Genomic DNA, 70,621 nt, shown 5'->3' with positions numbered 1-70,621 from the left:
ACCCCAGGTGAAAGAGGTACAGGCAGGCAGGAAGGAGAAGGCTGCATTCACCACTTCTAGCGTTTTTCTCCTAAATAAAGAGGAAAAAAAGTTTTTCCTTTTTCTGCCTCAGAAACTAGGAGATGCCCATTCATCAGTGCCTTCCAAAATGCCTGTGTGTAGAGTTAAACAATGAGAACAACAGACCATCAGCAGTTTACAGCATAATTCAGTGATGTTGTAAAATCTGGCATAAATAGATCTGGCTGAGCCTCACAACTTTTCTGTGGGGGCTGACAATGTCAGCAACTCCAAGTCGGATCCCCTTCTGGCTCTGGAACGCAAGATCACAGATCACCGTAGCGAGAGGAGGAGAAAACGCCCCCCCGCCACCACTTGCATTTCCCCAGCAAATGGGCAGTTTGTCTCTCTGAGGAGCAGGCCAAGCATCAGCCAAGCCAACCAGAATTGGATTCGTAGGAGAGAACCTCTCTGCCAGCTCTTTATCAGTGACCAGTCTCATGGGGGACAAGTGCGAACGTTTTGTGAACGTGTTGTGTTTTTTAGCAGCAGGGTGCCTCGGGGCTCCCATCAGCACCAAGGAATAGGGCTCCGAATGACAGGTAACAGTGCTCAACATTCACTTCCTCCTCTCATTGTGCCCTCACAACCTGCTCAGGCTCAAGACAGGTAGAGAAACTGAGTTTAGAAATAGGTGTTTTGTTTTCATTTTTTAATGCTTGGTTACTTTGGGTACAGCTTCCATTCTGCAATCTTCTGGTCACAGTACCCCAATTTTTCTTAGGGATCCCAACTTAGCCCATGTGGTTTAGGTAGCACCCATCTCCCACCCGAGCTCCTGGGGTAGAAGACCCATGGTCTGTCCAGGTTTCACTTGTCCCTGAATTCTGCCACCACCGTGACCACCCCCCACCCACATTCCACCCGTTCGTGGTCATAGGCTTCAGGTGGATACATAATCTAAACTAGTCCAGTCACATAACCCTGACTTTGGCTAGGCCACTGGGGAAAGGCACATTCCCTTTTTTTCTGGACTGGGATCTATGTGGCTATCATCTGGGAGCTTCTAGAGGCCAATGAAGCCTGTCTGAGAATGGGACCAGTGCAGAAGGAAGCAGAACAGAGAGAGAAAAAGCCTGAATCTTGCAACATCATTTGAGCACCTGGATATAGCCATACCTGAAGCATAACCTCATTAGGGGTGGGTTTCTGACTGTCACATGGAGGCCACGCAATGGCAAGGATGAGAACCAGGCACTGTGAGCTCCAGTTCGGTGCCCTTCCAGATGACTTTACCCAGCCACACAACAAACTCAACTAATCTGTATGTGGCTTTATGGTCTGCTAAAAGATGGGTATTTCAAAAATAAAAACATCTGATCATTACAATGTTTTGTCTAACAGAATCATAGAGCCGCGGAAGGGCCCCTGGAGGTCCTATCACTGAGTGGTTTTCAAAGATTTTTAGCAACTTCTTGTTTCAAATGAAGTTTGAAGCAGAACACCTATGTGTGAGAAATAAAAGCAGCAGCTTGTTAGTGCAAATGTGTTTTATCTTTTAGGTTAGAAGTTCTTAACATTTGGCTGGCAGTGGCTCATGCCTGTAATCCCAGCACTTCAGGAGGCCAAGGCACGGGTATTGCTTTAGGTCAGGAGTTCGAGACCAGCCTGGCCAACATGGCAAACTCCTGTCTCTACTAAAAATACAAAAATTAGCTTGGTATGGTGGCACATGCCTGTAACCCCAGCTACTCAGGAGGCTGAGGCAGGAGAATCACTTGAACCTAGGAGACGGAGATTGCTGTGAGCTGAGATCGTGCTACTGTACTCCAGCCTGGGACACGTAGTGAGACTCCATCTCAAAAAAAAAAAGTTCTTAACATTTACTTTTTATAATCAATGAAGACCCAAATTTCAATGTGTTATTTATTTCCAATGCATAGAATTTTATTGTATAATATATTTTCATGTATGGGAGATTTTTAATCATTTTTTAAAAAATGTTTATAATTGATACATAATTATACATATTTATGAGACATAGAGTGACATTGATACATATATACAATATGTACTGATCTAATCAGAGTAATTAGTATATCCATCACCTCACACATTATTCCTTTGTGTTGGAAACATTCAAAATCCTTTCTAGCTATTTGAAATGTATAATAAATTATTATTATATAGTCACCCTACAGTGCTAAAGAACACTAAAATGTATTCCTCCTATCTAACTAAATATCCACCAACAGATGAATGTATAAAGCAAGTCCACAGTGGAATACTACTCAGCCTTAAAAAAGAAGGAAACTCTGTTGTTTGCAACAACATGGATGACATGGAGGACACAATGTTAAGTGAAATAGGCCAGGCACAGAAAGAGAAATACTGCTGGACTAAAGGCTAAATCCTTTGCCCTCACTCATATGTGGAAACCAAATGGATTGATCTCATGGAAGCAGAGGGTAGGCTAAGCAGGAAATAGAGGAGTAACTAGAGGCTGGGAAGAACAGGGAGGGCAGATAGAAAGAGTTTGGTTAACACACATCTATGCCAAGAGGAAGAGAGAGGAGCTGAGCAACATCCTGGCCGCCATGAGGGAATCGGCTGCCAGGAAGGACTGCGCTCCCTGCCCTCTGCCCAAAATAAAAGCTTCACAGAAAGAAAAAAAAAAACATAGTCAATGAATACGAAATTACGGCTAGCTAGAAGGAATAAGTTCTAGCATTCTATCACTGCAATTTTTTAATAGTTAAAAATATTTTTTAAATAATTGGGATGAACGCTAGGTGCAGTGGTGCATACCTGTAGTCCCATTACTTGGGAGGTTGAGGCAGGAGGATCGCTTGAGCCCAGGACTTCAAGGCTGTCCTGCTCTATGATCGCCCCTGCGAATAGCCACCGTACTCCAGCATAGGTAACATAGCAAGGCCCCATCTCTAAATTAAATGAATAAATAAAGTAAACAAAAAAAGTCCCTCAGATCTTTTTCATCTTTCTGTGCGATTGTGAGTTTAAAAAAAAAAAAAAGAAAGAAAAAGGACCTTTTAATTTGTCTGGCTTTGTCAAAGGTCTTCTTTTGATGTCTAGTTGTTCTAACTTCAGAAATGTTCCCTTTTTCTTGTTCGAGAAAATTAAGTCAAAGCGTAAGCTAATGTTCCAGAATAGTACTTCTCAGATTTTAATACATATATATGAATCACCCAGGGCTCTTGTTTAAATTGTGAATTCCAATTCTACAATCCTGAGGAGGGACCTGAGACTCTGCATCCCTACCAAGCTTCCAGGCCCTGCCAATGCAGCCGTCCCCAGACCACGCTTTGAGTAGCCAGGCTCAACAAAGGGGTATCATGAATATATCCCCTGAGGCAGGGAGAAGAGAATCACCACCAAACTCTAATTAAAAAAAAAAACACTGAGGCCAGGCGCAGTGGCTCACGCCTGTAATCCCAGCACTTTGGGAGGTCGAGGCGGGTGGATCACGAGATCAAGAGATCGAGACCATCCTGGTCAACATGGTGAAACCCCGTCTCTACTAAAAATACAAAAAATTAGCTGGGCATGGTGGTGTGTGCCTGTAATCCCAGCTACTCAGGAGGCTGGGGCAGGAGAATTGCCTGAACCCAGGAGGCGGAGGTTGCGGTGAGCCGAGATCGCGCCATTGCACTCCAGCCTGGGTAACAAGAGTGAAACTCCGTCTCAAAAAAAAAAAAAAAAAAAAAAAAAAAAAAAAAAAAAAAACAAACACTGGGAAATATCTGGAATGACATATACCAAAATGTTACAGAAAGTGCTGAGATGATGAACAATTTGAAATATCTTCCTTACCCGATCTGTAGGTTCAAATTTGTCTATAATAAACATGAATTACTTAGGCAATAAATAGATTTAAAACTAAATACCTGAATTGTAAAAACCTAAAGTATACACATATTTTTTAAAACAAAGTCTTTATCAGACACTGAAAGAGAATCAGAAGCACTTCCCTAGAACCAACAGCTTGAAAGGAGCCAGTTGAGTCCTCTTTCTCTTTGTTTTCTTACCTTTTTGTTTGTTTGTTTTTGAGGCAGGGTCTCACTGTGTTGCCCAGGCTGGAGTGCGATGGTACAATCATAGCTCACTACAGCCTTGACCTCTTGGGCTCAAGTGATCCTCTTGCGTCAGCTTCCCGAGTAGCTGGGATGACAGGCATGCGCCACTACACCAGGCTAATTTTTAATTTTTTGTAGAAATGAGGTCCTGCTATGTTGCCCAGGCCGATCTCCAGCAATCCTCCCACCTTAGCCTCCCAAAGTGCTGGGATCACAGGCGTGAGTCAGTGCATCTGACTGAGTCTTCTTTCTGCAGCCCGGTTTAGATGGAGATAGGTGACAGCCATGTCCAGGTTTCACAGCCAGTTTTTGGCAGAGCCAGGACTATGAAATTAGAGATCTGGGTGACACAGCACAAGCCCACAGCCACAGTCTGATAAGAGTTTATCAAACACACAGCGACTCTCTATGAAGGGAATTTGATCCTGGGCCCTGTGGGCAGGGCAGTGCTCCAATGAATCACGATGGACAGGGAGCCTGGGCCTGCAGGATCATTTCTGAGCTGCTGATGGCCTGTCCCCAGCCTGGGGCTCCTGGAAAATCCCCAGCTTTCTCCAAGGAGACCATTTTACCTGGTTTATCCCATTTTACAGGGGGAAGTCCATGCCCCACAGCCTGGCATTCAAGGCCTCAGTGTTTCCCTCTGCATCGCTGTCTCATCGCACCTCACCTCTCAAGCATCGCCTTGGTGGTCTTGCATGCACAAGCCTACTTGCCTGATCCGCCCTTCCCCGGCCCTTTCAGGGCTTAGAGGTCCCCTGCAGCCTGGCCCCGCTCTCCTTCCTCTGCACACCCTCAGCCTGCTGCTGCCCTCACCTGGCTCTCCTGGGTATCCCGCTCTTCTCCTCGTCCTCCTGCCTCCCACCACTCCTCAGACTCCTCTGCTGCTTCCTCGTCCTTTATTCATCTGTTAGATATTTATTGAAGATCTTCAAGGCTCCATCTTCTCTGATCACTCTACTATCTCCTCCTGGGTGCTTTCATTCACTCCTGAGGTTCCAAAGACATCTCTCTGCCCAAAATCTATTTTCAGATCTTACCTCCCTGCCAAGCTCCAGACACATGCATTCATCTTCCTACTTGGCTTCTCCTCTTGGGTTTTTCACAGGCATCCCTAACTCCTCCTAAGTTCTTCCTCCTAAATAACTCAAATTATCCCATTGCACCATCCTCACGTCCCCCATGCTAGGCCAAGCCACCCCATCTCCCCCTTGAAGACCACATCGCTTCTAAGCTGGTCTCTCTGCCTGGTCTCCTAAACCCACTCCAATTCTTCCTCCATTCAGAAGACAAAGTGCTCTTCTTAAATTGCCAATGTGGCCATGCGCCCACTTCCACTGCCTTCACGGGCATCCCAAATAAAATCAAGGATCTCTGCCATGCCTTGAAAGGCTCTGCCCAGCCCAGCCTTTCTTCCAGACACAGTCCCCATTATCTCTCTTGCTCCAAACCTGGTCTTCTCCCTGACTGCACCCAACTTTCCCTTGCCTTTGTGCATTCTGACCTGTCTGCAGTTTAGTGGGTGCAGCTGATGCCCCCTTGGCTCACCTCTCCTGAAGGAGTATCCCACTGGAGGGGCATCACCAGCAGCTGGGAGTATTGTCCGTTCAGGGAAGGCAGCCACACACCTCCCTCAGAGAATTGCCTTGGGACAAACTAGAGTCACCTCTGCAACAGGTGACAATCAGGCAGATCTCACTGCCCAAGATGGGCTACAAAAGGCTGGCCACCTCCCCGCGAGGTGGGACTGTTCCGTGGACAGTTGATCTTCCCCATCCCCCCTTGCCCTGCCACCACTGTGGGACGGGCGCAGGCCGAGACGTCCTCCTTCTCTGCTTCTCCCCGCTGCCCCATCCTGCTTCTCTCCGTGCCTTGCAGGTCCTTCCCGATTGCCACCCCAACAGATCCCCGCCTCACGTTCCACTTGCAGGGCACCCAACCAAGATGTATCCTCCAGGTCATGCCTGGCTGAGCCCCCAGAGCACTGTCCGGTCAGCACTCTGCTGTTTTCCTTCCTAGCAGTGAGCATGGGCATGATTAACACTTGTCTATGTTACCTGTCTAACATGCATCCCACTGTACACTCCATAAGAGCAGAGCCATGTCTATTTTACTCCCATCGTGTTCCTAGCACCCCCTAGCACATAGTAGGTACACAAAAGTACAAACTGAAAGAAGGAAGGAAGGTCCTGGTGTGGCCTCTTTCTTATTTGATAGAGGGCTCTGAGTCTAAACGGCTTTGAGGGTTGGCAGCCCTGAGTGCCATGGCTTGGGCTCGCTGCCCTCCAGCAAGCAGCTCTGAGACCGTGTGGGCAGAGGCTGTGTGGCATGCCCGCATGGATGGCAGCCGTCCACCACCTCTCGCTTCTCCTCACTCAGAGGCAGCAGCTGGAGCTGCTCCGCCAGTGACCGTGAGCAACCCTGGAAGCTGCACTGTCAACAGCCTGTCACAGCGAATCCACCCAGGCCACTGCCTCCCCGCAGAGCTGCCTGCCGAACCAGCCTCATCCTCTCGGGGCCTCTCCCAGCAGCACTCACAGGCTGGCACCAGGAAGGCCCAGGCCTGCTTTTGCTGCCAAATGGGGCACCTGTTGCAGCTGCTGGGGGCCTGAGCTCAGGGAATACCACCTCCCACCCCACCGGGACAGAGGGCAGGAATCCCCATGGAGTATCCAGTAGAACCGACCCTTTCCCTCCCGCCATCTGCCCCTGTACAGTTGAGAAGGCCTGCGCTGTGCCAGGAGTGTCTCACTCCCTGCTTTTGCTAACCCTCATGCCAACCACACAGGCTGCCCAGAGCTGGCTCTGCCCATTCCTCAGAGGAGAAAACTGAGGTTCAGACAAAGGAAGGCAGGAGAAGAAGTGAGTAGCCTAAGGACTCTCTGTCTCGGGAGTTCCCCATCCTGCCTCAGTGCAGTATAAGGGGGCTTTGAGGAGCACGACCAAGCAAAGGCAAGGGGCTCAGAGGCCCCTGATGCTCAAAGCTTTGCGTCTGTCCAGATCATCGGGCAGCACCCAGCAGCACTTTTTCATTTGTTGGCTCTGGGGGATCACTGTAAAGGGTCCCTAGTGGGTGTCCCAAAACCAAGGCCACTGAGTTTCCACCCAGCCCTCATCCCACCCGACCAACAGAGGTCACAGTCTACCTCGGGGTCTGGTGGCCAGGACATCAGCTGTGTCCCAGAGCGCCCTCTCCGCCAGAGCACCAAAGCCTGCAGGCACCCTGGGCAACAACTCCTCGGCAGAGAGGCCGGGCTGGAGAGGTGCCACCTCCAAGCTGAGCTGGGCAGAGATTTCCTGGGCATGCCGCACCCCCCAGTGGCCGGCCTTTCTCGGTGCCTTCTCCTCCACAGACTCTCCCGGAAGCCTCCAGTCACCTTGTGTCTCCACCAGCAAGGGGAGGAAGGAGGAGGAGAATTACGATCACAACACAGTAATCATGATGCATTCATATGTCCAACAAATACTTCTCCAGGGCCTGTGCTGAGCCCAGCTCTGTGCTAAGTGCAGCGGACAGAGCCATGAGTGAGGCAGACCTAGTCCCTAACCTTGGGGACCTGGGAGGCCAGTGGACAGATGGCAGACACACACGGATAGGGAACAGATATTCAACATGATGCTGGATACTGTACGTGCAATGGAGAGAAACCAGGCATTGCACAGGCGGAGGGAAGAGGGGAAAGGCTGTTGGTCCAGAAGCTTCTCTGAGGCAGTCGCAGGGGAGACCAAGGCAATATAAGGGCAGGAGCCACTCCAGGAGCTCAGAGGAGAGTGTCCTGGGCATAGGGAAGAACAGCAGGGGCAGGGGGCAGGCAGGAGGGAGGAGGCGGCAGGGGGATGTGGCTGGAGAGAGAATGACGACCCAATCAGGCCCTGAAAGCCAAGATGCAGATCTGGCTTTGACTCAGAGTGAGACGGGGAGCCACGAGACAGTTTTGAGCGGGAGAGTGACATTAACTGAACTATGTCTTTAAAGCTCACAAATATTTAAGTTAGTATTAGCAGCTGATATTTATTGAGCACTTACTATCTACCAGGGCATTATTCTCGGTGCTCTGACTGCATTATCTTCTTTCATCCTTACAACCACCCTGTTTCAGCAGCACACCCAATGACCTCACCCTGGTTCCACAGTTCAGAGGGGGACAGCCCTTTCAGGACATGCCAAGGTCGCAGAGCTGGTAAGCATGACCCCAGGACTCAAGTCAGCTCTGTCTCACTCACTCCAGAGTTGTTGGGCTTCCCAATTGCTCTCTGATCTTGACACCCTGGCAATGGAGACCCCAAGAGGGCCCCGGAACATGAAGACAGGTAGTCAGTCCCAGCTGTGTGGCTTTGGGTGATCCCTGCCCTTAGAGAACCCCAGATATATTCTCCATAAAATGGGCAAATATATCCTTTTTCCAGAGTGGCAGGGAGGACACTGAGCTCAGGATCCAGGCAGGTGGCAGATGCGGAACAGGTGCCAACAGGGTTCTATCAGTTATTCTACCCTGGAGTTTTGGGGGCTGGCTTCTAAGGGTCTAGGGATATACACACGAGGCTTGGGCCACCCTGGGAAAAGAAGGCAACCATTCTGCCTCCTCGATGGAGGAAACCAGGCTGCAAGGGCCCTGACAGAGGCTGGCAGAGCAGATGTAGGATGCCAGGTAGGACTAACCAAAGTACAGAGCCCATCTGGTCCTCTCCCCAAGATCATCCCCTTCCTCTTCTGCCGCAAATACACATGAGCAGAGTGGCTCCATCTCCAGCAGCGCAGCTTGTTGCTGTCAAGAAACCTCCCCTTCACTGCCCAGTTCAGGATCATCCCCCTAACCAGGTATCCCAAAACCTGAAGTTTCACCATTAGAGGGTTATTCCATTGCGCTAAGCAGCTGCGCTTTATTGAGCAAGTTCTCCTGTGTATTTAGTTCCACAGGACTCACAAAAATCCATAGACAGAATAACAATTATTTCCATTCTTTACTTTTTTTTCTTTTTTACTTCTTTTTTTAATTGAATAGAGCAGGATTTCTCCATGTTGCCCAGGCTGGTCTCAAAGCAATCTGAGCCATCTTCTCGCCTGGACATCCCACAGTGCTGGGATTACAGGTGTGAGCCACCGCGCCTGGCCTATTTCCATTCCTTAAATTATCTTCTGATGTTTTTCAATGCACAAATATGCATCTAGGGATACATACATCTGCTCTGGAATTTGTTTTAATTTAACATGATTCCAAACATGCAGGAAGCATCGTTGGAGAGGACCTAGCCCTCTTTTCTAAGAAAATGTGGCATAGTGGTTAGAAGGTACGGTTTGGAAGTAGGCGGACATGGATCGAAATTCCAGGTGGGCAAGGTGCGTGACCTTGCAGAAGCCACCTGACTTCTCCAGGCCTCAGTTTCCTCGCCTGTGGAATAAGGATAACAGCACTCCTCCCACCAAGCCAGAATACAGATACAAAGGGATGATGCATGCAACACCTTAACCAAATGCCCTGCACAGGCAACTGCCCAATTAACAGTAGCTATTGTTATGGTCAGTTCTTCTTATTGAGATATGCACACACTTAGAAAGTTTCCCTGCTTGAAATGATATTTGTATAAGCCATGTATTGCTATGAAACAAATTACCCCAGCACACAGTGGCTTAAGTAAACACATCTAAATTACCTCCCAGTTTCTGTGGGGGAGAAGTCCAGGCACAGCTTAACTAGGTCCTCTGCTTCTGGGTCTCTCACAGGGCTGTGATCAGGATATCAGCTAGGGCTGAGGTCTCATCTGAATGCTCCACTGAGGAAGGATCCACTTGGAAGCTCAGATGGTTGGCGGCAGGATTCAATCCTTCAAGGCCTGTTGGACTGAAAGCCTCAGTTGTAGCCAGATGTTGACTAGGGGCCAGCCTCAGCTCTTTGCCACATGGGCTTCTCCAGCATGAGAGCTTGCTTCATCAAAACAAACAAGCCAAGAAGGATGAGAGACAGTCAGCAAGCAAGACTGAAGTCTTACGTATCCTCATCGCAGGAGTGACGTCCATCACCTTTGCCATATTCTATTCCTCTGAAGCCAGTCTCCAGGCCACTCCACACTCACTGGGAGGATCTGAATGCCAGCAGGCAGAAATCTCTGGGGGAGTCTGCCCGACCAGGACTGTGCAGCTCAATTAGCATTTTCTGGTGCCTTCAATGTGCCAAGCATGGCATTAGTGCTGGGAATTTTAAAGTAGATGAGTTTGGGCTTCCACCTTCCAGGAACGTTTTCTGCTTCGTACTCTTACTCACATTCCATTGCCGTGACCACTTTGTGACCTATGTAGAATCACGCTTGAGAGAAAAAGGAAATTACTAACTTGATAGTGTGAATGAGTCCAGCAAACCTTTCTCCTCTGAGGGGATTTGGAGAGAGCAGTCATTGTGCCAGCTGCTGTTTGTACCAAGGAGGTACCCAGGATGATGAGCTCAACCCACAGCTTGAGCCTGGAGCAAGGCAATACCACAACAGAGGCCAGACCCACAGTGGGAATTGGCATATTGGTTCTTCTCAAAGCAAAATAAGTTATAGACAATGGCCAAAAAGCTGAAACCAAGCTTTGCCCTATGCTTAGGGGGCCTTGGTGGCTTGATTTCAGAGCAGCAGAGGGTCTCTTCCCCAACATAACCCTTCTTCCCACACCCTGATCTCTACCTCATGGACACCAGAGAGGCTTGCTACAGGGAAATAATAGACACACACTTTTAGCTTTCACGAAAAGGCAACTCTCTTCATTAGAAGAACCTCATCTTCCCTGGCTAACCATAGAAGTCTGGCAGGGGCTGCCAATCACAGATTCCACTTCTCTTGGCCACAGGGGTGGGAGGGTAGATTTGGTATCCAGGCTCAATCAATCTTCCATCCCCTGTCCCATAAAACATGTGACACAAGCCAAGCCAATCAGAGTCCTTCCCTGGGATTGTTTTTCGGGTGAAGCTCACAGGAAGAGATCTTTTTCCCAGTTGGTCAGGACACTATAAAGCAGAGGCCTTGGAAGCAGATGGTGGTCATATTTATAGCCATATAGGAAAGAAGGGGGAAGGTGGAGACCAATATACAGAGAGGCAAGAGAGAGGGCCAGCGGCATGCCAGCCAACAGCATTACATCCTTGATTCCTGTCTTCCTTCAGGCAAGCTTTATTCTTGCCCCTTCTAGACATGTGGACCAACAAATTCCTTTTTATTTACTTGAAATAATTCAAATTGGGTTTCTATCACCTGCCAACAATAGGGTCCTAAACTATAAGCCTAACGTTTCACCACTGAAGTTCAAGATAAAGCTACAAATCTTCCTGGCAGAGGTGATTCATGGGTCCAAATTCTTATTAAAATATAAATGACTGAGACACACTCTTTCTTGAGAGGAGGCTGTAATTATGAGCTTATCTGAAAACAAACAAAGCACCATCCAGCTAGAAGTAAGGACAGTGAAGACATCTGGAAACCTTCACCTATTATCTCATAAAATTTTTTTAAGGCTAGAATCTTCAGTCACCAATGTGCTGGGTTTGGCACCCAGTATGGGGTTCAGTCAATATTGTAAAAGAGAGTAAACAGAAGCAAGGGAAAGTGGAAAGAAAGGAAGAGTAGGGGAAGGAGGAAGATTAAAAAAAAAAAAGAAAAGAAAAAAGAGGGAAGGAGATAGGGAGAGGAGAAGGGAGGGAGATGAGGGAGGAAGAAAAGAGAGAAGGAAGGCTTGACGGCAGTAAGGAGGGAAGGAAGGAAGGAGAGAGGAAGGAAGGGAAAGGGAAAGAAAGAGAGGGAGGGAGGAGAAAGAAGGAAGGGAGGGAAGGGGAAGGGAGGAAGAGACACACAGAGACAAGACAGACTGAAGAGAGAGGGAGGAAGGAAGAAACACAAGATTCTGAGCGCCGGCCCCGCCCAGGCTCCGCCCCCAGCCCCGACCCCGCCCCCGCCCCCGGCCCTCGGGCTGCAGTGCCACCTCCGGTCGCCAGCGGCCGCCACCCGCAGCCTCCGGCACCCGGCGCGCAAGGCGGGCCCTCTTTCCCGCCTCTGCGCCAGCCGCTCGTGGCTCCGCCGCCGCTCTCGGGCTCCGGCAGGGTCTCGCGCGCCGTCTTCTCGAGAGGGGCCTCGCGCCGCTCGGCGCGCGCCGCCTCCCTGCCTCGCGGCGCGGGGTCTCGCGGGCCCCGCTCCCGCCCTCCGCTCGCCTGGCCCGGACCGGAAGCGGCGCCGCACGGCCTGGGCCTGGCGCGGGGGGCGGGCACCGGGGCCCGGTCGGACATGGGCAAGAAGCACAAGAAGCACAAGTCGGACAAACACCTCTACGAGGGTGAGGAGTGGGCCAGGGTGCGGGCGGCGGCTCTGCGGGGCTCTGCGGGGCTTCCACTCTTTCCCAGTGGCTCGGGGCGGCCCTTTACCCCCACGTCAGGCCCAGGCCCGCGAAGGGGGCGCGTCCCGCCCGAGGCCGCGCTGTCCCCCGTGCGCCGGCGGCATTCGAACCCAGGTCCCCCTGGTCCGGTGAGTCTCTAGTGGGGGAGCTGTGAGGCGGCCCGGGAAGCCTGGCAGCGTTCGGGGCGGGCGGCGCGTCCCGCCCCGGCCGGGGACGGTCATTCAACAGGTGCTTCTCGGGGCTCCCAAAGCCGTCTCGGCCTTGCAGTGCCTTCGCGCTCGGCATTTTGGCACTCCCTGGAGAGCCGCTGCTTTAATCCACGCGCCTTCCTCCCTTTTCTTTTCTTTTTTTAAGAGTATGTAGAGAAGCCTTTGAAGTTGGTCCTCAAAGTAGGAGGAAACGAAGTTACCGAACTCTCCACGGGAAGCTCGGGGCACGACTCCAGCCTCTTCGAAGACAAAAACGATCATGACAAACACAAGGACAGAAAGCGGAAAAAGAGAAAGAAAGGAGAGAAGCAGGTTCCAGGGGAAGAAAAGGGGAGAAAACGAAGAAGAGTTAAGGTACACAGGTGGTTGCATTACTTCAGCTGTGCGGGACGGCACCGCCTCCTCCAGCTGCCAACCTCACTCTGTTTTTTTGTATCTGGGGAAACTGAAACGCTGGTAAGATCTGGTTCGCTTGAGGAGGAGCAAACAGAAGAGAAACATGAATCATCTATGAGTTTCAGCATATCGTTTTTGAAATACTCTTAATGCAATTGTACTCGCACATCAGATGAGGAAGCAGCTAAGTCCAGATTTTCAGGAGCTGCTTCAGATAATGTTTTTTCCATCTAGGCAGGGTAAAAAGTCATGCTCAAGAAAGCTTCAGTGTTTGAGGTTTGTCAAAAATAGTCATTTCAGAAGTGAATGGGATCTACTGGGGTTTAGGTTGTGTTCTGAAAAAAATATTATAATGCAAAATCTATAATGAACAACTAAATCTTTTAAAACAGTTTTGTGGTCTATTGAAGAGAAAATTTGATCAGAAACCTGTAATGGAAATTGATGTCCTTGATCATATGCATTTAACAGAAAAGAGTAGCTTCAGTCTTGGTTTGAAAGCTAAGCAAAATAATTAATGGCTGGGCACGGTAGCTCACCCTTGTAATCCCAACACTTTGGGATGCCCAGGTGGGAGGATTGCTTGAGGCTAGAAGTTTGAGACCAGCCTTAGCAACATAACAAGGACCTGTCTCTACAAAATAAACTACAAAAATTTCCAGCGCCAGATGATGTGCACCTGTGTCCCAGGTACTTGGGAGGCTGAGGTGGGAGGATCACTTGAGCCCAAGAGTTTGAGGTGACAGTGAGGTATGATCACACTACTGCGCTCCAGCCTGGGCAATAAACCTAGACTCTGTTTCTAATAATAATAACATTGTTATTACTGTTGCTTACTTTGCAAATTTAACCTGCCACTGAACGTAATCAGTTACTGTATTGTGAAGGTAGATTTTTCTATAGATAAGTTATATAATTTTTTTTATGATTATATATACAACAGGAGTTTTCTATTCCATGTGATTAAACACGTTGGTAAGTCACCAAGTCTTTGAGATCTTATTTTGGGGATTTCTTAAGTATATTCCTGCCCTTTTGTCCCAGTTTTTATTAGCTTTGGCTAGGCTATAACAACATAGAGGACTAATGTTTTCTTTTTTAAATTATAAAAGCCATATATGCATTTGATTTTTTAAAAGTAGTTCATGTGGTACAGAAGTACACAAAATGAGAAAAGTTTTCCTCACCCCAGTCCTATTGTAGATTCCCTCTTCAGAGGTAACCAGTTGTTTTTTTAAATTAATTTTTCTTAATAGTAAAGTAATTCGTGAAGATGGTTTTTAAAAGTCAAGAGTACTACACAGTTTTTTGACACAAAAACAAGCAGCTGCTCCACTCTGGAGTTGTACTTCCTACACTTTTTAGGTATTTTTCATTTCCTACTTATCTCCCTTTCTAAATATCGGTTTATATTGCTACTTACTGATTTAGCAGTTTATGTCTTCTATTGACATCATGTTATGGAAGATGAGAATTCAGTTTCACTTGCTCATGGAATAGGTACATCACAATTATTGGTTAAATCAATATTAAAGTGATTGTAGACAAATACAGTATGCAAATATAGATCTGATCTTGACCAGTTAGTTCATTGCTTTCATTTGTTTGGTTATTGCTTAATGATTTTTCCCAAACTCTAGGATTTATGAAACTCATTTGAGTTCTTTACTTCCTTTTTTTTCCCTGGAGGCATTTATCTTACAGTTCTCTTGTCTCCTGGAGGCTGGATTAGTTGCTCTGGAGGCCTCATGGGACTCCCTTCACCTGCTTCCTGGATCCCATGCCTTCCTCTTTCTTGATTCATTCCCTTGTTCTGGCGGATTCTTAGCTCTAGAAACTTCCTAAGAAATCATATACAGGAGGTAGATTTTATAAGTTCAAACATTTGAAAATCTGTATTCTAACCTCATACAGGTTGATGGTTTGACTTGATGTGGAATTTTGATTGAAAATTATTTTCTTTCAGACTTTTGAAGGCATTGCTTTGTTGTTTTCTGGCTTCCAAATTTGCTGTTGAGAACTCTGTTGCCATTCTGATTCTTAGTCCTTTGCATATGAGTAGTATTTGCTAACTTGAGTGTTTTAGGACCTTCCCCCTTATCTTCAGTGTTCTAATATTTCACAGTGTATACTTGTGCCTTCAGTTCAGAGCTGTTTGCTTGAAGTATTACTGCATTCATTTCCTTCCTCCATTTTTTCTTTTCTTGTTTTCTGGAACTCCTGCCCTTTAGATATTAGACTCCTGAACAGATCCTTCTAATTTTATGTTTTTCCTCCTTTTTTTTTTTTTTTTTTTTTTTTTTTTTTTTTTTGGTGGGGTGGGGGGTTATGTGGTTATGTGTATGTTCTTTCTTCAAGGACCATCCCTCATATTTATGACTTTTCTGGATTTATTTCCCATCTTGTACCTTGAATTTCCAAGAATTTTTTTTCTTGTTCTCTAATTGTCCTTTTTAAAATAGCACACTGTTGTTGCTGTTAAATGCAGTATATTCTTTTCTATCTCTGAGGATATTAATTGAAATTTTTTCATTTTTTTCTTCTAAGTTTTCTTTTGCTTCCTGCCCTGTCTCTTTCTCTAAGTTCTTCAATTTATCTGTCTGTCTGTTTTCTGTTGAAAGCATCCTTTAGTTGTCTGTTGAGCTTTTGAAGTCTGTACAAAGCTAATTAAATGCTTTATACCTAGACAGAGTTTGTCAGTTGATGGGATTTATTGTAGAATGACTAACAGGGACTTGGTCATTTTTGGTGGCATGACTCTTAAAACATTAGTTTCTTTCCTAAATACTCAGTCTTACATTTTCCCATGTTATGTAAAAAATAAAATAACAGCTCATAAAAATGCTCTTGCCATCTGATCTAGTCATACACAAGAGGATAGTTAAGTAAAACTAAGATGCAATAGTTAGAATTATGTGTAGGCTGTTAAATTGGTTAAATGATTTATAATAATTACTGAAGTATTTCTAAAATCACATTAGAGGAAATAATTATATATATACCTGTCATGATTGTAACACTGAAAAATCTGCACATACATTTTACAGATAACTGCAACTTATCAGGCACATAGCTCATGCTAGGTTCTGAACCGAGCACTTGATGTATGTCATCCTGCTTTACTCCCTACTGTAATCCTGTGAGACTGGTGTTATCATCTCTCTATTTTGTTGGATTTTGGTACAGTACACATAGCTTTTTATTGAAATAGCTCAGGCGAGTGGTCTCAATTTCTTTATTGAAACTCACTTTCTGTTCTGAAGAACATAGTCCTAACCCAAATTATGTCTTAACAGCTTTGTAGGTTAACTTCAGGTTTAGTTGCTGAAAGAAGATAGGCCAGTCACATTGCTTAGGGATGTTGTCAGAATAAAATGAGAAAGGTAGTCATTAAAAAAATTTTTTTACTCAAAAGCATTAACACATATAGGATGTTATTATTTATACAGCTAAAGTTAAGTAAGACTATAATGAAAATTGCAGTAAATTCCAGTAAATGCCTATTTTATTAAAGCACTATCTATACTAAGTCCAACAGGGGAGGCACACTCATAAAAACTAACATTCGCATGTTTAATGTCTGCCAGGCACTATTCTAAATTATTTGTGTATATTTACTGTTTTAATCCTTATAAATAATTCTGTGAGGTAGGTGCTGTTAGTATCTCGTATTGCTGACTTGACTGAGCCAGAGTATGAGGTAGCTTTTACCTAGAGAGGAGCAGTGACTGTAATTGTATTAAGCAAATTGAGAATTCTGGCAAAACGCAGTTCATTGACTCGTGCCATCTGTCACACATGGGATCTCCGGGCTGCTGTGGTTTACCTGGCTTGGCAGAAAACCCTCCTCCTTTCTCAGTGTTGGTCCGTGTGTGTCCCTCCTGAGGTAGTGGTCTCAACCCCAGAAGCCCTTTCCAAGGAAGGAGGAACTCTGAAACGGGGCCTGTGAGTAGCATTGCTTCTTTGATAGAAGGGCTATTCATTTGTTTATTTATTCAACAAATATTTACCTGACATCTGTTATCTGGCCAGACTCTGCTAGGCGCCAGTGATTAAGACAGACAGACAGACAGATAGATATAATAAAATAAAATCCTGCAGGAGCCGAAAGTTGAACTCAGGAATGATACAAAAGTATAAATAAACCTCACAGCCTGGTAAATCCTAAGAGAGGTTTGAATAAAGTGTTCCAGGAGTCCAGGGAAAGGTGTGCCTCATTCTGCCATGGGAAGCGAGGGGAGAGCATCATAGAGGTAAAGGCTAACCTGTGTAGCAAATGCAGCTGCAAGGTAATGAAACATTTTTTATTGGATTCTAAAATCAGCTGTTAAAAGGGAACTCTAAATTGTTTTGCATATTGGAAGCATTATTTGAATATATGTATTTGTATATATCCTTCAAAAGTAGCCAAACTGAAGTATGGTACTTATTACTAAGGACTTCAGCTATTAATTTGCATGCTTTTGTGCTCCTGTTTCATGCTATCTCCTATGACTAATTACTTCTGCAAATACTTAGAAAGTATTATGTGTTAGGCATTGTTGAGCTTGTAGGTACAGAGCTGAATAAGACAAGGACCCCTGTCCACAGGGAGCTCCAGTAGAATAAGCAAATGTCATTTGTTGAGTAAATAATGTAGTTCAGTGAGTGTTAAATCCTAATAATCTGAGCAAAGATTTGCCTTAAAAGCATTAACTCACAAATTAATAAAATAACTTGCAGCAAGTCATGGGCAAATTAGAATCAAGTCAGAAATAAGTAAAATGTGTGTATAGTTACGGAAATAGACCGTGTTCCTTTCTCCTGCCTCAGATCTTCATGCACACAGGATATTTCCTCTGCCTGGAATGCTGTTTCTACACACCCACGTCCACCCCCAAACTGGCTGGATTCTTTCTCCTTCAGATCTCAGCTCAGATGTTACTTCCTCATGGAAACCTTCCCATACTTTACGAGTCTAAATTACTTTCACCCAAAAGTTACTCTGTCCTTGAAATCTGTTTTGTTTGTTTGTTGTTGTTTTTAAGACTAGTCAAGTGAAGCAGTTGGAGTGAAGAAGGAACAAAGAAATCTGTAGCTTGTGATCAATTAGTGGTAAACATGGTTTTTTTTTAAATGAGTTGTTTAATGCATGTCTCTGCTGTTCCATTGTGAGCTCCATCCAAGCAGGGCTGTATATATTTTCTCTTTCACTATATATCCACATGGTAAAGCCTCATTTATTTATTGAATGAGTGTCCATCATGTGCTAAGTAATGTGTAAAACTTCATATCAACTATCACATTTAATCCTTAAAATAGTCCTATGAGGTATGTATTGTTGTGTCTGTTTTAAATATTAGAAAATTAGACTCCAAAAAATTGTATAGTTTATCCATGATGCCATAGCTAATTATATAGTTTATCCATGATATCATAGCTTTGCCACCTACTAGTGACGAGGTCAGAATTTGAACCCACTTTATAAACTGTAATGTAAACTCTTCTTCCTTAACTACCTAAAGTTAAATGGCACGAATATTTTTGTATAGTTTTCTATATGTGATTAACAGAATTTACTATTAACCAAAACCATGTTATCTTATGGTTTTATATAACTGTGTTTCTTTAGTAAGTGACATTCACAACAGGATTTTAAACATACTCTGAATTATGAAAAAGAAAATGTGAAGGTTGGAATCAGAATTTTAGGTGGAGAGAGACCCGTAGAGATCAAAGCCTTACATTGTACAGATGGGAAACTGAGACTAAAAGCAGTGCAGTAACTTGTTCAAAGTCATATGCTGGTGAACTAGAAGCTAGATCTCCTGATTCTCCATCTGGAGGTAACATGCCACAGTATCGCTATTCAGTTTAGGGTAGTTTCCAAGTATATGTTTTTATATTCTTTTTTTCTTTTGGACTTCCTAGCCCCGAAGGCTTTTTGCTTTACTGAATAATAAAGTGGTTACTGTAGACCAGGATAACTAGGTAAAGATACTAGGTAAGAGTAGTACAGAAACATATCCTCCTTTGGTACTTTTTCCACTTTGCTGGTTCATGATTAACCATCTCATTGACTGTGTAAGCTAAATAATAACAGTTAAATCTCCATCTTGCATGTGGGAAAGAGGTCTCATGAGAGTAAATGAATTGCCTAAGGTCACAGAGTGGTTTTTTACTTTATTTATTTATTTTTTTGAGACAGGGTCAGTCTCTGTTGCCGAGGCTAGAGTGTAGTGGTGCAATCTCGACTTACTGCAAACTCCACCTCCTGGGCTCAAGCCATCTTCCCACCTCAGCCTCTCATGTAGCTGGGACTACAGGTGCACACCAACACTCCTGGCTAATTTTTGTAATTTTTTAGAGACGGTTTCACCATGTTGCCTAGGCTGGCCTTGAACTTCTAAGCTCAAGTGATCCACCAGCCTTGGCCTCCCAAAGTTATGGGATGACAGGAGAGAGCCACCGCGTCCAGTCAACAGAGTGTTTTAAGGATGAAACTGAACTCCTAGAGCATACATTAGCAAGCTGGCCAACAGTTTTTGTAAATAAAGTTTTATTGAAACACAACCAAATTTATTTACATATTACCTGTTGTTGTTTTCATACTACAACATACTATAATTCAAAAGCAGAGTTTAGTAGTTGTGACAGACCTTATGGACCACCTAAATATTTACAGTTTGGCCATTTTTGGGTTTTGTTTTGAGTTGTTTTTGACACAGAGTCTCATTTTGTCACCCAGGCTGGAGTGCAGTGGCACAATCTCAGCCCACTGCAACCTCCACCTCGCAGATTCAAGCAATTCTCCTGCCTCAGCCTCCCACATAGCTGGAATTATAGGCCCACACCACCAGCCACAGCTGATTTTGTATTTTAGTAGAAAGGGAGCTTTGCCATGTTGTCCAGGCTGGTCTCAAACTCTGGCCTCAAGTGATACACCTGCCTCAACCTCCCAGAGTGCTGGGATTACAGGCATGAGCCACTGCGCTTGGCCCAATTTGGTCGTTGAGCAAAAAGTTTGCTGGCCCCAGCTCTAGACTCTTGGCACTGGGACTAGACTAATTTTTTTCTTCCTGGGAGAATGCATACTGCCTTTCAAGCTGTCCTTTCTTCACAGGTCACATTTCATAGGAAGCAATCTTTGTCCCTGGGGGCTCATATTCCATAGAACAGATATTCTAAACTTGCCAGTCTACCAAAGATCCATACCAGGTTTTCTGGACAAAGGATTTAAAATTTTCCAAAGTTAAGAATTACTGCAACAGAATATGTTGTAAGGTGGGAAAAAATACATTAATCAACTAACAGTGGTAACTGGGATCAAGTGCGTGAGTAGAGTTTATAACACTGTTCTCTGGAGCTTTTAAAACAATAATATATTCTGTATTAGGTGCTTTGGATTCCGAAAATACAGTGCAAAGCTCTAGATCAGTGATTCTCAAAGTGTGGTCCCTGTACCAATAACACCCACATGGCCTGGAAACTTGTTAGAAAGTACAGATTCTCAGGCTCTACCCCATACTTGCAGGATCAGTAATTTTGGGGATACAACCCAACCATCTGTGTTTTTAATGAGACCTTCAGGTGATTCTAATGCACACAAAAACTTGAGAACCACAAGAGGACCTCAGAATTTTTGTTTCTTGCAAAATCCTAAGTAATGCCGAGGCTGCCAGTCTGGGGACCATGCTTTGAGAACCACTGCTCTAGATACTAGAATAAGAAAATAGGGCATAGGCCAAGAAAATAGCTTTCTGAGTTTGTAAGATCCTCTTGAGAATCTTGATTTTGATGAGCTTGAAATGGGCATTGTTGGACAATTTTACTTCAAAAATCTAAATTTTAGAAATGCAGAATACACAGAATAATAAAACTACCATCTGATACCAACCATCCAGCTTTAGCAGATCTCAACATTTAGTTTTGTGTGTGTATGTGTTTTCCCTAAGGAGAGAGCAGACAGAGATGAAATTCCCCTTGTACTTTTTCAGAGTCCCATTTCTCTGTTTCCTTTTAATACAGAGAATCATTACCCTGCATTTGGTGCATGTCACATACATGTTTTTATAATTACAAGTTCTGCATAAAGCTTACACATTTTCATACTTACCTTGTAAGAGGTAATTCTTCTGCAATGTTTTTTCCAACATTGTTTCTGAATGTTATCCATGTTGATACAATTTTAGCTCATATGACATAATTTATTAACCCATTTGCCTTTTAATAGGCATTGGATTATTCCTATTTTTTACTATTTGAAACAATGCTGCAATATATAAGTCTCCATGTATACTGTAGGACAGGAAATTTCTCTGGTATATGCACAGAGAGTAGTAGCTGAGAACTGGATAAAGTCTTTGCTAGCTTTGCTGCATATTGCTAATTTCTCTGCTAAGGATTGTTCCTATTAATTCACCCAGTTGCAAGGTGTGAGAATCCCATTTCTCTACATTTTTATCAAAACTTGACATTTTCAGACATTTTCAATTTTGCCAAAGAGAGGTGAAATACCTTCTTATTTTACAATCTAATTGCCCAAGTTCTAGGGAGCTTGAGCTAGTTCTCATGTTCTCAACATTTCACGTTTCTTATTCTGTGAGCTACCCGTAATGTCGCTCACCTGTTTCCCCTTTTGGATTTTTTTGCCTTTTTGCATAGATTTATTGATGTTCTTCATGGAATCTTTCTTAATGTTTTATAAGTTGTGTTTCAAATACTTTATCTCAGTCTATTACTAGATTTTTAACTTGGTTCATGTATTTTGTTGAGGTACCAAAATTTGTCAACTTAATACCAAATTTATCAAGTTTTTTCTTTAAGATTTATTCTTTTTGTATCTTATTTAAGAAAGTTGTTTACTCCTGGGTCTTAAAGATGCTTTACTTTGAAGTTCTGAAGCTTTGTTTTGTACATTTAAGTCTTTATCTGGAATTGACTTTTGTGTATGGCATGAAGTAAAGCTCTAATTCTGTTTTCTCTTTTCAGGTAACCAGTTGTCTCAGTGCCACCCTTTTGTCATTTACTTATAATGTCACCTCTGTGATATACTAAGATTAATCTGTGTACATGGGTCTGTTTCTGGGCTCTGATCTCTTCTGTTGTTTTTTGTGTCCGTCCCTGTGTCAGTCCCACATTGTCTTATTATCACTTTATGCAAATAATATCTGGTAAGACGTATCATCTTATTCTGACCTTTTTCAAAGCTATTCGGTTCTTAATCGTTCACTCTTCGTGGTAAATTAATACAATTGACTTGTAAAATTCCATGTCAAGTTTTGATTGCCAATACTCTCTGAATTCATGAACATGGTATATCTCCTTTATTCAGGTCTTCTACTGTGACCTTCAGTAAGGTTTCACAGTTTTTCCCGAAAGGTTTCGGGTATCTTTTATTAGATTTATTCCTGCATACACTGTGTTGCTTTTTTGGATAGTATTATTTTTCTGACTGGTTATTTCTGGCATAGATGCACTTTTTTTTTCCTTTGTGAATACATGCTCTCCTTTTCCAGTAGATGGCAGTAAAATACATTCAGTTCGTTATTAAGAATATTTTGTTTGCAATAATGTCTTTTTACTCCTTAAAATTAAAATGATTTGTGTATTTAAAGATACTGGTTCTGAAATATTTCTAAATTAGCTCCGTTTGTTCCATTTAGGAGGATAAAAAGAAGCGAGATCAAGACCGTGTGGAGAATGACGCAGAAAAAGACCTCCAGTGTCATGCCCCTGTGAGATTAGACTTGCCCCCTGAGAAGCCTCTCACAAGCTCTTTAGCCAAACAAGAAGGTTGGAATAACTGTGAATTAACTATCCTGAATGAGGAGGCTGAAATTGTTATAGCTCAGGAAAGTAGTGGGGTTTTAGCTTCTAAGTTGGAGCTTTGTGATTTAATTTTTAAGTTTTTTTTTCTCTCATACTGCATAGGAGCTGTAAATTAGCTTCAATTTTTGAATTGATAACTCTCAAACTTCAGTATATTTTTAAGATAAATGGAATTTCTGTGTGAGATCTCTAATAATGGTTGTAGAAAAATAATCTAGTAAATAGTACTGTCTAGAATACTCCTTTTTAAAACACCCTTTTCCTTTTTTCTTTGCTTTAGAAGTAGAACAGACACCCCTTCAAGAAGCTTTGAATCAACTGATGAGACAATTGCAGAGGTAAGTGTTTTTCCAATATTTTTATAACATAGAAATTAAAATGGCAAATGTGTAGAATCCAAACCACATTTGTGCCAGACTCCAAGCATACTTGATTTTAAAGTGAATGATAAATATTTTGCCTGGCAATAGAAGTACTCCAAGAGGCTAACTTTTAGATATTCTAAATTTGGTATGTTTCCCTGGCAACTTGAAGGGCATTACGTAATACTTTTAGTGACAGATTTCTCTGTCTCTAAAGTAATTTCTGATGTTAAAACTTTAGGAATAAATAATACAGATATTTCCACTTCGCTAATAGATAGATATACTTTCTTTGTATTTGTACAATGCTTATCATGCCATGAATGTTAAGCAATTATTAAGTATGGGAGAAGAAATAAAATACCCGAAAATAGGAATCATGGCTTTCTTTTAAAAGCATAATTTGTTCGAAAAGTTCGGTGCCTAAGCCAGTGTTGAGTTCTTAAAAGTGAAAAGAATAACTCAGTCTTTATTAAAATATTTATTTTGATAACTCTTTACTTAGAGTTTAAATTTTCAGTTCAAAGATATTTACATTATTTCCAAAGGGTTTATGGTTGTAGATCATGCATTCTTACAGTGGACTTTCTTTCATTGTATTGAACTTAAGTCAACTCAGAACACATTGTAAGTAATTTTTCTCTAGTGTAATCTGTATTCAATGCCTGTTCAGGTTTTTAGTTAAGATCAGAAGTTAGCTGAGTACAGTAGCTCACACCTGTAATCCTGGCACTTTGAGAGGCTGAGGCAGGAGGATCACTTAAGGTCAGGACCAGCCTGGGCAACATAGTGAGACCTCATCTCTACAAAAAAACAAAAATTATCCTGGTATGGTTGTATACACCTGTAGTCCCATCTACTCCAGAGACTGAGGTGGAAGGATCGCTGGAGCCCAAGAGGTTGAGGCTGCAGCAATAGCTGTGATAGCGCCATTGCACTCCAACCTAGGCACCATAATTAGATCTTTTCTCCAAAAAAAAAAAAAAAACTGGCCACGAATGGTGGTTGACACCTGTAATCCCAGCACTTTGGGAGCCCAAGGCAGGTGGATCACAAGGTCAAGAGATTGAGACCATCCTGGCCGACATGGTAAAACCCCGTCTCTATTAAAAATACAAAAAAATTAGCTGGGCATAGTGGAGCACCTATAGTCCCAGCTACTCAGGGGGCTGAGGCAAGAGAATCACTTGACCCTGGGAGGCAGGGGTTGCAGTGAGCCAAGATCATGCCACTGCACTGCAGCCTGGCGACAGAGTGAGACTCCATCTCAAAAAAAAAAAAATAAAAAAAAAAAATAAATAAAACCAGACTAGTCTCTTCATTTTTGGTGTTCGCATTTAAATAAGTCATTCTTTACTTGTCCAAAAAGTGAGTAAGATTGGGTATTCCATCACAATTTACAAGGTGTGACTATAAAGTGTCATGGCCGCCTTATAGTTTTTCTTGCAACATAAGATCAGAATGTAGGTTAATGATGTCATCTTAAAAGAAATCACTTAATTCTCAAAAGAAGACATTCAGATGACCAACAGGTATTTGAAAAAATATTCAACATCACTCATAATTAGAGAAATACAATTCAAAATCGCCGTGAGATATCACCTCACCCCAATTAGAAGGGCTGTTATCAAAAGACAAAGAAAAAATGCTGGCAAGAATGTGGTAGAGAAAGGGAAATTGTATATACTGTTGGTGGGAATGTAAATTAGTATTGCCATTATGGACAACAGTGTGGAGGTTACTCAAAGAAATTAAAAATGGAACTACCATATGATCCAGCAATTCAACTACCGATTGTATATCCAAAGGAAATGAAATCAGTATGTCCAGGAGATGTCTGTACTCTTGTGTTAATTGCAGCACCGTTCACAGTAGCCAAGATGGGGAATCAATCTAAGTGCCCATCACTGGATGAATGCATTTTTTAAAATGTGGTATATATACCCAATGGAATATTGTTCCACCATTAAAAAGAATGAAGTGCTATGATTTGTAACAACATGGATGAACCTAGAGGACATCATGTTAAATGACATGAGCCAAACACAGAAGAACAAATACTGCGCAATCCTTTTGTAGTTCGTAAGTGTAATGACTGGGTTTTCATGTTCCTCTGTGAGGTATACCTCCCTCAAATCTTGTTACAACATCAGCACATGACCCATCTGATGGGAAGACAAAAAAAATGGGGTGAGGGGACAAATATCACATCATCTCAGTCGTGTGGGATCTTAAAAAGTTGATTTCATAGAAGTAGAGAGTAGAACAGTGGTTACCAGAAGCAAGGGGGAGAGGTAGAGGTTGGTCAGCAGGTACAGAATACAGTTAGATAGGAGGAATAAGCTCTGGTGTTCTGCTGCACAGTAAAGTGACAATAGTCCACAACCATTATATACTTCAGAATCGCTAAAAGAAAGGATTTTGAATGTTCTTATCTCAAAGAAATAACAAATGTTTGAGGTGATAAATATGCTAATTACTCTGATTATATCATTACACAGTGATATCAAAGTATTGTTATATATATGTACATCAGTATATATGTGTTGAAACATCACACTGTACCCTCTAAGTATGTGCAATTATTATATGTCAATTACAAACAAAACCTTAATGAAAAAAGAAAACACTTCAGAAAGTATTTCTTAGTCTAAACACATTAGCATTGTTCAAAATGTTTTGGGAATCAGAACCCAGAGCCATGCTGTTTTGATTAGTTTTAGTGATTGGATGATTCCTCATCCTTACCAGGAGCTAAGCCTGATTAAAAAAAAAAAAAAAAACAAAACTAGTTAGTCAAGTTTGATAATAGTATTTTTGGTCAGAACTATATAGGGCTCTGTATTAAAATGACTGACCTAGGAGTTAGATAATTTCCTCCAAAGGGTAGCTGCAGGAGGCAACCCAGAGATGAATGCTGCTGTTACAGTAACTCCTGTGGACAGCGCACATTTTGATGTATAGGTCCTGACTGACTATTTATAAATGAGGATACCATCACTTTGATGGCTTTTGTGATGATTTGATAGAAAATATGTCAAGTGCCTACCACTGGAACTAGCAACATGGCAAATACATTCTAAAATTTGTCATTAAATTTTTTTTTCCTTTTTTTTTTTTGTTTTTTTGGGTTTTTTTTTTAGGCAGAGTCTCTCTCTGTCACCAGGCTGGAGTGCAGTGAGGCAATCTCAGCTAACTGTAACCTCCGCCTCCCGAATTCAAGTGATTCTGCTGCCTTAGCCTCCTGAGTAGGTGGGACTACAGGCACATGCCACCACACCAAGCTAATTTTTGTATTTTTAATAGAGACGGGGTTTCGTCATGTTGGCCAGGATGGTCTTGATCTCTTGACCTCATGATCTGCCCACATGGCCTCCCAAAGTGCTGGGATTACAGGTGTGAGCCACTATGCCCAGCCAAACCCTTTTTTTAACCTTTTTTTTTTTTTTTTTTTTTTTTTTTTGGTGTTATTATATGGAGTAAGAAAACTTTTGTATACCAGATTTCCAGAGGGGGGAAATATCACCATAATGATTTAACCATATAAAGCACTGATTCTCAACCCTGACAATACTGGAAATAAAAATGCCAAATAGTCAAATCCCAGTGTGGCACTCAACCGTGAACATATCAATGCCTGGACCTTCTTCCTCGAGATCCTGATACAACGAGTCTAGGGTGAGTCTTCCTTCCACTTCTTCCCCAAATTGGAATTTTTTTTTAACTCTCCTGTATGATTCTGATGTACAGCCAGAGTTGAGAATCTGTGATGAAAAGCACTGGTTTTCAAATTTGGGTTTTTGATTTTGGGGTTTTTTTGGTCCAGTTCTGTCTTGGCACGTATTTGGGGGTATTAAGAGGACCTTTTTAATGTCAGTGTTTTTTTTAGCATCCCCCACATATACATGATAGAAGTTATATCCAATGATGGAGAAAATAGACATACATGGACTAGAAATGCAAGCCTATTAGAAATTAATATGGAGAATTGTAGATGTTTGTTCATAATTATTACTTGGGCCCTTTCCCCTTTGGTTGATTAAAAATATGCAGTACTAATCTCCCAAAGGTTAAAACATTGGTCAGTTAGTTGAGGTTATTTTGCTTCATTTTTCCTGTGTAGGAGGCGCTATTAATGAGGCTGAATATTTTGAAAGAAAGAGTCTCCATTCTAAGGGTACATACAACTAGTATATAAAACATTCTTGTTAGTAAATAGTTAATAGTCTTTAAAACCATTTCTTCAGTAAGTTATAAGTACGTTAACTTACTACTACAAATTCTTTCTGCATCTGAAGAGCTTCCACTGACTTCTGCTCCTAGACCAATAGATTTATTTGTAATAAAATAAAATATAACATTCTGTTTTGCATATCTTCACAGAAAAGATCCAAGTGCTTTCTTTTCATTTCCTGTGACTGATTTTATTGCTCCCGGCTACTCCATGATCATTAAACACCCAATGGATTTTAGTACCATGAAAGAAAAGATCAAGAACAATGACTACCAGTCCATAGAAGAACTAAAGGTAATTCTTCAATCCTATAGACACAAAATCTTGGTAGAAATCTGTGCATCTGATATTGAGAATCCTTCTCATTGACCTTTTATTTTGCACAGAATCGAGTTTATTTTAATATCCAGTACATTTGTGTTTTTCTGCTTCAGAAAACTTTTTATGAGCTTGGTGATGGAAAACCAGATGAAATAAGCCATCTGCTATCTTTCATTCATTACTGTGTTTGTCTTTAGTGAAATTTTGAGTTTGATATGTGTTCCACTGTATATTTTTCCCAACCTCAGAGTGAAATTTTTAGCTTTAGATCAATACAAGTAAAATTAATATTTTAATAAAAGCTGAGGGTTTTTTTCTATTTCTAGACATATAAGGTATACATATTAGCCCATTCTTATACCGCTGTAAAGAACTGCCTGAGACTGGGTAATTTATGAAGAAAAGAGTTTTAATTGACTCACAGTTCCACAGGCTGTACAGGAGCCATGGCTGGGGAGGCCTTAGGAAACTTAGAGTCATAGCGGAACGTGAAGGGGAAGCAAGCACATCTTCACATGGCGACAGAAGAGAGTGAATGGGGAAGTGCTACGTACTTTTCAAACAACCAGTTATTGTGAGAACTCACTATCATGAGAACAGCAAGGAGGAAATCTGCCTCCATGATCAAATCCCTTCCCACCAGGTCCCTCCCCCAACATTGGGGATTATAATTCAGTATGAGATTTGGGTGGAGACACAGAGCCAATCCATATCACATACACTCTAAAGAATAAATTGACTTGTCCAGAAATTAAAGAGAAGTTTAATTACATTTTCTAATTTGATGAAAGTTAATTGCTCTCTGAGTTCATTTTGGCTACATTCATTGAGCATATTTTCTTCAGCTTTAAGAAGAGAATAGAAAATTTACAAGGGCCTGAAATCCCCCAAGATAATGTATATACCTAATGTTATGGATGAGTATTTCCCATTTTGGTGTATGCTGATTTCAGGGGAAGAAACCATGTATATTAAAATTTCCTATGTATTCAACTGCCACAAACTTAATTGGTTTAAATAATATCTGTTTTACCTCTTAGCTCACCTGACTTAATGGTTAGACCCTACTTGGTTACCCTAATTAGTTATTTTCCTAGAAATAAAATAAGATCGTGTCTTTACTTAGTCCTTTTTCATCCACATATTGATAAGCTGAGATTTATGAAGAATACCGTTGTTTAGTGCTCTTTATTATTGAGTTTATAGGTAATATTCTATTTACTCCAAAGAACCTGAATTACATTCTCTCTTACTTAGAGAAATGGGAACTTTTCCCAACTTTTTTTCTGGTGAAAATTAGGCTAAAGCTGTTTATTTCAGCATATTTCTGACCTTACCATTGCTTAATGGAAAAGAATTTCAGTTTTTTGGGTTTTTTTCTTTCTGTGAACAATTTTCCCCTGTCTTTCTCTTATGGTAAGAAGAGTAGAAGTGTGTCCCCAGAGTATTTTCAAGCAGATTAGAGTTTATCATAATTGAAAGGAATTGGTATCTTAGCTCTTTAGAATTTCTAGATTGCCATTTTTTTCCTAGGGAAAGCTGAAGGCTGAAATAATATTTATTAGTTTATTCAGTTCATTTGGTGGTTGAAGAGTGTGTGTGTGTGTGTGTGTGTGTGTGTGTGTAAAGTGTGCAGGAAGATTCAGCTTGCTGAATGACCAACTGCCATCACACACAGTCCAGTAAAGCCCAGCACATTATGTTAAGATTTAAGGAATCTACTTAATAAATCAGTCCTGTGTTCATTAGAACAATCCAGTATTCTTGCTAGTTCATAAGCTTGTTATTATCTGGCCAATTATAGGCCAAATGGTCACTTAGTTTAAGTATATAATCTAGTATCTCCTTTCACTTGCATCCCATCCCCCCAAATATTTATTTATTTATTCTTATTTATTTTTTTTGAGACGAAGTCTCACTCTATTTCTCAGGCTGGAGTGCAGTGGCATGATCTCAGGTCACTGCAACCTCTGTCCCCAGGGTTCAAGCAATTCTTGTGCCTCAGCCTCCTGAGTTGCTGGGACTACAGGCATGTGCCACCACACCCAGCTAATTTTTTGTATGTTTAGTAGAGACGGGGTTTCACCACGTTGCCCAGGCTGATCTCAAACTCTTGGTCTCAAGCAATCCACCTGCCTCAGCCTCCTAAAGTGCTAGAATTATAAGGATGAGCCACTATGCCCAGCCTACTAAATCTTAATGGAATGAAAGAATATCTTTTCTGAATATCTGTAGCAAAGATATAATAAATATAAAAATATAATACTGTATTTTTACTGTACTTTTGCTATATTTAAATACACAAATACTTAACATTGTGTTATAGCTGTCTGCAAGTCTTTAGGGTCCTTTGGGTAGCCATGATGAGCCTTGAGAGGGACCAAGAACCTGCTAAAATTACACAAAGACTTCTGTGTTCAGCTGTGTATATGTGTACTTGAGGAGTGGTCCCACAGCTTTCATCAGATTCTTAGTGATCCAAGACCTGGCAAAGTCCCAACTGTTTAGATTCATAGCCCAAACTGAAGATCTACGTATACTTCTTCCACTTCAATACCAAATTTATTGCAACCCTTCGATCAGTCTTACATACTTTACATAGCACTCACTCTACTTTGTTCCATTTAAGTGTTCTAAGCTGTCATCACTATTAGTGGAATTTGTATGTTTTTGGTTTTTAGAGGAATTTAATAATTCCTACATTATATAATTCCTGTATTAATTTAATAATTCCTATAACAATTTAGACGCTGATTCTCTTCTTGGGTTTTTCTTTTAAATTAGTAAGGCCTTGGTATAATGAATCGCACATTTATAAATGTAAAAATTACTTAACCATGAAAGCATGCAGTGGGGTCAAGTTCTCCAGCACATGCACAGGCTTTGAAATTTAAGCCAAAAAGACCATTTTGGTAATTTGGCTACTCCAGTTACATGCTTTACACTCCTTGAGGTTGTATGGTTTATTTCACATTGGCATAGTTTTGCAACATTCTGCAAATTATGTTTAGTTTATGATAGTATCCAAACACATAAAAGTAGTGTAAATGTTTTAACGTTTTTGCTCAGTTAATGTGAATTTGGCAGGAAATACTGCGATAATTTAGGACTGCTCCATTTTCAGTCAAGATCTGAAATAAAATGTTTAGTTCCTAAATGGAAACTTAAGATCTTTGTTTTAAAGCTAAGAGTAATATTTTTTTAATTATATGAACTACTCAGCTAAGATCATTACGTATGAAATAGAAGTATTTTCTTGAAATTTTTTTTATGTGCAGTAAGATTATACTGAAACCCATTTAAAGGTTTCATTCTGGGATCTATAGTTTATATACAGGTACTATAAAATATATAAGAATTTGGGAAATAATACTGCTGGCACATTTAAATAAATTTAGCAGTATTTGTTTTGTTGGTGAGTCTTAAAATTTAATAAGTTGTTATTAGTATTGTTTAGTAAATAGTGAAAGAAAGGAATGTTGTGGCTTTTTTAAATTCTTAGAGGACCTGTATGGTTTCAACCCTGGAGGTGTGGGGTAGTTTGTTTTGCTTTAATGCATTTTCTCCGTTAATATTCTTTTTGCAGGATAACTTCAAACTAATGTGTACTAATGCCATGATTTACAACAAACCAGAGACCATTTATTATAAAGCTGCAAAGAAGCTGTTGCACTCAGGGATGAAAATTCTTAGCCAGGTAAAGGAAACTCTTTGTCATAAATAATAATTGTTACACAATCTGTGCCCCTATTTGTTGGCCGTAGAAATACAGATACAATACAGTATTGATTTTATTAGCAGATTATATTAAAGTAGAAAATACTAAATGAAAAAATATGTAATAAAGAGAAGAAAAGACAGGAAAATTCTTACTTGGAATCAATAAAAATACTGGCATTCACTTGTAATTATCTCTTTAGAGGCTCTTGAAACATCAGCCTGAATTCCAGGATAAGACTGGCTGAATTATGAGAACTTCGAAGAAGAAAGCTCTCTTTGCATTTGGAGGGGTGGAATCTAATGTTCTGGTCAGTCCTGTGCTTCTGGGTGAAGCACAGAATTTCTAGTAGAAAGAAAATATAGTCATGCGCCACATAATGACATTTCCATCAAGAACAGATTGCATATACAATGGTGGCTCCATAAGATTATAATAGTGTATTTTTACTGTACTTTTGCTATATTTAAATACACAAATACTTAGCATTGTGTTACAGCTGTCTACATTATTCAATATGGTAACGTGCTGTGCAGGTTCCTAGCCTAGGAGCAGTAGGCTATACCATTTAGCCTAGGTGTCTAGTAGGCTATACCACCTAGGTTTGTGTAAGTGCACTCTGTGATGGTCACACAACAAAATCGCCTAACAGTACATTTCTCAGAACGTATCCCTTCATTAAGCTACATGTGACTATAAAAAAGAATTCAGAACTGTCTCAAAGCCACCTCTCCACAAGAGCAGACTCTTCCTTAAAGAATAAGAATTAGTGCATAGTAAGGCATTTGAGGTCAAAGAAGTATATGCATAGGCACAGACACATCATCATCAAACTGCAGGAAAGAGGTTAAACATGAGATACTGTACACAGGGGGAAAAAATTGTGAATGTTGTCCCAGGATGACAGTTGATAAAAGGCTTTGAAGGGTAAACTCAGGTGATCACTGTGCATCTGCAGGAGAAAAGAACTCACAAGATAAGTCCTATCTTGAGGTTTTTCTTACCACTCTGAGTAGGAGAAACCTACTAGTAAAAGACTACTTTAGGGAAACGAATCAAAGGTGATCCTGGCACCATACCATGGCAGGCAGGGAGAAGACTAGGTTTTCATTTTGGCTCTCTTCCACTAACTTGTGGACCTTGGGCAAGACAATAACTACCCTGAGACTCAGTGTTCTCATCCCTAAAGAAGTGTTTGGTCTGTAATCTCCAAGATTTCTAGGGTTACTGTTCTGATTCTAGATAAGAGGTAGCGTGGAAGGGATACTATGAAAAAGAACAGCAAGATAGGACAGGAATTCTGCAAAGAAGAAGTGGTGGGCTTAAGACACTGGCAGAAGGAGAAAGGAATCAGAGTTGAGAGCTTGAGCTCACATTCAGGGGAGTTAAAGGATGCTAAAAATGCATCTGCATATGGTTTTCCGATTTTTATGGTGATCATTTTTCTGTATTACAGTTTTACATTTAAAGAAATGCCTTGGTGTACAGATGTCTGAGTGTCTGTGTGCTTGGTTGAGAGATTCTTGGATTCACTTAACTAGGGAAGGAAAAATGTGTTTGAATTGTTGATTATTCTTGCGCTCCCAATATTTAGACATCATCAGTTCCCACCCTTTACAGAAGACTTGGGAAACTAATGGAAGCCAGTTACCCATCTTTGACAGCATTTGCAGAGAGGAAAGAGGAATATGAAATATTTAAACCCATTCTTTCCAGAAAGACTCTCAGAATCTAGAACCACGCCATATTCTGGGTTTAAAGATCTGGAAATGCTTATTACTGTATTTGAAATAAAAGTGCATTTAACAAATGTAGTCTTAGTCACTCCAAAATGTATACATTGAATTGGGTGAGGGAGCCTAATTTTTAACGACCTTTGATTTACCACTTCCTTATGTAATGTAGTTAATAAAACAAGCAAAAGATTCCAATATCTCTTGAATTTTACTGGGCTGTGGAGTTATTGAAAGCACAGAAAATAAAATTTTCGTCTCCACTTTCCCTTCCCTCCCTCCCTCTTTCTTTGTTGTCTTCCTTTTTTTCAGATCTTTTGCTGTTGAGGAGTCCCACCCATCCTGTGTTATTAGCTTCCTGTTAACTGTTCTCTCCACCCTGCATGGGAGGGGTCGTCACAACAGCGATTTTTAAACAGTTAAATTTAGACCTTTTGAGTTAACTCTTCTGGTAGTTTGTGCTCCCAAGAGAACCTAGCACACAATGTGTCTTTTCAAAGATAACTGTTTTTGAATGTTCATTGAAAAGATTCTAGAGTAGTCATTCATCATTTTTCCAGTTACACTCAAATAGCAGATGTTAGTAGACATGTTATTTTTATAAAGAATGAACAGATGAGGCCGAGCGAGGTGGCTGAACCCTATAATCCCAGCACTTTTGGAGGCCAAGGTGGGCAGGTCACCTGAAGTCAAGAGTTCAAGACCAGCCTGACCAACATGGAGAAACCCCATCTCTACTAAAAATACAAAATTAGTCTAGTGTGGTGTCGCATGCCTGTAATCCCATCTACTCAGGAGGCCAAGGCAGGAGAATGGCTTGAACCCAGGAGGCGGAGGTTGCAGCGAGCTGAAATCACGCCATTGCACTCCTGCCTGGGCAACAAGAGCAAAACTCCATCTCAAAAAAAAAAAAAAACAGATGAAGAATAACTTTGTATCTCCTAAATAAATACTTGAATAGAATGCTACATTGTAGTACAAACAAAGTAATACAAACAATACTATTTGTAGCATAGTGATTTGATTTTGAAAGTGGACCAATCAAAGTTCAAGCCCTAGTTTTACCTCTGGAAGCTTTGTGACCTTAGGCCCTGTAACCTTTGTCAGCCTTTTTCCTGTCCTGTAAAGTGGAGATAATAATAGCACTTACCTCATGGAGTTGTGTCTGGTACATGGGTAAGCACTCAGTAAGTGTTAGCTACGTTATTGGCAAAGAATCAGCCCTGTTAGCCATTTAATATTGTAAAATTGAAGATCAATAATATGCTGACTTGGAGGCATTTTAATTACCAAAATAGAAAAAGACATTACTTTCAAAGGAAAATTAAACTTCATTATTTCCTGGGACTTGTTTCTAGGTTTAGAAACTTCTCTAATTAATTTTGTACATGTCATATTTTTTAAAATCGCAAAGTGTTCTTAAGTTTTGCTTTAGAAAATTCTAGAGTGGAAATAAAATTATCACTGAGAGCTTACAGAAATAACTCACTAACATTTTTAATGTAGCAAAATATGTTTTTAAAAATCAAATGGATTTGGATTTTTTTTTTTTTGTAAGACAGTTTCACTCTCACCCAGGTTGGATTGCAGTGACAGGATCTCACTGCAACCTCCACCTCCTGGGTGCAAGCAATTCTAATGGATTTTTTTTTAAGTGATACTGTTGATTTTTGTCAAGGATTCAGAGAAACTTTCAAACCCTAATGTAACTTGGTATGTAAATTGATATACCTTTTCTGGAAGGCAGTAATTATCAAAAGCCTCATTCTCCTTGACTTAGAGTTTCCTAAGAATTTGTCCTAAAGAGATAGCGGTTCATAGATTTATTTATAATGATGTTTATGGTACTTTTTTTTTATAATAGTGGAAACATGGAAATCTAAATGTTTAGTCATAGGGCACTAATTAAATCATGATATGGACATGGGGTTAAATACAGTTATTAAAATATTTTAAGTATTGTTATGGAGAAGAAATGATTACAATTTATTAACTGAAAAAAATGCTTTTTAGTGAATATTCAGTATAATTCCAGTTTGCTAAGTAAGACTTGTAATGGTTGGAAAAGTACTGGAATGATAGGCCTGTTAACACTGTTCTTTTCTGATGATACATTAAGATTTTTATTTTCTCCTTACCCATATTTTTATTTGTCCACAATAAAATATATCACTTTAATGGTTTTAAGATTACTTTAAAAGTCCAGTAAAAAGCAGCAGAATCTGTGTTCTTGAGGATCTTACCACCTGCACTACTAATAGAGCGTCATAGAGCGTGGTGTGGTGTCACATTAGTGACAGCAAGCCTAGTCTTAGTTGCTGGTTTAGTGACCTTAGGTGAGTCATTCATTGTTTCTGGGTGGTGGTGGTCTTGTTTGAATGACCTCTGGTTCTTTTCAGTTCTCTTTTTTTTTAATATATATATATATTTTTATTGTACTTTAGGTTCTGGGGTACCTGTGCAGAACATGCAGGATTGTTGCATAGGTACAGACATGACAATGTGGTTTGCTGCCTCCATCCCCCTGTCACCTGTATCTGGCATTTCTCCCCATGTTATCCCTCCCCAACCTCCCTACCCTCTGCCGTCCCCCCCCAGTCTCCCCCCAAGAGACCCCAGTGCGTGATGCTCCCCTCCCTGTGTCCATATGTTCTCATTGACCAACACCCATCTGTGAGTGAGAGCATGCAGTGTTTGATTTTTCTGTTCTTATGTCAGTTTGCTGAGAATGACGGTTTCCACATTCATCCATGTCCCTACAAAGGACACGAACTCATCGTTTTTTATGGTTGCGTAGTATTCCATGGTGTATATGTGCCATATTTTCCTTGTCCAGTCTATCATCGATGGGCATTTGGGTTGGTTCCAGGTCTTTGCTATTGTAAACAGTGCTGCAAAGAACATGCATATGTGTTTATAATAGAACGATTTATAATCATTTGAATATACACCCAGTGATGGGATTGCTGGGTCAAATGGAATTTCTATTTCTAGGTCCTTGAGGAATTGCCACACTCTTCCACAATGGTTGAACTAATTTATACACTCCCACCAACAGTGTAAAAGTGTTCCTATTTCTCCACATCCTCTCCAGCATCTGTTGTCTCCGGATTTTTTAATGATCGCCATTCTAACTGGCATGAGATGGTGTCTCAGTGTGGTTTTGATTTGCACTTCTGTAATGACGAACATTTTTTCATATGTTTGTTGGCCTCATAAATGCCTTCTTTTGAAAAGTCATATCCTTCGCCCACTTTTGAAAGGGTTTGTTTTTTTCTTGTAAATTTGTTTTAGTTCTTTGTAGATTCTGGATATTAGCCCTTTGTCAGATGGGTAGATTGCAAAAATGTTTTCCCATTCTGTTGGTTGCCGGTTCACTCTAATGATTGTTTCTTTTGCTGTACAGAAGCTCTGGAGCTTAATTAGATCCCATTTGTCCATTTTGGCTTTTGTTGCCAATGCTTCTGGTGTTTTCGTTGTGAAGCCCTTGCCTATGCCTATGTCCTAAATGGTTTTGCCTAGGTTTTCTTCTAGGGTTTTTGTGGTGTTATGTCTTATATTTAAGTCTTTAATCCATCTGGAGTTAATTTTAGTGTAAGGTGTCAGGAAGGGGTCCAGTTTCTGCTTTCTGCACATAACTAGCCAGTTATCCCACCACCATTTATTAAACAGGGAATCCTTACCCCATTGCTTGTTTTTGTCAGGTTTGTCAAAGATCAGTTGGTTGTAGATGTGTGGCGTTGCCTCCAAGGCCTCTGCTAGTTCTTATTTTCTGTTACTCCACAGAAGTCTTCCCTGCTGATGCTGTGCAGCCCAAAGGAGATTGCACCCCATGTTTTACCCAGTGATAACTCTCTGAGTCACAGGCAAAGTAGTCAGTAGAAACAAATATGCCTTCTTAAAATTAACACAGAAACATCAAGCCCTTAACTACAATGAAAATTTCACAGCACATCATTGCAGTGGAAAATTAAGCACATGTTTCACGAAATAAAAACAAGATTTCTTTGATTAGAGAAACCATTATGTACTCAGGAAGGAACTGTGCCACCAGCCTGTCTTCTCCTCAAGGCTTGTTGTTTTCACATAGAGCTAAATGCCTGGGCTACCAGAATACAGAGGTACTTCACACATTCACATGCCCTAAGCTTTGATATACCTAACAATTCTTAAGTGTCAAAAGATAAGCCAGTCTGTTAAATACAAAATTTTAACACACCATTAAACTAAATTTTACTTTTTCAGTTCAGTACTTCAAAGAATACTTAGTCCTAATTTGTACTTTCTTTTCTGTTAACTTTCTGATAGTACAATAAAGTTGTAAAACTTTCTTTGAAGTTGGAAATTAAATTTTAAGAATTGAAGGTATAGGCCTTATCATGGTTTCTAAGTACAATACTCTCTTGGTATGAATATGTTTAATTGTTTTTCTTCCCTGGTTAATGATAGGATAAGTGCAAACTCCTGTGGGAAAAGAATGCATTACTTTAAAAGTTAATGACAAACGTATAATAATAATATTTTCAAATACATTTAGGAAAGAATTCAGAGCCTGAAGCAGAGTATAGATTTCATGGCTGACTTGCAGAAAACTCGAAAGCAGAAAGACAGGACAGACACCTCGCAAAGTGGAGAGGACGGAGGCTGCTGGCCAAGAGAGAGAGAGGACTCTGGAGATGCCGAAGCACAAGCCTTCAAGAGTCCCAGCAAAGAAAATAAAAAGTAAAGGATCTTTGGGATGTTAAGGTCAAACTGTCTTCTTCAAGCCTAGTAAGGGGGAAAAATACTGATTTGGGGCCTGACTTGGGAAGACCAAGTGCCTGCCAGTGTGTCCGTGGTGGTGGCTTTTGGCATGAAAGTCCATTTCAGTGGTATGATACCCCTCTTCTCATACAAAGCACTGTATGGGATTGTCCAAACACAGCTCAGAAAGCAGTTCTAATATGTATTCTTTTTGAAGCAGTTTTAAAACTATAAAAAATCTTTTGGGACTCATGTGATCCGTGAGTTTATTTAAATAGAACTGTTTGTTTTTTAAAAATGCATAGTCATTAACTCCTTCCATAAAGGAGCAAGGAGTTCAATGGGAGCACCATCACTGCTGCATCTTAAACAGATGGGCTGTCACTGTATCATGCCCATGTTTTCCACCCAATGTCACCTGGTGGGAGTAACACTGAACCACTGGTCCACCCAGGCAGCCACCTGTGCAGCTGACAGCAGCCGCATCTGCCCACTGACACCACTGGGAGTGAACCCTGACCGCCCAGCACCTCACTGCCAACTTTGGGGGTAGAGTTGTAGTTAGCAGTTTGGGATTTTTGCTCTCATAATGCAAAGAAAGTAAACTAGTGACAGGTTTCTTTTTTCTGAGACTTACACGTTTTACCGTTTGTTTTGAATTTAAATTTTAAAAATCAAACTTTAAAAGAACAATGGTATATTCTTTTCCCTTCAAAATAATGTTTGAGGTAGAACGAACTTTTTGAAAGTTCCCAGAAAAACTTTTAACACAAGGAACACTGGACAGAAAAAGGTAGGGAAATAACATGTCAGGTGTGCCTTACTGTTTCTATTTGTATTAGAGATCTTTAACAGGTCATCAAGGAAATAAGTTTTAATGGTGACTGTAGTACAGATGTCTCCACTTTAGTTGTGTTTAGAATTCATTTTAATGTTTTCATCTTATCTTTTTTTTTTTTTACTTAGTATTAATGTGTGTTTTCAGGAAAGACAAAGATATGCTTGAAGATAAGTTTAAAAGCAATAATTTAGAGAGAGAACAGGAGCAGCTTGATCGCATCGTGAGGGAATCTGGAGGAAAGCTGACCAGGCGGCTTGTGAACAGTCAGGTGACTGAGCTTTTCCTTTCTTTTCTCTTCCTACTTAGTTGGGACATCTGAAACTTTTAGTTTTTAAATTGCTTGCATATTTTTAATCCATACCTGCCATAGAGTTCTTCATCAGTATAATACTGAGCAGAAAAAAAAAAAAAAAAAAAAACAGACAGTTTCTTACAATGGGTTTATCAGGGTGTTAAATGCATTTTCAGCTCATGATATTTTCAACTTACAATGGGTTTATTGGATGTAACCCCATTGTTTTCTCCCTTTCTGTAGAATGTGTCTTTGTTGATAGTTTCTTTGGCTGTTCAGAAGCTGTTTAGTGTAATTAGGTCCCAGTTGTGAATTTTTGTTTTTGTCACATTTCCTTTTGAGAACTTAGAAAATTTTTTGCCAAGGCCCATGGCCAGAAGAGTATTTCCAAGGTTTTCTTCTAGGATTTTTTTAATTTGAAGTCATGCATTTAAGTGTTTCATCCATCTAGAATTAATGTTTGTATATTGCAGGAGGTAGGAGTTCAGTTTCTTTATTCTGCATGTGGTTAGCCAGTTTTCTTAGCACCATTTATTGGTCTTTCTACCTGGTTTATTTTTGTTGACTTTGTCAAAGATCAGTTGATTTTATTATGTAGCTTTATTTCTGGGTTCTCTGTTCTGTTCCATTGGTCTGTGGGTTGTTTTGTTTATTTGCACTTGCATCATGCTGTTTTGGTTATTGTAGTTTTGTGGGGGGTTTTGTTTGGTTTAGTTTTGAGACAGGGTTTCACTCTGTCCCCCAGGCTGGAATGTGCAGTGGCACAATCTTGGCTCACTACAACCTCCACCTCAGGAGCTCAAGCAATCCTCCTGCCTCAGCCTCCCAAGTGGCTGGGACTGCAGGTGCATGACACCGTGTCCAGCTAATTGTGGTATTTTTTGTAGAGATGAGGTTTCATCATGTTGCCTAGGCTAGTCTCAAACTCCTGAACTCAAGCGATCTACCCAGCTCGGCCTCCCAAAGTGCTAGGATTACAGGCGTGAGCTGCTGCGCCTAGCCTATAGTATAGTTTGAAATTGGGTAATGTGAGCCTCTGACTTTGTTCTTTTTGCTTAGAATTGCTTTGGCATTTCAGGCTCCGTTTTGGTTCCATATGAATATTAGAATAGTTTTTTCTGAATCTGAAGAATGATGTGGGAATTTGTTAGGAATAGCATTGAATCTGTAGATTGCTTTGGACAGTATGAACATTTTAACAATATTGCTTCTTCCATGAGCATGGAATGTTTTTCCATTTGTATCATCTATGATTTCTTTCAGCAGTGCTTTTTAGTTCTTCTCGTAGAGAGGTATTTCACCTCCCTAGATAAATTCCTAGGTATTTTATTTTGTGTGTGGCTGTTATGAATAGGATTGCATTCTTGAATTGGCACTTAGCTTGAATGTTATTGGTATATAGAAATGCTACTGATTTTTTATACATTGATTTTGTATCTTTACCAAAAATACATTTTTCTTTATATACTCTATAGAATTGTTTCTCTTATATCTAGTAATTTTAATCACATATATTAACTATTTTAACTTTTAGTGACCCTAATTTCGAGTAAAAACCCTAAGATTACTTAATAAAGTATGACTTTAAGATCTAAAATTACTGAAGAGAATTTTGAAACAACTAGTTTTATTTGTCAAGGATTACTAAAGTTGCGTGAACTAGAAGACATATGAGCCAAATTCTTCTTTCTTTTCTTTTCTTTTCTTTTTTTTTTTTTTTTTTGGATAATTTATTTAAGCACTTACTTTTCTTTGGTCAATTGATTAGAGCTCTTTGATATATTTTAGTAGTGCTATATCACATACACATACATGTATAGACATGCAAACACACAAAAGCAGATCTAGATTTATAGGATTCTTCATTTGCCAGTTTTCACTTTCTCTTCCCCTCTTAGACTGTTAGTCATTTCCAAAGTCATAACAAAGTAGATGAAACAAGGTAGAAAATGTACACCTCAAAGGCGTAGAACCTAAACCTAAACCCCATTACCTGAAAACAAGATTGCCAGAAGGAGGTTGCAGTGAGCCCAGATTGCGCCAAAAAGTGTCTTCTTTTCGACTTAGCTTGTTTCCTTATTAGATTACTGGTTTCAAGGGGGAGCCCTTTAAGAAACAGGGCCAAGAAAGCATGTAGCTTTTAGGGCCTAATACTTACTGGAAGACAGGTTTTAGATCACCCCAAATCACTGAGTCCTGGGTCCCCAGAAAGCTAAAGAGATCAGGTAATACAGTACAGAAGAGAGCAGAGTTCTAGATCTGAGCAGAATCTGTCTGCTTACAACTGTTGGTATTCTGTGAGGAAAAAGAGATTATTCCCAAAAAGAGGAGTCTTTGATGCCTTTTCTGTTTACGTCAAGGGATCACAGGCTGTCAGAAATTCCTTTAGATTTCTAATATGGCATGGAGGGTGCCAAGAGGAAGGAGGGACAGGCAAACAGAACTCAGTTGACTAAGGCATTTTTCAGAGCCATTACAGTGGCCTTAAAACAACAGACATACACGTGTAGCCCAAGTAGCAGTTTTAACTGAGCTGACTTTTGAATATAGAGCTCTTTAAAATATATATATATTTTTCCTAATTGTAATTCCTACTCAAGCTGTTTTGCTTCTGCTGCTAGTTGGGCTCCTGTTGCCAAACAAGCAGCCCACAGAAGTGGCCATCTTGCTTCAATGGCTGCCGGCCGCCCTTCCTGAACACAGTGCGATGGATGGCTCTCAGCCAACAATCGCTCCAAATACACTGGCATTTTCAGGGCATTCCTGTATTCATGCACAGGCTTCTAAAATGTGAGCCACACCACTCCACATGGAAGTGGCTGCCACCTGGGATTTCCCCCACAGATCCTTCCTTCCCTTTGCCCATTTCTTGGTCCCTCAGTCCCTGGCTAGCTCCCCCCAGGTTCCATTGTGGGTGGGTCTATCCACACCTGCTCCAGAGTTCAAGGAAGCTGAGAGGCAGAAGAAGGAGACTGACAAACGTAGTTTCTAGAAAGAAACACTTAACAGGGACTTAGGAACAGAAGCCATGTCTGTGTCTTTGGTGGGTAAGATGGTGGGTCCCCACCCATATTGGTTTTAAAGCCAAATTGGTTTATGAATGCCTTTGGGCAAGCCACTGCCCTTACCTGGTCTGTAGTAGCCTCCTTTTCTGATAGACGAGGGAGAACTAGGTGGCCTTAAGGACCCACAGAGCTCTTGAGAATTCTGAGATTTTCCTCACCTCCATTTCTCTAGCCCATCAGCCCCTATATACATAGAGGTAGGTGTGAAAGTTAGTATTCTGAGTTTAATGATTAACCACCTGTAATATTAGTTTGGTTAAAATAAGGCTTTGTGGTTTGCTACATATATGAATGTGGTACAGGCTGAGCATCCCTAATCCAAAATTTCAAAATCTGAAATTCTCCAAAATCCGAAAAGTTTTGAGCTCCGACATGATGACGTAAGTGGAAACTTCCACACCTGACTTCATGTGACAGGTGCACAAAATCATTTAAAATGTTATATAAAATTACTTTCCAACTGTTTCTTTAAAGTGTATATGAAACATAAATGAATTTTATGTTCCATCCCTAAGATATTATATATGTGTAAATATTTCAAAATCTGGGAAAATCTGCAATCCACAACACTCTAGTATCAAGCATTTCAGATAAAGGATGCTCAGCCTGTTTGTATAAAACAGTTCATTCCATCTGAATACTTGGGTCATTGCAGTGTGAATTTGAAAGAAGAAAACCAGATGGAACGACGACATTGGGGCTTCTCCATCCTGTGGATCCCATTGTAGGAGGTAGGATCAGAGGAAGACTGTGCGTAAACTTGATACTGTTTGGCAGAGAACAGTAACCTGGGTTAACATTTTAAAGCAACAAGCTTGAATATTGATCAGTCTCACTGTGTCATTATGCACAAAGAATCTAGCTAGACAACATGTATTTCATGGTAACAGCTAGCCTAACATTCACTTCATCTGAAGTAGGTACAGTATATCAAGTTTTCCTTCAAATTCAAAGTGCCTGAAATATTTTAAACCCACCATTAACAAAGCCATAACTTTTAGATAATAATTTCTAGCCGTGGTCTTAAGAGACTTCAGTATATACACTCAGTTTAGAGGTATCTCATACCCGCAGATTATGACCTTGTAAATTTAACTGACCGCTTTATTTCAGTGAATAAATGAATGTGTATGCCACATAGTGCCTTAATGATAATGGAAGGTGTATGCTTAGTGACATCGCATCTTTCACTGTGGCCAGTAGAACGTTTGTAAAGATTGGAAATCTATTTTGGAACCTCAGTCATCTTTTTGTTTTCTCAAATGATGTTTTAATGGAGATAATATAGGTTATATTTTGAAATTCGATATAAGAATTAGAACTTTTTGTCACTGGTCTGAGGGGGGACTTGTATTCTGATAGGCAAATGTGAGAATGTTAACTTCTTCAACAAATATTTATATTCATACTGTCATAATGAGAGAAGTAATTAGGAATGTGAAAATGAATAATGACAGAATTCCTACCCTTAAGGAAATACTCTCTGATATTTATTGTTTGCTGTGAACAAGGTGCTGTCTTAGGAGCTGGCTGTATAGTAGAGAACAAAAGAGAGAGACAGGAGTCCCTTTCCCTTAATGTCTATGGGGTCGGGGGAGGAAGGCTCACATAAAGAGAAGTCTGTCCATAATTAGTCCTATGCAGGTATGTGTCGATCATGAATAAATACTAAAAAGGAAAAGGACAGCTGTGATTGTAACGGCAGATACCTACCTAGTGTTTGGGGGTCAGGGAAGGCTTCCTTAAGGAGGTGATGTTTAGGTTGAGTAAGGGGTGAGGGAACAGAGCACAGCAGGTAAGAAAACCTTGAAGCAGAGAAGAGCATTTGAAGATGGAAAGAAGGGGACTATTAATGTTCTGTAAACAAGGAGAACAGTAATAGGAGAAAAGGAGATAGTGCTGTTTTCAAAACAAAACTCAGTTTTTACTTTGATGCAAACTTTTTGTAGTAGAATTTTATATGATCATAGGTCAAAGAATGCCACAGGATTGAGAACATTGCTCTTTCTCCTGCAGCTGTGGTGAACATTTGGTGTTAGGAGATGCAGCTAACTGATGTAGGTGACACCTTAAGATCTGCTGCTTATGCAGCCAAGTGTGTGGTCTCTTTCTTTAGTCTGGTTTCCTGGGTTTCCAGTTTCTGGGACATAATCAAATATGACCAAAGCTGACTTGGCTCCCCATATGCACAACTCCCTCTGCAGGCCACTGTCCTGGTTTAAGATAGAAGACAGCCCTCCCTGTTCATCTTCTCAGCTTCAGTGTCCAGTACCTGTACCCATTAGGAAACCAAATTCCAGACTCTTCACTGAGAAGAAGAGGAAATCTGATTTAGATGTTCAGTTGCTTAGCAGTGTCTTCACCACACTGGTCACTGCTAGTGGTAGCCTCCGTTGCAGGTGGATTGTTTGATACAAACTCAGACTCTTCTTCAGGAGAGCAGATGTCCCTCTGTTAGATAGTATGGGAGACCATGTCTTCTCCTGACAGCATCCTCTGGGGTCCCCTTAGGTGCCCACCCATGATTTCTCTATATTACATATTCCCTGTTTCATCACAGAGATTCATTCCTGGGTAACACCTGTTCTTGTTGCACTAAAAGTATGCCTTTCATAGACACTCATTTATCCTTCATGAGTTAGGAGCCCTTTTGTCTTTAATGCAGGTGTTTTCCCTCTTTTACTAACCTTTGTACTGGTTAACTTTCATCTTAACATTAAAAGCCGCCGCTTTTAAAAGTTTTCGTGGCTTTTGTTTTTAAAAAAAACCTAATTTTTTAAGTGACATGTACATGGTTATAAAGAATTCCAGGAAGCAGGAGAGTGTAATGAACAGGTCTCAGTTTTGGTCCTGGACATATTTCTGCCTGTCTGAGCTTTGAGTTTCTTATTTTGAAAGTGGGTGTAGTAAGGGCTTCCCAGCCTCCTTCACGGTCATGCAGATGATATGCAGTGGTGTGTGCAGAGTCACACGGCAGAGGGCCCCATGGGTCATGGCCACATAAGCCTCCTTCACTGTGCTCAGTTTTATATTTTAGAGCCAGGCTACTGCCCTGTGAGACTGGGAATGACAACTGGAAGACTTCAGTCTGGAGTGAATACTTTGCAGGGGTTCAAAGAGGATAAAAGAAACAAAGTCACTCCAGGTGAGGCTTCTGCATAGGAGTCATTTTTTTCTCTTCTCTGTTTTGGGATATTAGGGAAAGGAAACACAGTTATGCTTTATTCACTAGGTGGGCACCAATGTCTTGGTGGTATTTTTGTAACATTAATTAGCTATTTCATTAACTTCAGAAGAGACTGGAAAATTGGGTATTAGTATTCAAAATGACTTTTGTTCTTTCTCGTTCCTCTCCCTCTCCCTTGTAGGGAAGAATTCACTTGAATGTAACTGTATAAGTACCTGTTTGGGAGAAAATATCTTAGATTTGCGAACCAGTCAATGAAGTAGTAAAGTTAGGAGGGAATAAATAATCTTTTAGTAAAACAAGAAAATAGATTGACGTACAAGTTAAAGAATAGTGTTACAGTATTTGATTTTTTCAACAGTGTTATATTTGAATTATGGGCCCTACAGTTCTTACGCACCACATTATGACTCCACATTTGCAAATATCAGCAAGGATGATTCTGATTTAATCTATTCAACCTATGGGGAAGACTCTGATCTTCCAAGTGATTTCAGGTGAGTTTCCAGTTAATATTCTGATGACATTTGTTTAAAAATATTGATGTACATACTTGATCTGTGGATAGACTGACAAAGTTGGCTAAGCGGTAAAAAAATCACTGATTTTTTTTAGCTGGCAGTAATGGATTCATAGTTACTGTTATCCTTTAGTGGAGAGAGAGAGCATGTCTCCCTTGATACTGGCATCTGCAGTATTTTAATTTTTTTTTTTGGATGGAGTCTCGCTGTGTTGCCCAAGCTTGAGTGCAGTGGTGCGATCTCAGCTCACTATAACTTCCGGCTCCCAGATTCAAGTGATTCTCCTGCCTCAGCCTCCCAAGTAGCTGGGACTACAGGCATGTGCCACCGTGAACAGCTATTTTTTTTTTTCTTGTATTTTTAGTAGAGACGAGGTTTCACCATATTGGTCAGGCTGGTCTTGAACTCCTGACCTCTTGATCCACCTGCCTCAGCCTCCCAAAGTGCTGGGATTACAGGCATGCACCACTGTGCCTGGCCCCATATTTTAATTCTTAGAAAAATATATTTTTAAAGATACTGTGTACCTCAGCCAATACTCAAGTTTAGGAACTTGTTACTTTAAAATGTTCATGTACCATCTGCTGTATTATAACATGTCATGTGTCAGTGAGTTATGGTCCGAACTTGACCAATTTGGGAACCCACAGTGCATTTTCCCCAAAATAGGCAGGACAGGATGGCTCAATTCCATAGGCAACCCACATATAAGCCTTTTTGACCAGTCACATGCCATGTAGACTCAGCCATCCTTTATTGCATGTTTCTGTGGGAATATCATCTCTGTGTTCTGTTTAGGATGCTGAGCAGTTTGGATCCTGTCAACATGATGAGATTCATCCTGACTTAGCAGGATTCTGGCTCAGGATGGGGCACTGAGCTTGGGTTATGGCAGATAGGTTACTGGATATTATTCCTTCTTAGCAGTAGTACCTTGTTAATTTTCATTATGTATACGAAATTTACTCTGTAGATTCACCAGTCCTCTGCTTTTCTGACAAAGGGGAAACCTGTACATTAGTACGTGTAGTTTGGTTGTTTTTTTATAAGGTAGGGGTCCTTAAGTCAGTTGACTGTAGTTTCAGATCAAGCCATCTAATCTTTTAGACTTCATCAGTTTGAATGACTTCTTTCTGGATTATGCATGTATGCATTCCACAAACAGGGATTGTACAGGGAAACAACACTGGCAAAGGCCCATGTCCTCCTGTCAAATGATGACAAGTGCTTTGGAGAAAAGTAAAGCACCAGAGGAGGAGGGAGTAGTGCTGGGGCTGAAAGAGGGGTACATTCTTAAATCGGTCAGGAATGTCTGTTACAAAAGGGAAGTTGAGCAACAACTGAAGGACATGAGGAAGCAAGCAGTGCTGCCACCTGAAAGAGCGTTCCAGGCAGTGCAGGAGCTGTGCATATGGCCTGAGTGGGAGGCTTCCCAACACTCTTGAGGAACAGCAGGAGGAAACAGAAGAGTGCAGGCACATGGCTACGGAGGGCTTCAGTGAGAGTGGGTCTTTGTAAGGCCTTGGAATTTCATTCTCAGTGAGATGGACACTACTGGTGGATTGTGAGAAAAGTGACCCAGTCCAGCTTATCATGTTTAAAGGATCACCCTAGCTACTCTTGGAGAATAGACTGTAGAGATGCAAGGGCAGACTTTGGGAGATGAAAAATGGACTGGGGGAGTAGCAGGTGAGGTGCTAAGAGGGCTCAGTCATCAGCCAGTAGGATTTCTTTACTGATCAAAGTGGGATATGAGAGAGAGAAGTTGAGGCTGACTCCAGGGTTTGTAGACTGAACCTAGAAGGCTGCAGTTGCTATTTACTGAGAAGGGGGAGACTTTGGAACGTTACTTAAGGGGGAAGATGTAGCATTCCAGTTTTTGATTTTTTTTTTTTTTTTTTTTTTTTTTTTTGAGATGGAGTCTTTACTCTGTCTCCAGGCTGGAGTGCAGTGGCACAATCTCGGCGTACTGCAACCTCTGCCTCCCAGGTTGAAGGGATCCTCCTGCCTCTGCCTCCCAAGTAGCTGGGACTACAGGCGAATGCCACCACACCCAGTTAATTTTTTTCTATTTTTAGTAGAGACGGGGTTCCATCATGTTGGCCAAGATGGTCTGTTTCCCAACCTTGTCATCCACCCGCCTAGGACTCCCAAAGTTCTGGGATTACAGGCATGAGCTACTGCACCTAGATGGATATTTTAAGTTTAAGATATCTGTTAGACTTCCATGTGGAGCTCCAAAGGGTGTGGTCCAAACTGGAGGTGTAACTTTTGAGAATTTTTGATCCTACGTGAAAGTCCTGAGGTGAAGTCGATCACTGTAGGCAAGAAGTGAAGGAGCAGGGAGCAGAAGATCCAGGGACTGCGCCTGTGCCCCTGTCACTGAGGTGTCAGTTTTCTTGGGAGCATTTCATTTCCACTTTGTTCTTGATATTAATTCTCTCATGATGATGTTATTGCTAATTAATATGTAGATACCATGTTATGTCTAGGCAGAAATTTGACATCATGATGTATAACCGAGAGCATCTAATGGAAACAGTTGGCTCTGATAGGAGGCTAAAGCCCGTGAAGGTGATTCATGGAAGACTTTCCTAACTCTTTCTTGCAGCATCCATGAGTTTTTGTCCACATGCCAAGATTATCCATATGTCATGGCAGATAGTTTCCTGGATGTTTTAACAAAAGGAGGGCATTCCAGAACTCTACAAGAGTTGGAGATGGTAAGAACACTGCTAACGAAACAGGGTAATTTATTATCGACTCTCAAGCGTTAGTCATTCAGTGTAATGAAACCATGGGATTAACCAGTATGATAGCTGAATTCCGTAGCCCTGAAAGACAGCTCAGCCCAGGTGGAGGCCATGGGTGGACAATGAATGGAAAGGAATAACTTAGCTACCAGGATCTGTGAGGGCCTGAACATCATCCTTATCTCCTAATGTTGGAAATGTACTCCTCAAAAATGGGGTTTACAACTCAAAAGTCAGTGGGTGTTGTGTCCCCTAATAAAGAAAGTTTTGCTCACTGGCCTGAAACTAAGTTGGCTAAAATGATAGGGAATGGCCTTTCCTTATGCAGTAATAGCACATCAGGAGGAACCTCAAGTTAAAAAGTAAAAAGCTTCCTCATTGCTCTTTAACACTTGTAAGCTATCTCTAGTTCAATTGGAGATAGCTCATAACCTGGAATCATTCAGTTTTGGCTCGAGGATTAGAACCAGAAAATGTTCCTACTGAGTTGATCTCTCTGGGTCCCTTGGGCCATTTAAAAATAAAAAATAAAAAACAGTTGATCTCTAGAATGTTCCTGTCACCATAGTTAGAGGAACTCTGTGTCTCTTGGAGGTCTGACTCTTAATGGTGACTGCAACTGTAGTGCTGGTAACTGCTCACAACTGCACGTATGGTTGCTGGGTGAGCTATCAACAGAGCCAAGGTCAGTGCCTTGGTCAGGCTCAACGATGACTGCTGTAAAGTATTTACACTTGGACCGCTTTTGTCACACTACCTAAAACATGAAACATCTTAAAAAAAAAAAAAAAAAAAATTTTTTTTTTTTTTTTTTTTTTTTTTGCCACATCCTATCAATTAATCTGAATGAATTAATAGTCTGACTAAAATTGAATATTTTTCATTTGGATGAATATGGCAATATGTTTTCAAAATGTTAAGTGTCTCTGTCCTTCAATAGAACAGTTCCTTTTCTCATAATTTATTCTAGAAAAAATGAAAAGTTACATACATATATTGTTTATAGTTTTTAGAAATTGGGAATTTGTTAAATAACTCACAACACAACCTTTCAAAGAAAGATGGCATCATTGATTGATGTCCATGATATATTTGTCTCTTGTTCCTGTGTACATTATCTCTAAAGAACAAGATTGGGAAACTTTCACATTCTCTGTAGCATTTGATTATTTTATAGTAATCCTCTGCTATCTGTGAATATTGCTCTGTTCATGCATAGTAATCCTTACAACTCCTTCTTGTCGGGGATTTTTCTGATGAAAACAGACACCATTTACGTATTTATAAGCTATTTATCAAATACCTTCTTAAACATGTATATAGCTTTTGATCAGGCATGGAAATAACTTAACGTCACCAATAATAAGTACGCCAGCTCACAGAATACTCTCAAAATGCTAAGAATTGTATTTAGTCATTTTGGCCTGAAAAATTATATTCCACTAGTCCATATTTTTATTCGTTTTCTCTTGCCAAGAAACTCCTGACAGTTTTCTCTTTTCCTTGATTTTGCCTTCATGTGTTTTCCTAAAAAGCTGTTTTTCTTTATCCTTACAGTCATCGCCTGAAGATGAAGGCCATACTAGGACACTTGACACAGCAAAAGAAATGGAGGTGATTGTATTTTACACTTTATGAGAAATATTTAAATGGAGAACAAGGGGAATAAGAAATCTTGAGAATGGGAAGGGCCGTTGGGTAAGAAGTGAAAAGATGAGTGAGTAGAGTTTTAAGGCCCAGCTAAAATGGCAGACCATAAATGCATACCAATGCCAAGGTGTAGACAGTTTCTGTCCACTACAGGTTTTGAGCCCATATGTAGGTAGAGAAATCAGGTGTTCAGATCGGTGGAATTGGAGAGCCATACCATAGTATAAATGGAACCATTTGCTTTTGGTCGCTTAATATCTGGGTTGATCTATTGGCGTCCACCACCACGCCGAGCTAGTTTTTTTGTGTGTTTTTAGTAGAGACAGGATTTCACCATGTTGGCCAGGCTGGTTTCAAACTCCTGACCTCAGGTGATCTGCCCACCTAAGCTCCTCAAAGTGCTGGAATTACAGGAGTGAGCCACTGCGCCTGGCCAACGCCATCTTTTTTAAGATGTTGTTTGTCTCCTGCAATACTGACAGCCTAGTTTGGAGGCCTGGAGAAGACCCACGAGGTATTTCAATAGGAATGCAAGTATATGGACTGGATGGGCTGAAATAGTCTTTGAGTCTGGAAAACACAAGGCATTGTCATCACCAAAAGCTCTTCACAGTTGAGGCAGCAACAAGGCTCTTACCACTTCATCTTTAGAATAGTTGCCATACTAAACAAATGATATAAATTGTATAAGATGCATCATTACATTACACAGAAGTATGGATTTATTGAATACTTGTTTGTGCCAAGATTTGGAAATAGCATTTTAAAAGGGTGATCTCGAAATTCATTTTCTTTAAGCATCAAAATTAGGACTCCAGAGTAAATAGGTGGAATAACTTTGCCTGTAAACACACACCATCTGAGTAATTTCTAGTTAGCACTGTCATGGCTTAGCAAGCTCCAATAATTGCCTGTTTTTCCTTTTGAAGCAGATTACAGAAATAGAGCCAGCAGGGCGTTTGGACTCCAGTACTCAAGACAGGCTCATAGCACTGAAAGCAGTAACAAACTTCAGCATTCCAGTTGAAGTTTTTGACTCTGAAGGTGAGTGTCTCCAGAGGGTTTGATTGAAACACTGCATGATGTAGGCAGTCAAGACTTAATGTCTCATAAGTACAGATTAACATAGCCATTCACCACAGGAAGATCTTGGCTAACTAAGTTAAATGAATGGGTATGGTGTGTTGATTTCATTTGAAGGGGATTACTCTTTTGAAGGGAGAAGGCTAACCAATAATTAGCAAAGCCGTAGAGCCTAGGAGTCAGTTTACTACACAAGATCAAACACAAGTGTGTCTGCTTTCTTCAGTGTGTTCTTTTTCTTACCACACAGAAGCTGAAGTATTCCAGAAGAAACTTGATGAGACCACCAGATTGCTCAGGGAGCTCCAGGAAGCCCAGAATGAACGTTTGAGCACCAGACCCCCTCCCAACATGATCTGTCTCTTGGGTCCTTCATACAGAGAAATGCATCTTGGTATGTTTTGCCTCCTGTAAGAGGAGAGTCAGGGGATGCTTCAAAGAAAAAACTTCTGAGTACAGTGGCGATAGCACTATAGAGTAATGCGGATGTCAATCCCAGGGACAGTTTATTTTTTTACATTTTATGCATTTACTGTTCTTTGGGATGCCCGAAAATTATCTAAAGGAATCATGTTTCAGTACCTGAACTATCTTTGTTTTTCTTTTTAGCTGAACAAGTGACCAATAATCTTAAAGAACTTGCACAGCAAGTAACTCCAGGTGATATCGTAAGCACATACGGAGTTCGGAAAGCAATGGGGATTTCCATTCCTTCGCCCATCATGGAAAACAACTTAGTGGATTTGACAGAAGGTGTGTGCCCTGTTTCTCTGGGAGAGCGGAAAGCTGTTGTGACTATAGTCATTCCTCAGTATCTGTCCAGGATTGGTTCCAGGCCCCCAGATTTGGTATCTGCCCCACAAGGATACCAGAATCTGTGGATGCTCAAGATTGTAACAAAATGTATTTTCATATACCCTATGCATAACCTCCTGTATACTTTAAATCATCTCTAGATTACTTATATACTTAATATAATGTAGTTAATATACTGTGTTTTTTGTATCTTTTTTCATTGTAGTCTTTAATTGGGTTTTTTCCCCAAGTATTTTTTGATAGACAATTCGTTGAATCTGCAGATGTGGAATACATGGATAAGAAGAGCCAACTGTAGAAGGAACATTTGTCTTCCCTTTTCAAATAACACTTGAAAGATTTTGTCTGTTTTTAATGTATAAAATTACTCTTAGTTTTCTTTCCATCTTGTTTAAAGAGTTAATAAAGATTTCATGTATGCAGGAAAAGCCATAGTGATAGCCTGGTAATGCCCCTAGTCTTCAGCCTTGGATGTGGTAAAGAGGGGCTCTCATTATACTTCTGGATGGCAGCTTGACCTTCATGTCCCCTTTTTAATTAAAAGGTAAAAAAAAAAAAAAAAAATGCTGAATTAAGTGGTGTCTTTTTCTTTCAGATATTGAAGAACCTAAAAAGACGGATGTTGCTGAGTGTGGACCTGGTGGGAGTTGAGGCCGCCTGGTATTTGATTATATATTATGTACATACTTTTTCATTCTTAGAAATACTTTTCAGAAGATATTAAATATTTGTAAATTGTGTTTTTAATTAAACTTTGGAACAGTGAATTTTAATGTTCCAGAGGCTGGACTTGTATTAGGTAATAAAGTTGGACCTGGGACTCATCTTGGTGATATATACAAAAAGCCCTTGGAGGGAAGGAATGTGCTTGGGGCTATTGCCATACCTGGGCAGCATTCTTTAAAAATAGGGCCTGCCCATGCTTCTTCCTTCACAGACAGGACCATCACTAAGAAACGTTCTTAAAACGGCCCCATCCAGTGAGATTTTCCATTATACAAACATGTTTAAAATAATTTTAGAATTTACTAGTGTGGTTCTGCCCTTGTGTGGATAATCAGGCATCTCCCACCACCCCACCCCCCCAAAAGCACACTGGGAGTTTTATAGCACTGTCACACGGCTAGTGTTCTTTTTTTGTTTTTGATTTCCATTTTTTGAAGAGTTACTTAGTACTATAGCAAAGTAATAACTCAGGTAAGATCAACTAAATATTCCTTGAATACATCGGAATTACCAGATTACCAGAAGGTTACATTTGTATTTACTATTTATCTGAAATACAAAGGTTTGTACTCTTTAGGAGACCACAAAACATACCAGCAAGCTGAGATAAATGGTGATTTTTCTGAATCTGGTTCAGTATAGAACCTGTTACATAAAATAAGCAAGGGAAAAAAATCAAGATGGAGATAGCCTTGTTCAGTGAACAAATTAAGGCCCTTATACAGTCCTTCTATAAATCACCCAGGTAGGAAGCCATTTGATTTCCATTTTCCTGACTTTGAAAATTAATATTTAGGAAGAACAAGCAAGGTAAAGGAAAATTCCCTCAAAAGACTTAAAATCTTATGGTAAAAGAGTGAAATTTTCAAGTCATTTTAGAGTCTACTTTTAAATTGTGGTGAGTTCCTGAGGACCAAGAAAATTTAAATTTAAAATACCTTAGGACATTCGAGTTAACCAAATTGCTAATTTAATGTATAAAAAGCAGCTAAACACTGGTGCTTTATAAAAATGAAACAGCATTTTGAAACAAATGTTACAGATCTATATAAATATTCAATATACAGAATAAACCCTAGTTATTTGCATGCACCACCTCAAATCATATTTCTTTACATTGACCTATTATATACACAGAGTATACAGTGGTTAATGATCTTCTCTTCTGTTAGGAAATTTTCTCAAGCCAGAAAACTTCAGGTATTATTTTCACCAGTTAACTCAGGAGAAATTGTAAGGAAGTCCTTGACCCATAGAGAGAAGGTCACTGTTAGAACAGGTACTTATTTCTGTCATGAAACAAAATGACACCAGTAAATAAATTACTTGGTAATTTAAAAACAGGTTCATAAAAAGAAAATACTTGCAGGTCATTTTTATGGTCAGTTATACTCTATAACCTGAACGCTGAAAACTAAAAACTTACAAACTATTATTATCTGAGCATAGCACAGTGCTTTAATTGAAAATAAAAATGCATGAATGGTAATTAATTACTTGTTAAACTCTCAACTGGGGTTTCTGTTACTGAAGAAAAAAGCAACTTAAATATTGCAAGAGTACAGATATGCTGACCTCAGAGAGGCCCAGTGCAGTGATGTGTTTCCATGTTATATTAGCAACCTTCCTGACTTCCCAGGAGATCCCCCACCAGGCAGCCCTGGTCACTGCTAGATCTTGAGAGCACAGATTTCAGTACAGTATTCAGAAGAAACCAGCCCTTCATGTGAAAAGCCGGTGTGTAAAAAAGGCAGCTTAGGCCGGGTGCGGTGGCTCACCCCTATAATCCCAGCACTTTGGGAGGCCGAGGCAGGTGGATCACGAGGTCAAGAGATCGAGACCATCCTGGTCAACAAGGTGAAACCCCATCTCTACTACAAATACAAAAATTAGCTGGGCATGGTGGCACGCGCCTGTAGTCCCAGCCACTTGGGAGGCTGAGGCAGGAGAATTGCTTGAACCCAGAAGGCGGAGGTTGTGGTGAGCCGAGATCGCGCCATTGCACTCCAGCCTGGGTAACAAGAGCGAAACTCCATCTCAAAAAAAAAAAAAAAAAAAAAAGGCAGCTTAAGTGAGGCTTACTGCCCTTGCCAGCACTGTTGCCGTGGAATACTTTTATACAGCAAGTTTTTATATTCATACTGATTCCAGTTACATGCAACACATCAGAGCTACAACTAGTCCTCCCAGTAGCTTTGTGCAAATTAGAACATGCCTGCCCTTCCTGGGGCCGATAAAGCCACCCATGACACAGCACAGGCTGGCAGGTTCGATTTTCATCCCCTCCACTGCCACCCCCCAACTTGGCTGTACTCTAATTTGCAACCAGGGGGCAACTCATCCCAGAACCCCAACAAGTCTAGTCAGTCTACCCAGTCTGCAACCCTGTATAATCTTGTAAAGGCTCCTGTATGCAAGACTTTCTGTATAACTTCAGGGAGTTCATGGCAACTTCTAGCTAAGAATCCCTGCTATGTAAGGAAATTGAGTGCATTAGAAATCCTAGAGATGCTCTGGATTGATGAGGCCACTGGTTAAGACTTCTGGTTATGAAGTTCATTCAGAAAAAGGCACAGACAGTTTGGTTGTTTCTCACCCTGAAACACTTAGGTTTACTTCTGGTTCTTGAGGAGTTTGAAGCCCAGTAAGACACATCCCAAAAACCTGGCTTTTTGCATTTGCCTTGACTCATGTCGTTTCATTTGTTGACAGCTCAGCATTTGTGAGGGGGCTGGCTTCCCAGATCCAGGAGCCTCTGCACGTACCCATGCTGAGTAGATCCTTCTAGTTTTGAAGCTCTCCAGAGTTAGCTCTGAAGACTAAAGGAAAGGAAAGACTCACCCACAGGTTGTCCAAGTTATTTCTAAACAGACTCCATTCCTTTCCAGTAAGAAAAGTAAGATACAGTTGAAGGACGGCAGGGGAGAAAGCAAAGGTGAGTGAGTAGTTGAGGAAGAGCTGAAAGGCCGCCCCTTACTTTCTAGGCATCTCTCTCCAGAATGCTTGTCTCACGAGCTGCCTCATTCAAAGCCAAGGCTCGACTGCGCCCTCCCTTCTTGCTGTGACCACATTCCTCAGGATTCAAACCCTACAGCCGGCTGACCCCATAAGCTGATGCTGGACAGTAGTCCTGCTTCATGTCAGTGGTTAAAAATGCAGAGAATACACTGGAGGGAAGAGATTTTGTCTAGTGTCTAAAAAGTCATTCAGAGGATAAAACCCCCATTAATATATCCATTTTAAACAAACATGCCAGACAAGGCAAAAAGTAACAGTGTTAATTATGGTGTTTTTCTCTCTACTGTTTGAAAGGCTTTACAGATGTAAAACGCCCCTTTCAGCTTCCTTTACCAGAATGCTTCTGAGCAACACTCTCATTGCCCAGCCCCCCAGGGAGAGGGAGTCTCCAGTCCATGCTAGACAGCTCAGCTTACTCCTCCTTGGTGTCTAGAAAAACAGACCACCTCACTTGTGCATGCTCACAGGCCACTGACGTGTGGGCGTCTGTTTTCATCATGTGCTAAAGTCGCCTCTGTAGCACCTCAGGGAACAAAGATCTCAGCCCTGAACCAGTGAACATTCTTCTGGAAGAGGGGACTTGGGCTTAAGAGCTAACTAACCTGGAAGCTGTTAGACCAGGCACAGAGTTTCTGGTTGCCACTGAGCGTTATGGCTCAGTGGCTGCTTCGAGCCAGAATCTGGTGCATGTGTCTGAGAAATCCTCCAGCACAGGTCCAAAGAAGCCAACATGCACAGCCATCTGCCGGGAGGTGACCACACCCTCTGAGTGCCTTTGGGATTGACATGGGGCGGAGTCTTCTGGCTTGCTTCAGGGAAGGAGATTGACTTCCCAGACTGCTCGGAATCTAGCAGGAGCCCTCAGTTCAGCCCCAGCCCCTGAAACTTGGCAGTGTCCGTACAGACAAAGTAAGTCCTCAGCTCGCCTTTGCCTTTGACGTTGATCAGGCCACGACATTCACATGAGTACCCGAGGCCCTGGAGGATGGTGCAGGTCTCCTCAGTAACCTGAAAAGGAAGAGAGACCTATGTCTTCAGAGGTGGTAAGAACGCCTGTCATGGTGGGGACAGATAGACTGGCCAGGCATGCAGTTTGCCTTCCCTGGAGAATGTGATAGCTAGAACCATGGCTGCTGGGTGGGACAGGAGCTCTGAAGCCCAAGTCCCCCCACCTCTGGGGAAGATCTTTTCCCCTCAGTCACCTGCTTCCCCGATGGGTCTTTACCTGGATTTTCCCAAGTTCTCCAGTGCTCTCCATTCGGCTGGCCACGTTGACTGTGTTTCCCCAGATGTCATACTGAGGTTTTCGGGCCCCAATCACTCCAGCAATCACAGGCCCATGGTTTATGCCTGAAGATGATGTTTATAGTTGGCCAAGCATTCAGGCAAAGCCCCAGGCTTCTGCCTTCAGGGAAGGCCAGAAAATTCATCCCCCAGCACAGGACGGGGGACAAAACTAGAATTAAGGCTAGGTTGCTTCCCAGAGTCACCATGATGCAGTCGGGCCTTGGGTGTGAGGAGGGCATTCCCTGGCCAGCTTTTTCAGACTCAGAAGCCAGAAGTCTGGGTTTGATGTTAATACTCGTACCTGCTAATCTCCCTTTTAACAAAGGTCTGGCTTTGAGTGCAAGCCCACAGCTAGTTAGGTTTAGTAACTTTGCTGCTTTCTCTGTATTTTGTCTATTCACAGACGATAATACCTAACTACAGAAAACGGGAGAACCAAAACAGGTGGATCACTTGAGAACCAAGGTTCTCTGTATTCTGTAGTTACATATTACTAAAACTCAATGGTAACTATATGCTTATGCAAAATGTCAGAATAATTGACCAATTACTGAGCTTGTCAGATGGGAGGGATTTCTAAAACCTTTCATAATAGATGGTGAGGCGCAGCTGTGCCTCACAGACTGGGTGGGCTGGCCTGGAGGCAGGGGCTGCCTACCCCCTGCCCTCCCGCCTGGGCTCACCAACGCGGAGGCGGAAGGAGTTGAAGGAGTGCCTGTTGATGCCATCCAGCTTGCTCATCAAGGCGATGCTGAACTCCACCATGACGCCAATGTGGGCGTGCTGCCGCTCCAGCTCCTGCGGGATGGGGTGTGGGTCAGGTCCTTGCATCTCCAGAGCCCCAAACCTAGTGGGCACTGGCATGCCTCTCGTTGAGGATTCCCCACCACTAAAATCCTGGCTGAACCCTGCAAGCACCTGCACTCCTCCCTCAAGATGGGACAAGGACACACCCCTTTAAGGTGACAGGTCACCTTTAAGTGAGAATAATCGGCTGAATTTCCCCTCTTGGGCTTGAGTACCTGGTTCTCGTGCCCCGAGGTGATGCTGAGCCCTGCAGCTGCCATGTATGTGCTGCCGATGGTCTTGATCTTCTCCACGCCACTGAACTTGGGCTTCAGCAGGAGCTGCCAGTGAGAAGGAAGCAGTGAAGGAGCAAAGCAGTCACGCCACTCCACAGCTGCAGCCAGGCTGCCCACACTCCTCAGGAAGGGTGTGGGGTTCCCTCCACCCGCCGCCTCTCGCACACACGTCACACTGCCCTGCCTGCTGAGTGCATGACTAAGCATGGTGAGGGGCGTGGCCCCGGTGGCTCCTGCTCTTCCTGGCGTCTCCATTCCCACTCTCTCCCTCTTCCCTTCCATCCAGGTCTGCACAGAGCAGACACATCATTATCTACACAGGAATGTGGATTCTTTGTCTCTAGCAAGAAGGCAACCCAAACTGATTTCCTGTGAATCGGCTTGGTTGATAGCGTGGGCTTAGCTGGAAATGAAGCTCTTCTAAAGGGTCTGAGTCTAATCTTAGCAAGCTGCCCGTCACAGAGAAGGTGCCAGTAAAATATTTGCTGCATAAAACAATGAAAAAGAAATGTGTGCCCTTTATATACTGTGTAATGCATTTTCAGAATATATTACAGGGAAGCAGTGTTTTTTGTTTTTTTTGAGACAGAGTTGCACTTTGTTGCCCAGGATGGAGTGCAGTGGTATGATCGAGGCCACACATCGCCTGGGCATCCCCATGAAGCCAAGACCTGAGGAAGCCAAGCTCGGTGTGTACCCCACCTCCACACCTAAACCCTATGGACTGCGCCTGAACCTTCCACCTCTTTGGCCTGCCCCAACCCCTTCCCAGCACAACCTCTGCCTCCCAGGTTCAAGTAATTCTTCTGCCCCAGCCTCCCAATTAGCTGGGATTACAGGCACGTACCACCAAGCCTGACTAATTTTTTGTATTTTCAGTAGAGATGGGGTTTCACCATGTTGTGCAGGCTGGTCTCAAACTCCTGACCTCAAGCGATCCACCCACCTGACCTCCCAAAGTACTGGGATTACAGGTGTGAGCCACTGCGCCCGGCTCTGTGTCGCATTTTTTAATGGGTTTAAGATGGCAGGTACTGCTGCCTTGCCCTCCTCAGCACGGGTAGGGCTGCCACATAGGGCTGGCAAAGTCGTACCTCGTCAAAGTCGGCAATGATCTCGTTGAGCAGGCGGAGGCACTCCAGCCCTTCCTTGTTGACGTCGCACTCCGTGTAGAACACTTTGAAGTCTGGCACAGAGGCAAACATGACACAGACGCAGTCATACGACTGATGGTACCAGTCCTGGATGGGAAGAAACCAGTCCTTACGCCACTTTACCTCTTGAGGGGAGGGGAAGAGTGGCAAGGCCTCAGGAGCAGATGACACTGAACTGCCCAGCCGGCTTTTTGGGGATGAACCTGCATGAGGTTCATCCAGCTGCTGTTACAGAGCAATTCAGAATCGGGTGGCCAGGGAGAGTCAGGTTCTGGTTGGTTTTTTGCTCACAGAAGCACCTTGGGTGTTTCCGTGTACACATAGTGTGAGAACCTCTGCAGTAGTGGAAGGTGACAGTTGGGAGTTCTGCGTTCTCACTGGGCCTCAGTCTCCTATATAGAAAACTTGCTACCCAGAACTGGTGGAGGTATAGACATTTTCATCAATACAGAATGTCCAGATCACAAACCCCTGAACACATTTCACCCTCACCACAATCCTGTGGGGAAGTGCTGTCGGCCCATTTTACAGAGGTGAAGACCAAGGCCCGGGAAAGCAAGGTACCTTGTCCGCAACCACACTCGAGCCCAGGTTCCTGACCCCAGGCCTGTGCTCTCACAGCTGATGCCACACATCACCTGGGCATCCTGATGAGGCCAAGACCTGAGGATGCCAAGCTCGGCATGCACTCCAGCTCCACACCTAAACCCTACGGACTGCGCCTGGACCTTCCGCTTCTTTGCCCCTTCCCAGCCCACCTCATTTAACTTGTCACCGATGAAGTGGGCGGCCACATGGGCTGGCAGGACGTTCTCCAGAAGAAGGCGATTCACGTTCTCCATGGTCTCAAACTCCTCGTGCTCCTTCTTGAACTTCTTCTTCCATAGGCAGTCCAGGCGGCAGTAATAGTCAATCTGCAAATGGTGGGTACATAAGTAGCCCGTCTGTAGGCGAGCAGGGCCGGGCTGGCATGCATCTCCTGCCAGGTCTGTCTGTTCCTGGCGTCCTTGGAACCTCTGGCCAGGGAACCAGCACTTTCCTGGCAGGACTCTGGTCTCTGCTGCTCCACATAAGCCCACCCCACCCCATCTCCAGGTGGAGGTGAGGACGAGCAGGCAGAGCTGGGGCAGGGGTGGAGGGGAAGCCTCCATACCTGTCTGGAGAGCGTGAGCAGGGTGATGTAGAACAGGACCAGGTAGAAATTGATCATGGTCTTCAGGTCCCTCCAGGAACAGCTAGGGGTGCCGCTGGATGTGAAGGGAGGCCTGAGTCACTCCCAGCACTCACCGCCCCAACCCACCAACGGAGTCATGCTCTCCAGATGCCACGTGCACCCAGGGTGAAAGGGGAAAATTGATTCTAATGGCGGTGGGTAGAAAACAAGACAACTTGAGGTTATAAAGGGAGGAGAGGCAAGGTGGGCCAGGAGGTGGGGGAGCCCTCACAGGGGTGACCTCTGATATCTCACCCCTGGATGACCAGAATCAGCCATAATGAGGGCCTGGAGGGAGCCCAGAGCTCCTGGTGAGCCAGGGTCGGTGGCAGGTGGGGTGGGGTGGACGGGTGGCTTAAGAATTCTGCAGGTGTAGGGGCAGACCCACAGGGGCAGATTCTGTTCTGGGTCCCCAGGCTTCTAGCTTTTTTGTTTTGGGGCTTGGGGGGCAGTTCCTCTCCTTAATCCACTTGGGACCCAGAGCGCCTAAAACCACACACTTGCCCGAGCTTCAGGTATCACCACCTGTCCAGGAAGAGATGGAAGCAACTGCTCCTTTCAGAACTTGAGACCCAGGATGTGGCCCTGAGAGGCACAGAGCTAGATAGAACTGTAGCCCCCCTCCTTCCCCACAACTAGACTGACCTGGAAACAGGATGACCCTGTGGCCTCTGTCAGACCGGGGACTTCCTAAAGAACCTGCCAGTGAGTCAAATTCCTCAGCTCTGAGCGCTGGAGACCTGGGACCTGGGCAAGCCTCGGTCCCTACTGTGAGATGAAAGCTAGGCTGTCTGCCAGCCCCACTCCAAAAGGTGCCCACTCCCCATGAACACAGAAGCCCCTTGGTGTGAGCAGACACCAGATGAACAGGCCACCATGGGGATGGGGACAGGGGTGGCTCCCCACCTGGCGGTGCCATTGGGCTCGGTGAGGTTGCCCAGGCCTTGGCTGGAGCAGTCCCACTGCCAGCACGGGGAGAGGTTGAAGAGCACCAGGTAGGCCACCAGGGCCACTGTCAGCATCACGACCTTTGGCTCCAGGCTCATCCGCAGGAAGACGGAGCAGGCGATGAAGCCCAGGATGCAGCTGCAGGTGTAGTACTGGGTGGGGGTGGAGGGGTCACTCAGGACAGGGCCATCCCACCACCTACACCTCAGGCCCAGCACATACCCCCGAGCCCCACCCCCCCAGTGCCTCAGCATCACACTCTCGCCTTGCTGCCTCCCTTCTCAGCAAAAAACAAGACCTAAGAGTTTCCAGTGTTGTGTTGTTTTCACCGTAGTTTTATATGAAGTGAGCTCATTTAAAGGGGAAAAAAAACCACAATATGCAGGTGCCATGGATATGGCAGACCATGGTCAATGTCAAGGCTAGAACATGCCGGCATCCAAGCTGCCTCCCTGAGTTTTTTGTGAGCTTGCCCTTTCAAAGCCCCTCTGCCCTGCTCAAGATGGTGCTGTGGCTCTCCAGCCCCCAGAGTAAAGACCACGCTCTTCACCCTGGCATTCCTGAATCCCCCAGTCGATCGAGCCTGCCCCTGGCTCCATCTCCCAGTTCTCTTCTACTCCCTCCCCAGGGCAACCCACTCCAAATCCCAACACACCTCAGCTTTTTCCCACACTGTCCCCTTTCCCCTGTCTCAGAACCTTTCTTCCCTTTAGGGCCCAGCTCACTGCACCGCCACCCCCTGAAGCTGCAGAGGCTGCTATCTGTGAGGCCCTCCAGGCCCCACCACCTGCCTGGGCCTGCCCTGGTGCCACCACCTAATGAAGCCCCTCCCTGAGCTGCGCATACTCGTGGATAAAACAGCCACAGGCCTGCCACAGAGGAAGTGCCCTGACCAGGAGCCCCCACAAGGCCAGCAGATGCTCTGCTCACTCCCTGCCTGTCCACAACGTCTAGACCAAGCCTGCCCAGGCCTGGACTGCTCCACACTCCCAACTCAGCCCATGGGACCCTGCTTTCCCAGCTCTGTAGGAGAGGCCAGACTCAGCCTCCACGTGCTGTGCTCTCAGGGACACAGCACCCATACTTCGAGGTTCCCACCTACACCCCTGGCAGCAGCAGCCCCACTCCGAGTGAGGCCACAAAGCCAGGCCTGTTGCACTCACCGGGAGGGGCTCGCACAGGGCCCTTGCCTTGCTGCTCATGGCCAGCAGGCCTGTCTCGTTGCCGAAAGGCAGCTCTGGGACTGGGAAAGGCATCAGGGGCTGCAGAGGAGACAGGTCCCCATCAGAGCTGGTCCAGGGACGGCTACCCAGCCCGAGCAAGGTGGCCCCCAGGCAATCGTGAGTATCGCAGCAGCCTGAGGTTTCACGATGGGGTCAGCTCTGAGCACAGCAGCCGTCAGGTTCAGAGTGCAGAGGGGCTGGGAGTTGAGTGCACAGTCACCCCCAGAGAGGCAGCGGCCAGGGGATGGGACCAGCATTTTCAACCTTCTCCCCAGGTGACCCTCGGGAAGTGGTCACAGGAACACATTCCAAAAACCCAGGCGCAAAGGTGAGGGAGAGGCCATGGCAGGGCCTGGGAGGGAGGTGGACAAGTGTCCCACAGGCTGCCTCCTGCAGCACTGAGCCTCTGAGCACCAGCAGAGGAGCAGGGCTCATCTCGAGAGGGGAAACTGAGTCTCACAAGGAGAGGCAGGATCGCCTCATGGCCATGAAGAATGAATGGGGTGTCAGGATGTGGTGGCTCAAGGCATCGCATCTTCCTGGGCTGGCCACACAAGCTTTCTGGGCCCCCAAAGTCCTCTTGAAAACCCAAAGGTGAGGAGCCCTGAGTCTGCAAAAGGGAACCCCACAGGGCCACCTGAGCTTGGGGGAGAGGTAAACCCAAGGCAGTTTTTAAGGCCACATTGTAGGTGTCCCAAATCTAGAGGTTCCCCCTCTACCCAGGAGGCCTGCCTCCCCATCCCAGGACCCACCAGGTTGACGATGGCCACAGTGAGCAGGCTGCCAATGGTCAGGACGGCCAGGGTCAGCCTCAGTAGGGGCTGCATCTCCACTCTCTCGGAGATAGTGCAGAGCATCCCCCGGGCTGGGCAGCACCTCTGTGGAGTAATGGGGTCGAGTCACCCAGAGCCAACAGCCTGGACAAGGAGGGCTGGCCACTGGCAGCCTGGGGAGGGATACCCTCAGGAGAAGCCTCCAGGGCACTCAGGAAATTGTCCCCGAAGCAGGAGTAAGGGGCACCTAGCCTTGACCTCAGCCCAGCCAAGCTTACCAGGGAGGGCTCTTGGGCAGGCGTCCCAAGGCAGAGAGGGAGGGGCCAGGGGTCAGGACTCCCCACTTACCGAGAACTCAGCGGCAAAGCAGAGGCCTAGCACCAGCCCCAGCACACAGGCCACCAGCCCGAAGGACACACCCAGCGCCACCGTCCTAGAGAGGAAGGAAGAACCTAGGTTCTGCCTAGGGCCTTCTGCTCAGGAACCCTGCCCCTGCCAATCCTCCGGTTGACAGCCCCCTGTCCCTGCCACACCTGCTATTCTCCCCGCAGCAAAGGGGACCTGTGGAAACTGTGGCCCTGCTGCCACATGGGCAACACACAGAGCCTGGCCAGATCATGAAGACTGAGGTCAAGACCATGTCACTCTTTTTGGTCCAAGTATATAAAAAATGAGCAATATCTCTGCAGCCTTTAGACTCAGAAAAACTGTAAAAACATGTTCCCTTTTTTAATATTATTTTCTTAGACAGGGTCTCACTCTGTCGCCCAGGCTGGAGTGCAGTGGCACGATCTCGGCTCACTGCAACCTCCACCTCCTGGGTTCCAGTGATTCTCCGGCCTCAGCCTCCTAAGTAGCTGGGACTACAGGCGTGCACTATCATGCCCAATTTTTTTATTTTTAGTAGAGATAGTGTTTCACCATGTTGGCCAGGCTGGTCTCAAACCCCTGACCTCAAGTGATTTGCCCCTCGGTCTCCCAAAGTGCTGGGATTACAGGCGTGGGCTACCGCACCCCACCTCCCTATTATGTCTTCATTAAGCATATCCAAAACCACAATCCTGGTCTATGCTTTGGCCTAACTGCTCTTCTAGAAACCAAGTAGCTGACCTCAGATCCCTTCCCTCTGACTTCACTCTCATCCCTATACCCCACCCAGCAGGGATCTAGAGCCAGAAGCATGAATCCCAGTGACTTCTGGATAAATCATTAGCCCTCTGCATCTCCATGTCCCTGCATATAAGAAAGGATAGTGCCTAAAGTTTTCAGAGTCTGTTCTCCTAGCCCTCCAAACACCTAAGGCAAGGGCTGACAAGCAAAATGCCTGCAGGCCACACATAAGACAGGTGACTGAGAAGAGAGACATTAGGGAGTAGGGAGGCCTGTGGCAGAAAACACATTCTATTAAAAAGTAGTGTTGGTAACTCAAGGTGTGCAGCCACAAACGCTGGTCCAGTTTCTCAGACTCCAGCAGCCGACCCCTTCCAGCCCAAATCACGAAGCTCCTTGCAGGTGCTCTGATGGGTCTTGCCACAGTCACCTTCCAGCCTGGATCCCAGCAGGCTGGACCCCCATACCCCCAATCCAACTGACCTGGGCATGAGCAGGACATGGACAAGCAGAATGCAGATGAAGATCAGGCTTGCGCAGGCGAAGTGGTGGCGGGCCCGGGGGATGGGCGCCAGGCGGTACTGGGGGCAACAGGGTCTGTGAGGGGTGGCCACCTGCGGGGCCACTTGCCCACCTGGCTCCAGTGAACCAGGTTTAAAAAAACACCTCCTCACTGGGACAGTGGCTCACACTTGTAATCCCAGCACTTTGGGAGGCCGAGACAGGAGGATCACTTGAGCCCAGAAGTTTGAGACCAGCCTGGGCAAAACAGTGAGACCCCATCTCTAGTTTAAAAATGAATTAATTAATTGAAACCCTCCCACCATGCTGGAGTTCCAGTTTTGTTTCCAATCGCAGTTCTTCCTATTTGAAGATAATGTCTTCCCCTCCCCTACACCACCCGAGTCACTCTTTCCAAGGTCCCTGCAGAGCTCACGGCTCCAAGTACATGGACAGGAGCCAAGTCTGAGCTCTGGGGCTGTCTTCGCCCCAAACCAGGGAGCTGGCAGGTGGGGAGACTCCCATGCCACAGCCCCCACCACACAGGTGCCATCGTGGGATCACAGCCCAGGGAGGGTTTCTGCTGCAAGGAAGGAAAGCATGCTTGGCCACACAGCCTGCAGCGTCACTCAGCCGGCAAGGCCCACCAGGCACGCTTCCTGGTGACCTCACCGAGGAAGCCCCCAACTCAGGGGGCCCCCAAAGAGGGAATCCCCCCAATCCTGGACTCTGGGCGCCACTTCCTTGGGCTGAGGGAGAGGGGCTCCCCACCCGCCGTGGAGCAATGAGGGGGTCCGTCCTCTCTGACGGGCCACACCTGCAGCTGGGACAGGCTCTGGAGCTCCTGAGAGCCAGTTTCCTGTCTGTGAAGTGGTAGAGCAGCACCCCTGGGTCGGCGGTGTGAGGGTTAAATCATATAATGTGGGTGCCGAGGACGCTGCCAAAACCCAGAAGGCACTCAGTAAAGAAATGGTCATTTTCAGTACAAAAGGCCCGTAGCAGCAAGACAGGGCACTGACAACTGAGTTTTGGGGTCTCGTCTCATTGCAAGGCCAGTGCCGTCAGCCTGAGGCATCCATGCCAGGACCTGCTAAGGCTCTGGCACTGGATGGAGCAAAAGTGTTGCAGACCTACAGGGGCAAATCTCTGGTGGGGCATTCGGGTCATGGAATGAGGCCGGCAGGAAACCGAGCCAGGCTGGCGCTGTGCTGGCCCCACCCCTGCCCAGGAGCAGCTGTGGATTCTCCATGCCCCTCCCCACGCCAGTCTTGGGAGTGCAGGCTGCCCTGTGACCTGCGTCCCCCACCCCACCCCAGACCTGGAGATCCCGCCCCTCTGGGGGAAGGCGGCTGGGGGCCCTCACCTCGCGCTCAAAGCCCTTCTCCAGGAAGATGGACCCAAAGGTGTAGAAGTCGTCAGACTTGGAGCAGCAGGGCCTGTGGGTGGGGCCCTCGGCAGTGAGTTGGGACTGGGAGGGGGTCCAGTCCCTCGGGAGGCAGCAGCAGACGGGGGATGGAACAGGGCTGGGCCATTGGGCATGGGGCATGAGGTGGGCCTGCCCATATGTGGGACCCCTGTTGAAGGGGGAGAGGTGAGGGTTGGGCAGAGGTCTCAGGCCTCACCTCGTAGAGCTGAGCCCCTCGATGGCTGACAGCATCTCGTCATATGAGTCGTCCTCCAACCGCCCCCTGGGGGACATGCTCCTGGAATCAGATACCCCAGCTACATCAGCGCAGAGACCACCTCTGACTCTCCCAGAGGAGGGTGTGGACGTGGACACCGGTGGAGCTCCAGAACCTCATGTGGGATGGTGAAGGAATGGGCGGGACCCACTGAGGCCCAGAGCGTGCAAGTGAGGACCCAGCATCGCCCAGCATGGCCCAGCTGGCCAGCGGCCCAGCCACAAGCAGAGGGCAGACCCAAGCCCCAGTCCAAGGCATCTCTGGCTACACCCCCAGGGTTGGCATGGGGACCAGAACACCCACCGGCATCTCCTTCCCTCCCACTGACTCCACTGACCCCACCAGGGCAGCACACAACAGGCGCTCCATCATGGCCATGTGGAAGAGCCAGGGACCAGAAAGCTCTGGTTCCTAGAAACTCTTTGACTCTGGTTCCTAGAAGCCCTGGCCAACTTCACAGAGGTCCTGGGCTGGGCCTCGCAGAGCTCCCCACTGAACAGAGGCTGGTCAGGGCAGCCAGCCTGGAGGAGGTGGCTGCAGCAGGACTTGGCCAGGAGGGCAGGGCACGCACCTGTCAGGGGTCCGGCGGTGGCGATGGGGAATGCTCTGAAAGGGAAGGTAGAAGACACAGTCATTCCCCAGAACGCTGGGCTCTAAAGCACACCGATGGGCCGGGTGCAGCCCTTCTGATACTTGATATGCAGGACAAGGTGTCAGGGGTCATCCAAGCCACAGACATCCTGACTACAGCTGAGCATGGTCCAGGCACCAAGGAGGACAGGGACGTTCCTGGCCACCCTGGTGTATTCTCCAAATGCCTTTGTTTCCCCTCCAGCCCCAGGAGGTGGGGCAGAGGCTGTGGCCATTTTATAGATGGGGACAGTGAGGCCAACAGGGTGAGAGATCTTCAGCACCCACTCTCCTGTCCCCAGCTTGGGGCCCCAATCCCTGGCTCTCTGGGTGAAAGGGGGACATACCTTGGGCCTCTGCCCATTAGGGATGGGAGTCTCGCCACTGCTCACACTCTCACGATGGTTGAGGTGCGCAAAGGGCCGAGCTGCCCCCCAGGACTCGAGGTAACGGGTCATGCGCACTGACGCCCGCATCTTCAGGGCTGCGTCCCCCTTGGACCTGGGGGGGTGTTGCCTCGGCGGGGGTGGCTGCTGGCTCTGTGGGCAGACACAGACATGGGCCTGTGCCACCCTCTCTCCAGGAAGGGGCCGCCACCCCCAACTGACTCTCCCTGAAGTGTGACACCACCCTCAGCACTGGCTGATCCCGTGAAAAAATAAACGTCAAAGAAGGTGCTCAACCTGCAGTGCCCTTGGAGAATGGGCTTTGGGGACTGGACAGCCAAAGCCCGGTGCACTCTGAGGCCAGGCCATATGGGATCCCAACTCAGTGCTCTGGCCCTGCCCCAGGCTGAGAAGAGGCTACCAGGTACCCACCACTGTACCCAGCCCCACCCCCTGCTCTGCCTCCCCAGGGGGAGATGCAGGGCTCAGGTCCCAAGCCTGAGGCCCCACGGCCCTTGAGGCTCCTTGGAATGGGAGTGTCCCTGGGGCCTGAGCACCCGTCAGCCCCTCCCAGGAGCCACCTGGGAAAGCCACAGGCATCCTACCCTGCCCTCCCACATGTGGCCGGCATGCGCACGCTCCTTCCTGTGGGAGGCACCCAGGAGGAAGAGGGGTGCTGACTGCCTCGAGAAGTGGCCAAGCCAGAGCAAGCCAGGCAGTGATCCAGGGAGTTCCACTTTTGTGGCTCCCAACCACAGATGGCACAGGGCCATGACCTGCCATGTGCCTGCGAGACCCAGCCTCACGCCAGACCTCAGTGGCTCAGCCAGGCCGTGAATGCATGGCCAGCCCTGCCTTACCACCACCCTCCCCTGCAAGAGCACACGCCTGAGGCCTTCCCCAGTTGGAGTGGCCAGGCAAAACTGGGAAAGGGGCAGGGAAGAGAAAGGCCTGCCAGGCTGCCAGAGTTGAGCTAATGCTGGCTCCAGCAAAAGCAAACACGCCGTGGATGAGCCTCCGCAGCTACAAACACTCGCTACGCCAGAGCACAACCTTCCTGGAAAACTCGCCACCTTTTGGGACAGAAATATTTTTAAGCCCTTAGCCACGTCTATCTCCCTAGCCACGAGAGCCATGTGGAATTCGGCCCTGGTGAGTGTCCCAGAGTAGGAAGGGCGTGCTGGCCCTGCAGTGGGCAACCTGGTGGGCACAGGTGCATTTCTACGTCCCCTCCTCCACCATGGCAACTCTGCCACTTCTCTTATAGCAGGGAAACCAGACACTCCAGCTCCCTGAGAAACAAATAAAAAGCAGAAATAAGTAAAAAATCAGATTCCTCAGTTCTGAGCAAACATCTGCCTGCTCAGAATGGGCATGGCATCAGTATGAGCCCCACAGGGCACCTGCAGCCACCATCCAGTCCACGGGAGCCCGTCCTGCCCCAGCCAGGCCACGCAGCAACAGCGCGAGACAGAGCCCACGGAAGCCAGTGCAGAAAATTCACCTCCACGTCAAAAACAGGAGCTACAGACAAGCACCCTGCACACAGGAGGAGTGTCCCCAAGGTAGGAGAAATGCAGGGTGCACGACCATGGGGCTTGCCACCACTGCCTTAGCAAGAAGGGTGGGGGGACTCACAATTCACTCTGTGCATGAAAATCCCTGTGGGAACACAAGAAGTTCGCTGCACACACCCCCTCTGAGGAGATGGGCCGGCTGGGGACAAGGAGTCTTTCCACAACCTGCCCTTCACACCTTTTGAACTTTCAACCACCTGAATGAATAAAGTTAAGCAAAAAAAAAAGGGTGGGGTAGGGTGGGGTGGGGAAAGGGTGGAGCTGCCAGATAAATCCAACTGCCCAGCTGAGTAGTGCGTGGACACTCATGCAAGAAACAGGATTCACATTTATCTGAAATTCAAGTCTGCCCAGACGGCCGGCAGCTTCCCCTGCTCAACCTGGCAGCCTGCAGGGATGGCTTTCAGAGCCTCCTGGGTGAGGGGCTCTGCTTCATTCATGCAAGGGCTGTCTGAGCATCAGCTTCGAGCCGGGCACCCATCTCAGCACGGGGTCAGGGTTGTGGCCTGAAGAGGAGGGGCCACCACATGGCGCTGAGGCTGATAACAGGCAAGGAAAACAGGTAAACAAACAAGGGCATTAGGGATGGAGGGAGGAGCGTTACAGAGGGAGGAGCGTTCTGGGTGCAGGACCTGCAGGCAGCCACCAGCCTGGCAGGAGGGGACCGGGTGGGGTGATGGGACAGGAGAGCAGGGGAAGGGCCTGGAGGGGTGGGGACAGGGCCGGCATGCAGGTGAGGTTCAGGGCCCTGTTCTAAGTGGGTGCTGGAGCAGGACACAAGTAGGGGGAAGGGTTTTCCCAGACGCTGGCTCAGCATGGATGGCACGGCACCAGAGGCCTGGAGGGCAGAGTGAGGCCAGCAGATGCGTAGGGAGGCTCACAGGCCAGCCCTTGGCCCCCCACCCCGGGTTCTAGCACTCGGGCCAGCCCCAAGGCACAGCCAGGACCAGAGTAAGAAGTCACTCGCTGCCGGCTGGGCCAACATTCTTGAGCAAGCCACGAGGATGATTCACAGACCAGTGGCCAGACACGCCGGCCTCCCTCTAGCAGGCCAGGGGCGGGCAGCAGACGGGCTGGGGCGGGCCCCACGTGCATAGAGGCAGTGGAACTGCCTCTCCCAGCGT

General features: G+C 44.2%; 2 protein-coding genes and 1 non-coding gene across 29 annotated transcripts in view; 2 read left to right on the top strand and 1 right to left on the bottom strand.

Moving 5' to 3' along the window:
- The first annotated feature begins 12,156 nt into the window (after positions 1–12,156).
- Positions 12,157–53,011, top strand: BRD7 (bromodomain containing 7). Of its 4 annotated transcripts, none has more exons than XM_032255685.1 (17): positions 12,157–12,393; positions 12,808–13,016; positions 22,703–22,832; positions 23,149–23,206; positions 27,614–27,758; positions 31,372–31,482; positions 37,774–37,958; positions 38,965–39,088; positions 42,833–42,908; positions 45,215–45,322; positions 45,726–45,861; positions 48,497–48,608; positions 50,196–50,252; positions 51,218–51,332; positions 51,622–51,765; positions 51,981–52,124; positions 52,783–53,011. In XM_032255685.1, exons 1-17 carry the CDS (start codon positions 12,345–12,347, stop codon positions 52,836–52,838), a joined length of 1,959 nt encoding a protein of 652 aa, XP_032111576.1. In that variant the 5' UTR covers positions 12,157–12,344; the 3' UTR covers positions 52,839–53,011. The 4 variants fall into 4 exon arrangements, with proteins under 4 accessions (XP_032111576.1, XP_032111580.1, XP_032111579.1 ...); XM_032255686.1 differs by having other exon boundaries at positions 12,231–12,393; positions 51,221–51,332; XM_032255689.1 differs by lacking the exon at positions 45,215–45,322 and having other exon boundaries at positions 12,191–12,393; positions 51,221–51,332.
- LOC116534964 lies at positions 25,298–25,401 on the top strand. Its single transcript, XR_004261975.1, has one exon. It is a non-coding gene; the product is annotated as a small nucleolar RNA U13 (small nucleolar RNA).
- Positions 53,012–56,009: 2,998 nt separating the features above from the next.
- Positions 56,010–70,621, bottom strand: part of ADCY7 (adenylate cyclase 7) — a 71,775-nt gene continuing 57,163 nt past the window's right edge. For 23 of the 24 annotated variants that reach the window (XM_032255670.1, XM_032255678.1, XM_032255675.1 and 20 more), the window contains 16 exons: positions 67,882–68,073; positions 67,476–67,510; positions 66,845–66,925; positions 66,586–66,658; positions 65,205–65,302; positions 63,960–64,044; positions 63,591–63,716; positions 62,779–62,877; positions 61,574–61,767; positions 60,608–60,701; positions 60,213–60,368; positions 59,395–59,541; positions 58,241–58,345; positions 57,902–58,016; positions 57,157–57,281; positions 56,010–56,939 (listed from right to left, as the gene is read on the bottom strand). In XM_032255670.1, coding sequence (XP_032111561.1) covers positions 56,793–56,939; positions 57,157–57,281; positions 57,902–58,016; positions 58,241–58,345; positions 59,395–59,541; positions 60,213–60,368; positions 60,608–60,701; positions 61,574–61,767; positions 62,779–62,877; positions 63,591–63,716; positions 63,960–64,044; positions 65,205–65,302; positions 66,586–66,658; positions 66,845–66,925; positions 67,476–67,510; positions 67,882–68,073 — 1,872 coding nt within the window. In that variant the 3' untranslated portion in view covers positions 56,010–56,792. Of the gene's footprint in view, positions 56,940–57,156; positions 57,282–57,901; positions 58,017–58,240; positions 58,346–59,394; positions 59,542–60,212; positions 60,369–60,607; positions 60,814–61,573; positions 61,768–62,778; positions 62,878–63,590; positions 63,717–63,959; positions 64,045–65,204; positions 65,303–66,585; positions 66,659–66,844; positions 66,926–67,475; positions 67,511–67,881; positions 68,074–70,621 lie in introns of those variants that run through there. The other variant, XM_032255681.1, reaches the window with a different exon arrangement.

Source organism: Sapajus apella, unplaced genomic scaffold, assembly GCF_009761245.1.
Source record: "Sapajus apella isolate SASKATOON/1434 unplaced genomic scaffold, GSC_monkey_1.0 scaffold90, whole genome shotgun sequence".
Classification (NCBI taxonomy): Eukaryota; Metazoa; Chordata; class Mammalia; order Primates; family Cebidae; genus Sapajus; species Sapajus apella.
This window is presented reverse-complemented; position numbering and strand designations above follow the sequence as displayed.

What these genes read in the sequence shown, in the direction of transcription:
- BRD7 (XM_032255685.1), top strand. Translation starts at nt 12,345, where the DNA reads ATGGGCAAGAAGCACAAGAAGCACAAGTCGGACAAACACCTCTACGAG. An exon ending in GAAAACGAAGAAGAGTTAAG is followed by an intron (nt 13,017 to 22,702) that starts GTACACAGGTGG and finishes TGTTCCATTTAG; the next exon opens with GAGGATAAAAAGAAGCGAGA. An exon ending in AAGAAACAAAGTCACTCCAG is followed by an intron (nt 45,323 to 45,725) that starts GTGAGGCTTCTG and finishes TTTTTTCAACAG; the next exon opens with TGTTATATTTGAATTATGGG.